The sequence below is a fragment of the Chanodichthys erythropterus genome, chromosome 18 (assembly GCF_024489055.1).
Source record: "Chanodichthys erythropterus isolate Z2021 chromosome 18, ASM2448905v1, whole genome shotgun sequence".
In the NCBI taxonomy this organism is placed as follows: domain Eukaryota; kingdom Metazoa; phylum Chordata; class Actinopteri; order Cypriniformes; family Xenocyprididae; genus Chanodichthys; species Chanodichthys erythropterus.
The window spans coordinates 14,273,324-14,330,687 of NC_090238.1; the positions used below are offsets into that span (position 1 = coordinate 14,273,324).

Sequence of the window (57,364 nt, forward strand, 5' to 3'; positions counted from 1 at the left end):
TGTTTGTGTTGTAAGAAGACACACCTAATTCAAGTTCCAACATGCTTTTCTGCAGTGAAAATATGTTTAAAATGACACACCAAATAAGAGGAAGTAAAATGGTTAAAGCTTTCCGATGTCATGAAGGAAGAAGATGAGATTATATCATCTTTCTTCTGATGATAATGTTTCTGGTTTCCTGTTACTTGGTTTAGGAGTCTGTGTGAGTTTGCTTGGGGGAGATTAGCATAGTTTGCTTTGCTATTTTAAAGTGTATTTTGAAAAGACAACCAAGAGTTTTAGAGCTCAAAATGTACATCGATACAATAGGATCTTTTATAGGTGTGCATTAGCAGTTGACTTTGGTGTGTTGCTGAAAGCACAATGTTGACCCACACCACACCTTTTAGATAAATCTTTTGAAATGTCTTGCAATTATTTCCTGACCAACACATAACACAGCTAATGAGAGCCCAGAAGCCGAAAAAAAAACAACATTACTTTTAACTTACTGAAATGAGTTGGTTGCATAGTAGTAAACATCAGTAGACACATATCCATCAAACTCCAGTAGGTGGCAGTAATTACTCAACAAAAGCACTTATGGACCCAGTCAAGACTGTTATTTGAGGTTTCATTGATAAATCAAATGTATGTCTGCTGATAGCTAACGGGGACATGGCCATGAGGAAGACAGCTTATAAATCATATTTAGTGATGTTTTTAGAAAATGTAAAAATGCAGAAAGTTTTCTGTGATGGGTAGGTTTCGGGTTAAGGGATAGAATATACAGTTTGTATAGAAATCATTATGTCTATGGAAAGTCCTCATAAAACATGAAAGTGTGTGTGTGCGCGTGTGTGTGCGCGCGCGCGCTTGCGTGCATAGATAGATAGCTGTAGATCAAATACATAATAAATCACACAATTAAAAATAAATAACAAAAACTAAATTATTTTAATTAAATTAAATCAATTAAAGAGAATATACCCAATATACATTATAATATAATGTAATAGGCAGTAATATTATATAATCCAATATCCGTCTATGTATACACACAACTAAAATTATTTTTAAAAATTAGACAAATTAAAAAATATAGAAAAGAGAATATACTCCATAAAAACTATACCAGAAATATTATATTATATAAAAAAATGTGTGTAGCCTAAATAGATACTATAGGTATATATCGAATGCATAATAAATCACATAATTAAAAATAACACATTTATTTTAATCAAATTAAATACAGATTATAATCAAAATAATATACTCAATATATAATATATGATAGATGGATATTGATAATATAATAATATTGCCTATGAATACGCACAATTAATAGACAAATTAATTTAATACAATTATAAAAAGGAAAAAACAATAAAGAGAATATACTCCATAAACATTAGGCCTATACCAGTGAATGTTATTATATTATATTATATTATATTATATTATATTATATTATATTATATTATATTATATTATATTATATTATATTATATCAAATGCATAATAAATAACATAATTAAAAATAACAACAAATTTATATTAATAAAATTAAATACAAATTACAATCAAGAGAATATACTCAATATATAATATATGATAGATGGATATTGATAATATAATATTGTTGCTATGAATACACACAATAAACAATTTAATTTAATACATTTAATACATAAAAATGATACAATAAAATACAATAAAATAATAATAATAATAAAAATACAATAAAGAGAATATACTCCATAAACACTATACCAGAGTATGTTATTATTATGTTAGGATGAATTCTGAATGTCTGAATTGGGACACTTTTTCCAAGTCATCCAATGGCAAAAAGTGTTCCAATCACCCTGAATTCACCCCTATATTATATTATATTATATTATATTATATTATATTATATTATATTATATTATATTATATTATATTATATTATATTATATTATATTATATTATATTATATTATATTATATTATATTATATTAGGATGAATTCAGGTTGATTGGGACACGTTTTCCGAGTCATCTTAATGGCAAAAAATGTCCAAATCACCCTGAATTCACCCCTTTATATTATATTATATTATATTATATTATATTATATTATATTATATTATATTATATTATATTATATTATATTATATTAGGATGAATTCAGGTTGATTGGGACACGTTTTCCGAGTCATCTTAATGGCAAAAAATGTCCCAATCACCCTGAATTCACCCCTTTATATTATATTATATTATATTATATTATATTATATTATATTATATTATATTATATTATATTATATTATATTATATTATATTATATTAGGATGAATTCAGGTTGATTGGGACACGTTTTCCGAGTCATCTTAATGGCAAAATTGTCCCGATCACCCTGAATTCACCCCTTTATTATATTATATTATATTATATTATATTATATTATATTATATTATATTATATTATATTATATTATATTATATTATATTATATTATATTATATACACGCAACTAACCATACTGAAATGAGCAAATTAACACTAACTATGCTTGTTGGTATTTCATAGTTCGTGCTATTCTTTGTTTTGATAATTCTTGGGCCCTTTTGTATTTATATCACGTATTTGCAGCAGAAAAGCAGTGAGAGAGAGAGAGAGAGAGAGAGAGCCGTACTGCTCTGACGTCATTTACAACTCTCTCTCCTCGCTCCGCATCTTCCACTGTGCGTGTATGTGATGTGATGATGCTCGAATGTTACATTGTAGCGCTCAGTTCATTTTCATTCGTTTCCCGCCATTGATGTCTGGCTGATGTAAACCAGTAATAACCACGTCTGTCATGAATCTCTAATATCAGACGCTAAGAATATTGATTGTTTATTGGGTCAGGTGAACAGTACTTTCATCTGCGAACGGTGGTCGACACGTATAGACAAACAGGATGATGGGTTTACATGAATTCATATGGATGACAGGTATACTGATGGCGCAGGATCATCCTTAACCCACTTGCGAGGGGCTTTTGATCGTGACAGTACGTGAAGATGGCGACGGGGACGGGCTGGCAGCCGCCGTACAGCGCTGCTCCGGGTATCAATCCTCCCGCTGCTGCTGCTTCTGGATCAAGCACCAGTCCATCCTCCTCATCCAGCCATTTACTCTACGAATCTGCTCTGACCATGGAATACACTCAAGATCTGCACCTGAAGATGAGTAAAAAAATAGCACAACTCACTAAGGTTGGTATGATCACATCGCTCATATTTTAGGGAAATTGTCAGATTTTAGATTGTATAATCTCAACTTTAATATGAATATACAGTCACCAGGATTCTGCATGATGTTTAATCCTTATCCCCCATAGAGATGATGCCCTACATATTGCATATTTTTGAACTGCAGTGTTTTTTCCCTTGCAAAAATCTGTTTATAATCCCAGACAAGATTGGCAAACTGCATTTAATCTACGATTAATTTCTACAAAAAACAACGCATCTTACATAATGAGTCTTTAATGCAGAGATAATCAGTCTACTGTAGTTTATTAACATTCATGTTTATCAATAGAGCATGTGCCATATTAATTTTACCTCAGATTTAATTTCATTCAGTATTTCACTGTTTTTGTTTAGAGTTCCAGACCTCAATTTGATGTATGCGTGAAAACAACAATAATTAACCTCTTATTTTCCCTTTCAGATGATTTTCATTTGTTCTTTTGATGTAAACAAAATCCAGTAGGCATGCAGATACAAGATTTTACCACAAAGTAGGCATGTGTTTCACAGAAATGTGACTAGTATTCATTCTAGATGTTGTTTGTGTTTGGGTCCTTTTTGAACATAGCAAAAACATACTGTTTACAATACCATACTGTTTAAGGCTATGTGCAAATTGCATTTATAAGACCCTATTCAGAAGTAATGTAAGGACTTTTTGGTTGTGTCGTGTGTTATGAATTTGAAATTGTGTTTATACTGTATGTTTCTCTTAAGACATGGTGTTTAAACATGATAATTAAATGTTAGATATGTTTTTGAGCTATTAAAATCCCTTTTAAATGCCCATCTAATCCACCTTTTCAATGTGGTATTTTTAAGTAAACTAAATCAAGAGCTTTGTTTAGGAAAACCTAGTTTTAAACTGACAGGGAATGTATTAATACACTAATTAAACTAGGTAGGGCTACTTTGCATAACTACAGTTGTGCAGAATAGGGAGTCCTTACAGTATGTTAATAACATGGATGCGACAGAAAGGAATCAATTAAAGATGAAAAGGAGAACAGCGGCAAGTGAAGGCGGCTTGCTTTGATGTGCAACTCTTTAAGCACACCGAAAGAGAGTCATGATTATGAAATGTTTGGCTGGAAAAACTGTTGGCTCCGAAAGGAAAACAGACTCTTGTTTATTAAATTAAGAATTTGGTCCAAATCAGAAAGCGCTTTATAGAAATACAAGGAATTTGATTTGGTTTACAGAAGCTCTGAGGACTCTGAACATGTATTATGTATGCAAGAAGATACATAACAAAAAATACACTTTTAAATATTTGTATTGGAATGGGCAAATTGGACATAGAGCATTGAAACAGCATAAATATGAATATATGTTTATGTAAATTGTCAATAGAAAGAATCTGTTTTGGTTGCCAGTGCTCTGTGGTGCTTGCCAGAGGTCAGAAGAGATTGTTTACTGGGTCTGGCCATTCCTCCATTTTTTATTTTTTTTGTCACTTTAGATGTGTATATGTCCTGACTGGAGTGCAATTTTTCTTATTTGTTCTTATGTCTGATTTGGTGACAGTGGTGCACACTTTGGAGGTGCTCAAGACATCTTCGTGTGGCTTTAAGGGAATATTTCTTGGCTTAAAAAGAAACTTCAGGTCAAATCAGCTTTATTTTTATGGCACCTTATACAATACCAGTTGCTTCAAAGCAGCTTCACAGTATAGGAAAATAACAGAATCAAAGATGGAAACTAACAAATATGAGACAACTTACAAACTAACAAACTCTGCTATAAAGCAGCTCTACAAAGACAATCATGTCATTATTTAGCTCAAATCAGTTCAGTCTTGATTCAGTTCAGTTCAATAACTTTGTTAAGTTCATCAGTTATGAAATGAGTTCATTTTATAAACAACTGTACCAAAAACAATTGTGTCTGAATAGTTATTCAGCTCAAGTCAGTTTAATGTTAATTCAATTCATTTCAGTAAGTGTCAGAAGACAATAGTGTGATCATCCAGCTCAGCCCAAAAATTATGAAAAATGAATCAAAACCGAAATTCAGAACTTATTTAGTTTTTTTTTTAATCCATACTACCTTGTGTGTAGTCACGTGACTTTGCCCCGTCCAGTCAGCGGCATGGAAGCAACATGAAGTCTAACATAATTGCCGAGTCAACACACATAGACAGCGTCCGAGCCCTGAAGTGAGATCATTTTCACTTGCGCCCTCACAAAAGTTTGTCAATTGTGTGTGTTTAAAAGCTTGCCAGTTTGAACATTTAAATGTGCCCTAGAACTTTTTTTTACAAGATGTAATATAAGTCTAAGGTGTCCCCTGAATGTGTCTGTGAAGTTTCAGCTCAAAATACTCATTTTACTCATTACTTCATTTTTTTTAACTGCCTATTTTGGGGCATAATTAGAAATGAGCCGATTCAGGGTGTGTGGCCCTTTAAATCTCGTGCTCCACGCCCCAAGAGCTCGCACTTGCCTTAAACAACATAAAAAAAGTTCAAACAGCTAATATAACCCTCAAAATGGATCTTTACAAAGTGTTCGTCATGCAGAATCTCGTAAGTACAGTGTTTATTTTGATGTTTACATTGATTCTGAACGAGTTTGAGGCTGTGCTCCATGGCTAACAGGCTAATGCTACACCGTTGGAGAGATTTATAAAGAATGAAGTTGTGTTTATGAATTATACAGACTGCAAGTGTTTAAAAATGAAAATAGCGACGGCTCTTGTCTCCGTGAATACAGTAAGAAACGATGGTAACTTTAACCACATTTAACAGTACATTAGCAACATGTTAACGAAACATTTAGAAAGACAATTTACAAATATCACTAAAAATATCATGCTATCATGGATCATGTCAGTTATTATTGCTTCATCTGCCATTTTTCGCTATTGTTCTTGCTTGCTAACCTAGTCTGATGATTCAGCTGTGCAGATCCAGACATTCTGCCCTTGTCTAATGCCTTTCATAATGTTGGGAACATGGGCTGGCATATGCAAATATTGGGGGCGTACACCCCGACTGTTACATAACAGTCGGTGTTATTTTGAGACTCGCCTGTTCTTCTGAGGTCTTTTAAAAAAATTAGATTTATATAAGAAGGAGGAAACAATGGAGTTTGAGACTCACTGTATGTCTTTTCCATGTACTGAACTCTTGTTAGTAGCTTAGAAGTCAAAAGTTATAGCATATATTTTTATGCTTTTGAAGTAACTAAGTACAATCCACAGCTTCATAATTGATAGAAAGTATGAATAATTCACACACGCAATCGCTCTCTCATTAATGCATTCAAATAAATGTACTGATACTGTGTTCATTTATCTGTATCTGATTTACAACGAGATGATTTGTTACGAACCATAAATAAAATTACTGCTGAAAGTGAGCTCTTATGTCAGAGCACTCTTTCATTAGGAAAAAATATCCCACCTTTAATAGTCAAGCATATTTACAGTACAGTCAGTGAACTATGAGGGCAAAAAAAGCAAAAGACAAACAAACAAACAAAAATTCAGTCCATTTAATCGAGATTTTGGATCATATCGTCCAGCTGTAATTCCAAACCTGTATATAGAAGATAGAAGATATAGAAGATATTTTGATGAATGTTTCAACTGTTTTTGTCTATACAGTGGAAGTCATTGGGGTCCAAAACAACACTTCATTGTATGGACAAAAATAAATTATGACAAAACAAGATATTCAAAATATCTTATTTTGTGTTTCAGAGAAATAAAGATCTGACCTCCACAATTTACTTTGCTGACCTGTGTTGAGTATGATTGGATCCACCAATACTTATATATTCTTATATACTTATATACTTATACTCATAAGTGAAATAATCCATGTAAAATTAACACAAATTTCTTACCGCAGCTGCTGTTTTCAGTAAACATGAAGACCGAGCAGTCACATAATCACAAATTTTAAAGGTGCTGACATCTAATCACAGATTTCTAGAGGGAGTGAGATGAAAGACAGAGAGGCTGTTCAAAAATGAATTTTCTGCAGCTGTATAAAAACTGATTCTTCATTATCACCCATGTTTCTCATAGGTCATTTACGCCCTCAACACGAAAAACGACGAGCATGAAGATGCAATCCAGTCTCTGAAGGAGGCCCATGATGAGGAGGTGCAGCACATCCTGACAGAGACTCGAGAGAAGATCCTTCACTACAAGAGCAAAATCGGGGACGAGGCCGACCTAAAACGGCGCCTACAGTCCCTGGAGGAATCCGTGGAGCTGCACGAACACATGAAGCGCCAAGCGCTGGCAGAGTTCGAGATGTACCGTCAGCGCATGGAGGACACGCAGCTCTGCACGGAGGCCCAGCACACGCAACGCGTGGTATCCATGTCCCGTGAAGTGGAGGAGATGCGGCACGAGTTCGAAGAGAAGCTGCGCTCCTTCAGCCAGGTACAAGCCCAGTTTGAGCAGGAAAAACGCCGAGCACTGGAGGAGCTCAAGTCAGCCCACCGACAGGAAGTCCAGGAGCTGCTGGAAAGCCAGGAGAACCAGAGTGCGTCCTCCAGCCTGGAACAGGAGAAACTGGCCGAGCTGCACCGTACCGAGCTGGAGTCGCTCATGGAGCGTGTGGAGGAGCTGATGCAGGACAAGGTTCGGCTGGTGGAGGAATACGAGGCCAAGCTGAGCAAGGCTCAAGGGTTCTATGAACGCGAGCTGGAGGCCATGAGGCGAACGCAGCAGCTCACCACAGAGAACTTGCTGGCCTGGAAGAGGACGGAGGTGGAACTGAGGAAGGAGTTTCAGATGCAGGAGGCGGCTCTTCAGAGGACCCTATGTAAACTCCGCGCTGAACTACACAGAGCTCAGGATGAGGCGCGAGAGAGCAGGGACAAGACCAACAGACTCCAGGCCTCTCTTAACAATGCAGAAGTCACGATTACGGTAATGCTTTTACTGTAGCATTTGCAGTAAATGAAGATTCATTGAAGAGTGCTTTTATGGGGTTGATTTTTTTTTTATTATTAAAACTGTCAGTCTTGGAAATGTCTTACAGTGTCTTCATAATTTAATTTTACTACCTTTTATTGTAGATTTTATCATTTAAGCCTTTTCCCAAACCCCAAATTTCAATCTAAAAATGGAAATCTATCATAAATATGAGATATTTTTTAAAACTATAATATTACAAGAAATATAATATACCATTTAATGTACACTAGCATTTTTGTTTTTGAAATAAGTTGTTATGCTTACCAATACTACATTTATTTGCTCAAAAATACAATAAAAACAATAATATTCAACAATAACAAATAAATGCAGTCAATAACAAATAACAACAACAAACAATAATTAAAACCAATAATTCAAAATATTACAATTTAAAATAACTGGTTCCTTTTATTTTAACACTTTTTAAGATGTAATTCCTAATTTCTTTTTAATATTTTTTAGAAACTGTGATACTTTTTTCAGGATTTTTTTTTGATAAGAAGAAAGTTAGATAAATATTTAAAATATTTAAATATTTATGTCTTTATTGTCTTTTGATTCATTTAATGCATTATTGCTGAATAAAAGTGTTAATTTCTTTAAAAATAATCTTACTGACCCCAAAGTTTTGGCAAATGGTAGTGTATTTTTAATTTACTTTGTTTTCACATACCATAAGTTTGACCCTAATAAAAAATCAGACAAAGTATAAAAATGACATGCATGAGCTAAAGATAATATATTGTGCATTATTTCCAAAATGTAACTTTGCAAACGTGTGAAAATTATATTTAGTTGTATTTATTTGGAATATATAAAATGGTAGCTATGAAATTAGCCTTAGTAGGACAAAAGTGACGATGTATTTCAAAATATTTAAAATTTAATTTCCGTTACACAATGCTATCAAACACAACATAATTTGAGATGTGGTGTTATTAATGAAAAATATTAATGATGGTTCAGAAAAAAATGATAAAAACGACAGAATTTTCTCATGATTCATGTATTGTTTGTGACCAAATTACATGAAGTATGTGAAATGAAGTTTGTTTAGACTCCACAAGGCCAAAAGTGGCAGTTCTCTTCAAAATGTATAGGGTGCTTATTTTAAAATGAAAAGAAACAAACAACATTGAGATGGGTTTGTGAGTTTATATGCTTTATAAAATAATAATGCATCTCAGAAAAGTAATTTAAGTTTTTTTTTCCTTGACAGGAGTTACATAAGCAGCTGGAAGAGGCCATACAGGATGGAGAGATTTGGGTGATGCAGCTGAAAGATACAGAATATGAGCTGGATGGAAGCAGAGATCGAGTTCAGCAGCAGGCCAATGAAATCCTTCACAAAGCCAGTGAGAATAATGTCATGACCAAATTACATTTTTCTTCAGCATAGGACTGTGACTCACTCAAGCTGCAACGTGAGAGGTTTTTTAGAAAGGTTACAGTTTTGTGATAGCTTGGCAGGGATTGATTTACGTAGCTCTGAATTTTCACTTGCAAAAAATGCTGCTCAGTTTTTGAATTTGCAATTGACTCCTTCATATCCACAAATAATATGTCACATTTAATTTTTGAGGAAGAATTAATCTAACAACAAACCCCATGTATTTCATTATCAGGTCAGATAGGCTCTCTTCAAGCGACCCAAATGAGCCACGAGGCCACTATCAGGGATCTTGGCTCCGAGCAGAACCGCCTGAAGGAGAAGATCCTCCAGCTGGAGGAGGAGAGAGAGAGACTTCAGAAACAGATTCAAACACTGGAAGAACAACAGCATCAGAAGATCCTCACTCTGGAGAAGGCAAGTTATTATTATTCCCCATTTTTCTTTTTATATTACAAACCGTTCAAAAGTTTGGGGTCAGTAAAAATTTATTTTGAAAGAAATTAATATTTTTATACTGCGAGGATGAATTAAAGGTGCCATCGAACGTTTTTTTTTACAAGATGTAATATAAGTCTAAGGTGTCCCCTGAATGTGTCTGTGAAGTTTCAGCTCAAAATACCTCATAGATTTTTTTTAATTAATTTTTTTAACTGCCTATTTTGGGGCATAATTAGAAATGCACCGATTCATGTTGCAGCCCCTTTAAATGCTCACGCTTCCCGCCCACGGAGCTCGCACTTGCCTTAAACTGTGCATAAACAAAGTTTACACAACTAATATAACCCTCAAAATGGATCTTTACAAAGTGTTCGTCATGCGTACTGCATGCATGCGTCGGATTATGTGTGTAAAGTATTTATTTGGATGTTTACATTTGATTCTGAATGAGTTTGATAGTGCTCTGTGGCTAAAGCTAACATTACACACTGTTGGAGAGATTTATAAAGAATGAAGATGTGTTTATGAATTATACAATGAAAATAGCGACGGCTCTTGTCTCCGTGAATACAGTAAGAAACGATGGTAACTTTAACCACATTTAACAGTACATTAGCAACATGCTAACGAAACATTTAGAAAGACAGTTTACAAATATCACTAAAAATATCATGTTATCATGGATCATGTCAGTTATTATTGCTCCATCTGCCATTTTTCGCTATTGTTCTTGCTTGATTACCTAGTCTGTTGATTCAGCTGTGCACAGATCCAGACGTTCTGCCCTTGTGTAATGCCTTGAACATGGGCTGGCATATGCAAATATTGGGGTCATACATATTAATGATTCTGACTGTTACTTAACAGTCGGTGTAATGTTGAGATTCGCCTGTTCTTCGGAGATCTTTTAAACAAATGAGATTTATATAAGAAGGAGGAAACAATGGTGTTTGAGACTCACTGTATGTCATTTCCATGTACTGAACTCTTATTATTCAACTATGCCAATATAAATTCAATTTTTAATTCTAGGGCACCTTTAAAATGATTTATATTTCAAATAAATGCTGATCTTTCCAAATTTGTATTCATCAAAGAATCCTGAAAAAAAATTATCACTTTTTACGCCGGACTGCTTCACAAACAAGGATCAATTAAACGCTGGATTTGCACAAAAGAGTCTAGTCGATGAGTTGAATCAACTCCACAGCAACTACATAAATTTATCCACTAACCATTCAGAAACATCCAGATGCTTTCTAAAAGATGTAACTTCTTCCCGAGTCTCTCCATCAGTGTCCAGTTTGAACAATGTAAGGCTGAACACTGCTACTGAAAATCGTCATTTTGGCTGTGTGAGATTCTCCAGCTTTGTTGTTGTTGAGCAACTGAAGCACGAGCTGTTAAAGCTCCACCCTCTTCTGGAAAGGGGGCCGGGAGCACCAGCTCATTTGCATTTAAAGTGACACACACAAAAACGGCGTGTTTTTGCAGACACCAAAATAGGGGCAAATTTTAGAAATTAGAATAAATAATCTGTGGGGTATTTTGAGCTGAAACTTCACAGACACATTCTGGGGACACCAGAGACTTATAATACATCTTGTAAAAAGGGGCATAATAGGTTCCCTTTAATATAGTTAGTAGACGCTTTTATCTAAAGTGACTTACAAAATGACATTTTAAAATATATTAAACATTTTTATAATAATATTTTAAAGTTGTTTTTAAATTGCTGCCATGGTGAGCATTAGAGACTTCTTTCAAAAACATAAATCTTAAAGACTTTTAAATTGTAGTGTATTTCAACTTTTAATGTCCTAATATAGGAAACATTGATGCAACATGACAAATTCCCTCCAATATTCAATAATTATTGCTTGATCAATATGTGTTTTCCACTGACAGATTATTCGATTTTTACATTTAGTCCCCTGTAATCTTGAGTATTTGGTTACATACCTAGGAATTGGTACTTTATAATCATACATACCAAATATCATGTACACAAACTGTTGCTAAACAGTATTTTGAAATCAGTCACTGCCAACTGAAAACTATTATCAGGTTTTTAACAGAAGATATCGAGTCTTGACAGTGTGTAAATGAAGCTGTGCTGTTTTGGCAGTCGCTTCGTGAGGAAAAGCAGAGCTATGATATGGAGCTGGCGCAAATCAGGGCCAAATACGAGGAGGAAACGGCCTGTCTGAAAGAAAGCCAAGCAGAGTCCTTAGAAGAACTCAAGGAGAAACACAGAGTCCAGCAGGAAAGTGCTCGCAATGCCACTGAGAGAGAGAAGAATCAGCTGCTCAGTGTAAGAACATATATTTTTTACTATGGATTTAGTGCTTAAGTGCTTATTCAGATCTATTTTGAGCTTTAAGTTTTTGCTTTATTATCAGTTTTGCTTTAGATATTCCCTCCCTTGTGTTCTCTTTCGCGTCTTGTTATTCTCTGTGTTCTGTTTCATAAAAATAAACTGCATCATCTTAATGCAAAACAAATTAAAAATATTACTAAACAACACTGGTGGATTACCACTGTTCCCAAACCATCTATTGAAACCCTGAGAGCTATGCCTAATTACATTTTCTGCTCCTCGTTGAGTGGTGTTGATTATGCAAACAGCCGTTTCTCATTGCAATGATGACAGTGACAGTGATATTATTCCCACAGTTTTTGTGATGATCCATAAAAATAGCTCTCAATCATGACAAATATTGAGACTAATCTTCTTGTCATCTCATGACAATCATGTCACTTTATTTTTTTGAAAATGTCTCTGTTCAAAGGCTTTTTACAGCTTCTGTGTAATTAATTGAAAAAGACAGCAGATTGTCCTACTGTCTGGATTCACCTCTCATTTCAGTGCTCTACTATGGCTTTTCTAATGTTTTCTTTTCATGTTTACTCTGTCAGGAGATGAGACAACAGTTTGATATCCGGCGTCTGTCATTGGAAGAGCAAAGAAACCACCTGCAACAGCAACTGGAGACCATACGAGAGGAACTCACTACTAAGCTCAACATGGCCAACCAAGAGGTTTATATTAACAGCTGTTCAATTTTTGTTAAACTTTTCTGCTTCAAAACACATCTCATGGTAGTTAGAATTTTATTTTATTTTTTAAATTATGAGATGAGATCAACAATCCTACCACCACAGGAAATCATTAAAAACAACTTACCTTTGATCAAGGATTACCTCTCAGTCCTGTGTTTCTTAGTAATATCCCGGACGAGCCCCCAAAAAAAATTCAAAATTTTTGTCCAGACTGGTTTAGATGGTTGATCAGCTGCAATTCTAGCTGGTAATTAATTTAATTAATTAATTAAAATTAAAAACATAAACTTTTTTTGTTACTAGTAATATAATTCAAATAAAATTTAAATATTATTTTTATTTAAAATATTTATTTTTATTTTAAAATTAAAATGTAAATTAAAATAAAAAAATGTGCAATAAAAAATAAAATAAAATATAAAAAGAAAACTTATTTTATTTTAGCTAGTTGACAAGGAAACATTTCTCATTTTCATTTAGTTTAACTTGATGCGCTAAAATAACTAAAACTGAAATAAAAATATTAAAAATATATAGACATTTAAAAAAACTAATAAAAATGACAAAAACAACAAAATTACTAGAACTTTAACTAAAACTAAAATTAAAATGCAAACAGAAAATATAACTATAACTACTATCTCACTGATACTAAAATAACACTGCTTTAAGTCTCGCTGGACAGAGCTGTTAGACAAAGTTGAACCAGCAACATGCCAATTTACATTTTTCATAAACCTTATGTGTTTTTCCCCCAGTACCTGTTTATTATTATATTTTACGCTGATATTGATATTGTCTGCTCCCAATATCAGTCTAATATGACAACTTATACTTATTCATACTTTCATATTATATTATATTATATTATATTGCTTTAGAGTTTAAAGAAAAGCCAAAACACCACAGAATTCATTGCTAATGCTTGTTTTTTTTTTCACCACTGTGAAAAAAAAATTTGTATTCCTGAATTCCTGAAGAATTTATTTTGTAATATTTAAATAAGAAAAAGGACATCATGAAGAAATTTTTTTTAATAAATTGCTAAATTTTTTATTTAAAGATGGCCACCAAAGTAGAGTTTATTGAAATATTGTGATGAAAATGATATACTGTTATATAATTTCCATCTTTAAAAATTGTTAAGTTGTTTAAAAAAATTTTTTGATGATATTAAGACATGTATGTAAGAAAATGTAATGCGTAGTAAGAATGACCCATATACGTATTTTGATTGTTTTTGTGGCTTCTCTCAGGTGTCCCATTTAAAGGACCTTGTGAAGGAGAGTGAAGAAAATCTGGATTCTGCTGAGAGCCATATCTCCTGTCTTAAAGACAGCCAGGAAAAGCTTCTCATGGAGTTGGATGCCACTAGGGCGAGAGTGAGAGAGACAAGCAATCTGCTCACAGACCTACAAGTAAAACGCTCCACTTTTTTTTTATTCCATTTATTATGAATTACTTGCATTTTGAGTTAGGCTCTCATTAGATAGAAAAATAGAAGCAGCTTTTAGAGATCTTGATATAAAATGTTCAAGTTCTTTCACGCTTTTAGAAGCGTGAAAACCACTGACGCATCTCGCTGTTTAGAGGGAGAAGCGGGAGTTCGGCATGGCAATCACTGCAATAGGAGACGGATAATGGAGCGTGGTGAAGATCTTAAAAGAAAAATTAAGCCTCATTCAATTTTTAAGACACCCAAAACCAGCCGCTTTTGTTTTGCACTAAAGCCTGCGAAGTGCAGGAAGAGCCCGCATGTCTAAAGATGCCATTTGTATAATCAGCTCTACTGGAAACTGCTTTCTCTCTTTGCTTTTCCCATGATGAATCATTGTCCTCTCACAGGAGGAGATAGAAACCCAGAAACAGCAACATGAAGCCAGGGTCATCGCTATCAAAACAGAGGAGAAACAGAAAATGGACAAAATCACAGAGGAGCTGGATCTCAAGTGGACCGATGCTCTAAGGTGTTGTACAAAACATGAGTCATACATACTGTTGAGAAGACGGAGCTAAAAACAGAGCGAGATTTTCTGTGCACAGTGCATTAAATTGAATAAACTGTGACTGTACACAGTGTTTGGTTTTTAGAGAGTGCACACGGCAAATCAAACCTAAAATAGGAGCAGTCTGTCCTGCATGGAAGCCTGTGACAAATCCTCTTACACAGGCATGCATTTGGATTAAAATATGCTAATTACAAGAGTAAGAGGTTAACATCTAATCGCAGAGCAGCACACAATATACAGTGATCTGAAGGTTACTGAGACATCTGTGAGGTTCTTATTAACATTTTAATGTCTTACTTTCAGAGTCACTTGCACGCTGTTTAAGTAATGTGTCCTTGTATCTGTTTCACCCTGTCAGTTGCGCCCTCTCCTTCTCTTTTCCATCTCAGGGCTGAGCTGAAGGGTCTTCGGGAAGAGCTTACAGCCGAATATCAGGCAGAGAAGCAGGTGGCCCTGACACAACTTTCCCAGCAGAGAGACCTGGAGATGATGGCCGCCAGGGAGAGCTGGCAGAGGAAGGTGGAGGACCTCCTGGAACAGGTAACAGAAGGTCACACAGGTGACTTTTTGTAATTTATGCCTACACTCTTAAAAATAACAGTTCAAAAAAAGGAGGTTTTTGCAGCAGTGCCATAGAAGAACCTTTCAGTGAACAGTTCTTAAAAGAACAATTTTTGTTCTTAGTGTGAAGAACATTTTTATAATGAAAAAATAAACCTTTTACACTATAAAGAATCTTTAGTGCAATGGAAATATTCCATTGATGTTAAATTTTTTTATGGAACTATCGATGCCAATAAAGAACCTTTATTTTTAAGTGTTTTGTCCACATTTAACATTTTAGAGGTGTATTCTACACTACTTTTATAACATTTTTCCTCAGAAGTTCGCTTGTTTTTCTGGTTTCTTCTAGCATAAACAGTCATATAAAAAATTGTGTTTTAAAATAAACAAAAGTGTAACAAAACAAACACTGGTAAGAACATACAAAAATGTAACTAAACAAAAATGCAAAAAATGCAACAAATCAAAGTGTTTGTAAAAAAAAAATTAAATTAAAATTCAAATTAAAAACAAGATGTAACACTTGTTTTTCATGTTTCTTGTAGCAAAAACATTTATATGTTCTTATAAACAAAAAAAGTAACCAAACAAAACATCTGTAAAATATATATATATATAAAACAAAAATGTAGCAAATGTTTATAAAAATCAAACAAAAATGTAACAAATCAAAACAAATGTTTGTAAAAGCCAAAATGTAGCAAAACAAAAGTTTAAAATAATTTAAAAAATAAATAAAAATAAATAAAAAACTCTTGTATATTTAAATCAAATCTTGTATATTTAAATCTAGCGAAACGATTAGTAATTAAAAAAAAAAAAAAAGTAAATATATATGCTAAATATATATGCAAATTAAAATAATGTAATTTGCTACTCACCCTCATGTCGTTCCACACCCGTAAGTCCTTCATTCATCTTTGGAACACAAATTAAGATATTTTTGATAAAATCCGATGGCTCAGTGAGGCCTGCATTGAAAGCAAGTTAATTTGCACTTTCAAATGCACAGAAGGGTACTAAAGTTATATTTAAAACAGTTCATGTGACTACAGTGGTTCAACCTTAATGTACTTATACATTAACGACTTTATTCAGCAATATCTAGTGATGGGCGATTTCAAAACACTGCTTCATGAAGCTTCAAAGCTTTACGAATCTTTTGTTTTGAATCAGTGGTTCAGAGCGTGTATCAAACTGCCAAAGTCACACCCCCCAGTGGTAAACCATTGAAATTGCGAAACATTTATGACTTAATGTAGCCTCATTTACTGAAATCATGTGACTTTGGCGATCCGAACCACTGATTCAAAACAAAAGATTCGTACAGATTCGAAGCTTCATGAAGCAGTGTTTCTAAATCGGCCATCACTAGATATTGTTGAATAAAGTCGTTATTTTTCTCGTCACTTCATGACATTAAGGTTGAACCACTGTACTCACATGAACTGTTTTAAATATAACTTCTAGGTGTTTGAAAGTGTAAATTAACTTGCCTCACTGAGCCATCGGATTTTATCAAAAATATCTTAATTTGTGTTCAGAAGATGAACAAAGGTCTTACAGGTGTGGAACGACATGAGGGTGAGTAATAAATGACAGATTTTTCATTTTTGGGTGAACTAACCCTTTAACTTAACTGTAACTGGATCATTCATTAGGGCAAAATAAGTTGCTAAAAATGACTAGTTCTTTTAACTAGTTAAATAACTAATTCAGGCTGATAGGTCTTATCTCAATTTGGTAGCGATCACATTGTTATCTACATAGCACAGCTGATTGGTTGCTGTTGCATTAGCGGCCAATGTCTCCAAGAGCTGTCATGACAGAACTTAATAAATGTTGAAATGCATATGTCAATGATTATATGCTAATGTGCTAGTGTTTCTGACACCAATACCATGCAGCTTGGCTGGAAACGAAGTCTGGCTAGACTGGGAAGGGAGCTTTGTGTTTTGAATAAAGTATCATCTACTGTACATAGCTTTTTTTATTTTAAAAGATCAAGTAAATTCTTGTTTTCCATCATATGTCTCCTTGAATATATTAATTTGGAGTAGTGTGACACCCGAGGCCATAAGAAGTCCCATAGCTGTGGTTCTTATTTGAGGAACTGTCAACAACTATCATCAGTCATTTAGATCAGATTGAAGTGATGTTTTTTCTTAAATTCTGATGCTTTCAAAGTTCTTTTGGTCTTGTGCAATATCATGCAAACTAGATATTCAGAATTTAGAATACACACACAGTCTCTAGTGTGCAACCTCATTTCCCATCATACTCTGCATGTTTGGCACTTTCTGTAAGGTGACAGCCTGCCTCCTGTACTTCTCTCTGTCGCTCTCAAGAGTCACGTCACTGTCGCTTATGTCAAGACTCAAGAGCCTCCAAAAGTTGCTGCGTCTGGCATCTGTCAGCATCTCTTGATGTGTGTTGTGTTGTCTGTCTTTAGTGCTTCCTCAGGTCAGTGCCCCTGATCTCTTGTAAAACTAGGGCTCTATACTATCAGTGACTTTATATTGACATTGGCCAATATTTGCATTTTTTATTGTTTTGTTGTTGACATCAGGCTGACAGAAGCAGACTATATCAATAGCAGGGCTTTTTCAATTCAGATAGTATATTCTCTTTCAGATTTACTAAACAGATATTAATCTTTTGTACAACCCAAATTTAAATTTGAATAAAATGAAAACTAAAAGACTTTCAAATCATATGAGCCAATATTTTATTCACAATAGAACACAGATAACAGAACAAATGTTTAAACTGAGAAATTTTACACTTTTATCCACTAAATGAGCTCATTTCAAATTTGATGCCTGCTACAGGTCTCAAAAAAGTTGGCACGGGGCCAACAAATGGCTGAAAAAGCAAAAAAAATTGAAAAATTTCAGCTGGGAAAATATCTAGCAACTAATTAAGTTAATTGATATCAGGTCTGTAACATGATTAGCTAAAAAATTGATGTCTTAGTGAGGCAGAGTCTCTTAGAAATAAAGATAGGCAGAGCTGTGAAAGAGTGCCTAAAAAGATTGTGGAATACTTTTAAAACAGGCTTTGCAAATATCATCATCTACAGTGCATAACATCATCAAAAGATTCAGAGAAACTGGAGAAATCTCTGTGCGTAAGGGACAAGGCCAAAGATATACATCCAGAAACCACTGTCGATAAACACAATCCGCCGTGCCATCTGCAGATGCCAACTAAAGCTCTATCATGCAAAAAGGAAGCCATATGTGAACATGGTCCAGAAGCACCGTCATGTCCTGTGGGCCAAGGCTCATTTAAAATGGTATGGGGGTGTATAAGTGCGTACGGTATGGGCAGCTTGCATGTTTTGGAAGGCATTATGAATGCTGAAAGGTATATAAAGGTTTTAGAGCAACAGACTATGTCTGTTTCAGGGAAGGCCTTGCATATTTCAGCAAGACGATGCAAAACTACATGCTGCAGCTATTACAACAGCATGGCTTCATCATAGAAGAGGCCGGGTGATGAATTGGCCTGCCTGCAGTCCAGATCTTTCACCTATATAGAACATTTGGTGCATCATTAAACGAAAGATGACCACAAACTCTTCAGCAGCTAGAAACCTATATCAGGCAAGAATGGGACCAAATTTCAATAGCAAAACTCCAGAAACTCATAACCTCGATGCCCAGATGTCTTTAAACTGTTTTGAAAAGAAGAGGAGATGCTACACAATGGTAAACATGCCCCCTTCCCAACTATTTTGAGACCTATAGCAGGCAACAAATTTGAAATAAGCTAATTTTGTGCATAAAATTGTAAAATGTCTCAGTTTAAACATTTGAATTCGCGTTGTAATACATATTATTGGCACTGTCAATTTAACACATTCAAAGCAATGTTCCCTTTCAGTCAGTCACATTCGACGTACGTCAGTAGTGACCGAATTGGGATATCGCCAGAGAGCCCTATCAGCTTCGAGTGAAACTAAAACAAGCCAATGGAATTGGCGTGCGATATTTGCATAATGCGCACCGTCCCCGCCAGGTGCATATAAATAGGGAAGGAAGTCTTTTGCTTCGGAGCCAACCTGTTGTGTTCCTGCTATCGACTGAGAGTCAACTTCTCAAGCCTTTGAAGAGCCTTTGTTCGTCATGCTGGTGTTAAGGCACCCTACAGCAAAGCCGCAAGCTTTCTCATAGCGAGCTTTCACAAGCTAATTATACAGCTCTCAACTGCTGGTTTCACAGCATTGTTGGTTTGCGATTTGGGCCGGTTCCTCTGTGCATGTGACTCAGGGAGTGGTGTACCTGCAGTCAGGGATGGGCAAAAATACATCAAAATGTATTTTGAAATAAAATACCAAATACCTTAATTTTAAATGTATCAAATTAAACTACAAAATACAGCAGCCACACCATGTATTAAAATAAACTACTGTATTTTTGTATTTTGAAAATACTACAAGGGAGCATGAAATTTCTTCGCAAACCTTCCATCAGTTGGCCCATTTGATCTATCCCTTCACCATTACACTGACTCAGTTGATTTAAGTACACAATGTTTGATAGCAACAGCTTTTCTTTCATGCAGTCATGCAATAAATCTGACATATACAATCAGTTAAAGGCACAAATATGTAGGATTTTTAGATTAAAATATTCAAAAACCACTAAAACATTGTCATATTTTTTGTTGACTTGTGTACTTACATTATCCGAAATGTTTCCAAGAAATTCTAAATCCAGAGAAATAAGCAATTTTAACCAGGACACACACCGTGTCCGTGTGTCGCCTATCAATGACATCATTACCCTCGATTCCCTGTTTTATTTTGTTGAAAAACCATGGATACATCAAAGACACTTTAGTACTGTATATTATGAATTTTATTAGACAGGGAAGCAACTGTTTGGATACATTAATTGACAGAAAACTTATCATGTTATATCGCTTAACACATTAAGGGCCATATTTACTAAACGAGGCAATGCACCCCTGATCATGTTCGGTCAGGTCTATGCTTTCCTTCCGGCAAGAGGGCTTGGAGCGAAGGCTGTCTCCCTCCACCCTCAAGGTGTATGTTGCTGTATTGCCGCACATCACGATGCAGTTGATGGTAAGTCTTTAAGGGAGGCACGACCTGATCGTCAGGCCTGTATATGTGCCCAAGGTTCCTACCACTCCCTTCAGAGATCAGGTAGTGAACCTGCAAGCGCTGCCCTCGGAGGAAGCAGACCCAGCCCTGGCTTTGCTCTGTCCCATCCACGCTCTGCACCTGTACGTGGATAGAACACAAAGCTTTAGGACCTCAGATCAGCTCTTTGTCTGTTACAGAGGCCAGCAGAAGGGAAAGGCTGACTCCAAGCAGAGGATGGCCCACTGGATGGTGGACACCATTGCCTTGGCTTATCAGACCCAAGGCGTGCCTTGACCGCTCAAGGAGTTGGCTCTTCCTGGGCGCTGGCGCACGGCACCTCGCTGACAGATATCTGTACAGCTGTGGGCTGGGCGACACCCAACACGTTCGCTAGATTCTATAGCCTTCGTGTGGAACCGGTATCTTCCCGTGTACTCGCTTCCAGTAGCCGGTAACGCGAAGAACCCATTCTAGTGTCGGCTTGCTATGCCACTCCCGCCCCCCTGGGCCAGATACATGCATCCAATGCTCCAGTCGAGTTCCCCGCTTGGTGAACCCTGTCGAGTTCCTCCACCACCCCTTGCAGCTCTGGCATTGCAGAGTGTCTGATGCTAGGCTGGGTGTTGATAATTGGCTGGGTGCTATATGTTGTGACCCCTCCACGTGAGTGGTCTCATATGTGTATTGTCCACGGTTAAACTCCCTACGGTGAGCCTGTGTCTTTCCCTTAGCAGAGTCAGCTCTGCTGTCACCTGTCAGATGAGTCTCCCCCTATCTCTAGGCTGGAGCCATCCTAGTGACTCCATTTGCGTACTAACCACGGCCAGTCCATATGTGTTTTCCCACGTAATTCCTTCCCTGCAGGGTAGGTTGTGGCCTCCCCAGTGTTGTCTAAGTCTTACTGTAGTGGGTCTTGTGGAACAGCAGTAGACTCTCTCAGTGTAAGCTCACCCCCTTCTCCGCCCCTAGGTGCGCCAGGTGGCTGGAGCTTACTCTGGGTGCTGGAAGGGATCAGCAACTGTGGCGTTTTATTTGGGATCCCAATTCGTCGGTCACTACTGATGTACATCGAACGTGACCGACTGAAAAGGAACGTCTCGGTTACATATGTAACCTCGTTCTCTGAAGGAGGGAATGGAGACGTATATCCCGTGGCCACAGTTCCTGTGCCTTCGCTGTAGTGCAGACTCAAGGTTGTCTCCTCAGCAAAAAACAGAGTGCACTTGCATCCGCTTCCCTATTTATACCCACCTGGCGGGGGCGGTGCGCATTATGCAAATATCGCACACCAATTCCATTGGCTTGTTTTAGTTTCACTAGAAGCTGATGGGGCTCTCTTCAGATATCCCAATTAGTCGTTCACATCTCACATATGTCTCCATTCCCTCCTTCAGGGAACAAGGGTTACATACGTAACCGAGACGTTTTGTTATATATATTTGATGCAATAATACATTTATGTCTTATAAATGTTTAATTTAATCAATTTACAGCCTTAATTTAAAAGTTTCTATGTCTGATTTCAATTATTATTTTTAAATAATTCAAATTCTATTTTTATCTTGTTTATAAGGAAAAAAAAACATTTATATTGGTAATTGGCCATAGACAATAATTATCAGCCAAAATTTCCATGAAGGGTGCATCCCAAAGCAATGAAGTCACTGTGAGATACTATTTTATAGTTCATGAAGACGGATACACTTTGGTCTGTAGGGAGGTTACAGTTTAGTTTTTCAGCATGGTCCTTCAACCTCAAATAATCCTGTGACTTATAAGTCCCTCGACAGTTTATTGAGACAAATCTGTGTGTGAATTCAAACACAGTGTAGTCCAGGCATTGAAGACAGACCCTCCTCTGCTTTTGCTCTCATTTTATTGCCTCCATGTCTATTTTCGGCCTTCCATTTGCTGCAGGCGAAGATGTGCTCACCATCTTCTGTTTATTCTCTATCTTGGTGATGAGCAAGACTTCTCTTTATTTTTTCTTTATCTTAGGCCTCATCTATTTTTTTTATTATTATTCAGTCATATTCTTTTGGTAGGTAAGCCATTTAGATTACATTACTTTTCTCATTTAGGGTATCCCTGGGGTTGTTCAGGAAATACTACACAGCAGATCGGAATTAATATATTTTACTAGCATAATACAGATGATAAAGCTCAACAGAAAGTCCTCACCTTATTGTAATAGCATGTTAAATGAAGTTGATGTCATATTTCATCTGTTTAACAGGGCTATTTCTGAAAGGATTAAATTTCAAATTGCTCTTAGCATAGTATTTTTTCAGTCTCAGTTTAATGACTCATGTCCCATACTGATTGATGCAATAATGAATTGTTTTTAAGACAATGCTTGTTTTTACAGTGATTTGGATCCATATTCCTTCAAATACTTCAAATTTTCCTGTTCAAATTATCAGCTTCGCCTTCACCCAAATCTAAGTCATCCACAGTTCACAGTTTTTATCGGGCTTCCAATTTCTGTACGAGTCATTTGATGCTGTTCTCTGTGTTTGTTTTGTGTCAGATCTCTCTGCTGAAGCAGAGCCTGGAGCTACAGATGTCGCAGTCGAAAAGCGCGCTGCAGCAGTTGCAGGCACAGTTTAACCAAGAGCGTGAGCACCTGGCACAGCAGGTGCAGGAACTGGCTCTGGAGCATCAGCACAGAGAGTGCCGCCTGCAGGAGGCCCAGTGCTGCGCCCTGCAGGATATGGAGGATGCACAACAAATCGAGCTTAGGGTACCTGCATCTTACATACAAACACAGGCTGCACAAATGCAAACTCAAACACAATGACATCAGCATGTAGAGTTACACTTGTACAGTATTTCCCAAATACCTGTAAAGTAGATGCATGTTTCATCAATTATGGACACTTTTGGCTCTGTGGACTTTTTGAAAATACTTTTCAAAAGTTTTTTCAATAGTATTTAAAGTCCCCCTGTGGAGAAAATCACGTTTTTAATTTTGTTTATATGTCTATGTGGTGTTTTTAATATGCTTTAAGACAAACCATGTGCAAATTCATACGTCAACACCATTGCTGAGTATTTTCACTTGAAATCTGCAGTGATTTAAAGACAGTTTCAAAAACGAAGTCTGAAATCGCTGGTGTTTCTTAAATCACAAACTACCTTGTAACTCATGTCAGCGTGTCAGCGGGCTTTAGCATATCATTAACTATGACCGATCTGAAGCAAGAGAGTCTCAAGAGAAGCCAAGTTTTCCCAGTATATTTTTCAGTTGATATGAAAAATCGGGTAGATTTAGTAATATGGTGGGTGTATTGTGTATATACTATGTTATGATGAATTATATGTTTTTCTCCACTGACATTCTGAGTTGTTAAAGCATTTATAAGGATACGGATCATTAGAAGGCAGCTGTTTGACTCTGAGATGGTGAACAGGAACATGGTTTGTGTAACATTTGCAACACATTATTAGCTGTTTGATAACGTAGTCAAGCAAAAGGCTAATCGTATTAATTACCGTTATGTGTCCAACGTTGGAAAAAGCGATATCATTGTGCTGCGTTTACCTAGTAAGTTGACCGAGTGGATCTCTGAGCTCCACATATACTAAATGAAGCAAGGGTGTAGAGTTACATTCAAGCTATTTTAAGGCATGAAGAAATGTTTTCACAGGAAATTGTTGACTACGGGGGGACTTTAATATTTAAGGATCTAATTTGTCTATTTAAAATGTCCAACAATGAATGTACATGCATATCAGAAGAATTCTGTCATTTCCCCCCCCAGTATTTTCCACCATAGTGTAATTTCCAACACATCATTGGAATGTTTTCGGAAATATCTTTTGGAATAAAATGGCCAAATCCTTTGTCTCACTGAGGCTAATTTCATAGTGCAAATTTTATGTATTCTAAATAAACATTAAATAGCATTGTTCATACTTCTTAGCATAATTAGAGCTTGACTGGAAATGTTCACTTGATAATTCTTTTTTTTCTTTACACACCATTTTTCACAATAAATATTAAAATGGCTTGGCCTTTGTCATAGTTTTTAACATTTTATATATATTTTTTGTTTTATAACTTTATACTCATAGTTAAAATATGTAAATATATACATAAAAGCTATTTGAAAAGTTGTAAAAAATAAACAAAGGCATGAAAAGCTTTTTGTGTCCTTCATATAATGAATTTCAACCTCCATACAGCTCACAAACATGCATTCAGCTCATTGATTTTACACTACCATTAAAAGGTTTAGGGTCAGTAAGAGTTCTTATGTTTTGGAGAGAAATCTCTTATGCTCACCAAGGTTACATTTATTTGATCAAAAAGACATTAAAAAAAGTGTTACAATTTAAAATAACTATTATAATATATTTTAAAATGTAATTTATTCCTGTGATGGCAAAGCTGAATATTCAGCATCATTACTCCAGTCTTCAGTGTCACATGATCCTTCAGAAACCATTCTAATATACTGAAACAATTCTTATTATTATCAATGTTGAAAACAGTATTTTTGTGTAATCTGTGATATTTTTACAGGATTCCTTGATGAATAGAAAGTTCAAAAGCATTTATTTGAAATTGAAGAAATATTTCTTTCCAAAAATCTTACCTACCCCAAACCTTTGAACAGTAGTGTATGATACCTGTTTTTCATCTAGACATGATGCTTCCTGCCTGTCATTGTGTATTGATTGTCACCTTCATTGTCTCCTTCCCCTTCATAGTACATGTCTGTTTCCTTTACACTCTGGATTTGTCACCCCTGCATTATCACCCCACACTGAGAATCTGCACTGTGCATGACATCCGTATGGTAAATTACACTCCTTTTTTTGTCCTTACTTGTCTACCATCTACTCCTAAAACACATTATGCACACAAAAACATGTTCTCACCCAGGAACCTGCAGCTGTTGTTTCATTGCAAAATTGGGCATTATGCAGTATATTTTAAGATAGCAAGCCCAGACATTTGAAGCAGACACGTGACACAGAGTCTAACCGGCTTTTCTCCATCTCGCTCAGCCTGGCTCTGTGGCCAAGAAAGAAGCTTTTTTAAGCTGATTTGGCACATTTCGGATTACCAAGTAATGAAAAAAACATTAATAGATGCTTTCATCTCCGTTCTTTTATGTCAACCCTTGAATGCAGTTGTTGGCGCTGCATGTTAGAGTGACTTTGTGGGTGGACTGTTTAAATGTCCTCTCATTCCTCCCAGACGTGGGGTGGCATGGAAGCATCAGGATAAAGAGGCAGAGTGCCAACAGGAAAACTGGAAGATTCTGTAATTTAGATGACACTGCATGGCTAACTAACTGGCTTACTAACTAACCCACTGTATTGAAAATCCTCTTAAATGTTTTTCTTCTTCCCAAATTTCTGCAAAGAATTTAGTCCAAATAGCTTAATGCAGGCTTTTATTTTAATTGTTTGATATTAAGGCTTCCTTAATAGTAATATAATGATGATAATGATTCCTAAAATATAAAGGCATCTATAAATATATACCGGTAGGCTACTCTGCTGTTTCCTTCATTAAGTGCAAATCTAGTTTTCTCATTGACACCTTTTGTTCACATCATGTAGCATTCAGATGCAAATGTGGTCTTTTGTTTAATGCATTGCATGTGTGATTCAGTATTTTTTATTCTTTATTTTCCTCTGCGCCTGTACATGTGCATTTGAGTAGGAGCTTGAGGATCGTCTAAAGCAGGAACAGAGAGAAGAGTTACATGCTCTAAGAGAAGCCCACAGACAGACCCTGGAAATCCTTCAGCAGCAGTCAGACCAGGAGCTGCAGACACTGCGCTTTGAGCTGGAGGATGAAGGCAAAGCCATGCTGGGTGAGTCATATGCTTACATTAACTACATCGCCACACACCAGCCTACAAGATTAGAGCCTTTTATGGGGTCATTAAAGTCTTGTAGTATATTCATATGCACTGTTATCATGAAAGCAAACACAGCCGTTTATATCCTAAAGTGACTCACTGTGCACTTATTACAGAGGAAATCTTTTTGCTCCAGGGTATGATTATAATAGCTCATGGATCACTCACTGAAGGGGTTTGAACCTACAACCTTATGGTCACCACCCCAGAGCTACTAAACCACAATTAGGCTCTTAGTAGGCTCTCAGTGCAAGAAAATAACTAAATTACTGAGTAAATGGAAGATTTAGTTTGTGCTGTTTTTGTGTGTGTGTTTGTGTGTTATAGCTTCCCTGCGGTCAGAGCTCAATCATCTCCATGCCACTGCCATTGAACACCTGAGACAAGTCCACTTAAAGGAGAACAATGCCGCCAAACGAGAGCTGGACGACACTATTGAGCGCTGCAAAGAACATGTGAGCATTTTCTTTGCAAAGGTTACAAAGCTTGACTCTTTAATTCTAAACCCAACAGGCAGACTTGCCATTTTGGATTAATGGATGTAGACTCTTGATTAATTCCAAAAGGAGAAAGATATTTTGATTTATTTTATTTACACTTGCATCTGGTTGTTCTATTTACATTTAGTAAGAAGCATTTTCTCTCATGAGCACCTCTGACATCTCATGCCTTGCAGATAAGAACATCTGAACCTGAGCAAAACTACACAGACAGCCACACATGATATGCATCATCTTCAATTTTCAGCCGCAATGTTTTTAAAACATTTTATTTTTCTATACAAATGGGGAAATAGAATATTTTATATTGTGCATGTCTGTGGGATTTTTGCCCACAGATAAAGAATATTTGAGAGATCATTTATGTCTGATAGATTTATTAAAGATTTAATCAGATTAAATAAAGTAGAATATAAATATTACATAAAAATAATAATAATTCAAAATATTAATTGTTGTAATAGTATTGAAATAATACTAAAATACATTGTGTAGTTAGTGGTTTGTTTAGACCTCTGTCATCATTTACTGTGGTTTCAAATCTGTATGATTTTCTTTTTTCTTTGGAACATTTTTTGTCCATACAATGAAAGTAAAGTCTAATGTTGTTTGGATCTCAGTGTTCTTCAGAATATCTTGAAACTACATGAGGGTGAATAAATGATGACAGAATTTTCATTTTAAAAACGTCTTGGTCATGTATGTAACCCTCGTTCCCTGAAGGATGTCAAGTCATGACCGACAAATTGGCCTCTCTAGCAAGATCCCCAATCTACTTTGAGTGTAACTAAAACGAGCCAATGCACATTGGCATGTGATTTTGCATCAGCTGTGCTGTCCCACAGCGTGGGTACTTAATGAGCAGCAGGTGCACCGCATACTTCAGGTGTTTGCTGAGGAGCCGACCCGGCACACCAGCAGCGGTACATCAGTTGTGCTGATTGGACGTAACATCTCTTCTGACGAATAGGGATCCCTACCAAAGCACCACAGGTGCTGCCACCTTCCAGTGCCCTGCGTAAGCTAGCTGAGCCCTCTAATAGATGGGACAGGGCTTACGCAGAGAGATGCCCACACAGTGAACTTAGATAACACTGGGAAAGCATACCCTTTCCATAGGAGAAGGAACGCTGCAGAAACCACATCCTCCACAGAAGGTCTAGTGGAGTATACACATATGGACTAACCTTTAGGGCCGTACTTCATATGGAAGTCTCTGAAGTGGCTCTCACCCAGTTTGGGAGGAGGCAACACATGGCAGAGACGGCAGAGCAGACTATGCCAAGGGAAAGACACAGGCTTCCACTTAGGAACTTTACTATGGAAATTGCACTTATGGCATCTCCTCAGGGTTGGCACACAGCCTAGAACTGGTTCACATGGATACAGCAGATGTAGGCCTGGTTCCAGGCGCTCCGCCACATCTGGCTAGCGGGGGTGATCGGAGGACTCAACAGGGTCTGCCTATGGAGAATTAATCGCACATACTGGCGCAGCAAGCCGACACTAAGCTGGGGCCTCTCTATGTCTCCGACTGGTTGAAGTGAGAACACAGTTAGAAACCGGCCTAACATGATAGCTATAGAATCTAGCGAATGTGTTAGGTGTCGCCCAGCCTGCAGCTCTACAAATATCTGTCAGCGCCCAGGAGGATGCAGCACATCTAGTAGAGTGAGCTCGCAGCCTGAGTGTGCAGGGCACGCCTTGTACTTGGAAAGCCAAGGCGATGGCATCCACTATCCAGTGGGCCATACTCTGCTTGGAGACAGCCTTTCTCTTCTGCTGGCCTCCGTAACAAACAAAGAGCTGGTCTGAGGTCCTAAAGCTTTGTGTCCAGTCAACGTACATTCATAGTGCACGGATGGGACAAAGCAAAGCTAAGTCTGGGTCTGCCTCCTCCGGGGACAGCGCTTGCAGTTTCACCACCTGGTCCTTGAAAGGAGTGGTGCCAGTTGCCGGAGTCTCAGTACCACGTGGACGTCGCCCGGCTCGAACACAAAGCACAATTCGTCGACCGAAAATGCCTGCAGGTCCCCTACCCTATTGATGGAGGCCAATGCAACCAGAAGCAAAGTCTTCATGGTTAGAATCTTTAGACCAACTGACTGCAAAGGCTCAAATGGGATAATCTGAAGTGCTCTGAGCACCAGAGTGAGGTCCCCAAGAGTGTATGGAGGAAGGTCAAGTGGGATTTAACTGTCTTGCCACCTCTAAGGAACCTGACGACCAGGTCGTGCTTCCCATCCAACTTGCCTCCTATGGGGTCGCGATTAACAGAATTGCAGCAGCATAGACTTTGAGAGTGGAGGGAGACAGCCTTCGCTCCAACCCATGCTAGAGGAAGGAAAGCAAAACACTGTTTTTTTGGGGAAAGCAGGTCCTTCCTCAGAGGAATTGGCCATGGAGGAGCTGCTGCGAGGAGCATCAGTCTGGGAACCAAGTCCGGTTGGGCCAATAGGGTGCAACTAGTAAGACCTCATTCTCCCTTACCTTGCACAGTGTCTGCGTGAGAAGGCTCACTGGGGGAAACTCATATTTAAGTAGGCCCCTGGGCCAGCTGTGTGCCATTGCATCCATGCAGAGTGTTCCCTCGGTCAGGGAATAAAACAACTGGCAGTGGGTGGTTTCTGGAGAGGCATACAGGTCTACCTGTGCTGCTCCGAAACAACTCCAAATCAGCTGGACCGCCTGGGGATGGAGTCTCCATTCTCCTCTGAGCGCAGCTTGTGATAGCTCATCGACCACATGGTAGAGAGTGCCAGGAATGTGAATGGCACAAAGCGACCTCAGATGCTTCCGACTCCAGAGGAAGAGATGGCGGCCAATTTGCGATATGCAACGGAAGCGTAAACCACCTTTGGTTGATTTATACAATGGCCGCAGTGTTGTCCATACAGTGTTGTCCCTGTAGTCACTTTTTTAGGTGGCTCAGTGCAAGACATACTGCCAGCAAATCAAGGCAATTGATGTTCCAATGCAGATGGGGTCCCATCCAAACCCCTGAGACTGCAGAGGTATCCGTTAATACCACAGAATGCCTAGACACTTTCTCCAGGGTCACTCCTGCCTGGAGAAACAAAGAATCAGACGACAAGCTGAAAGTTTGGTGACAGGCCGGTGTGATTTCCACCCAGTGAGTGCTGCATTGCCATGCCTATCTCTGTATTCGGCCTTGAAGCTGGTACTAATGCGGTCTCATATGAGGCAAATTGAGTGGTGTTACTGCCTTTGTGGTTGTCATATGCTCCAGCAGCCTCTGAAACAATTTCAGTGGGATGACCATTCTGTTTTCAAGCAGTTCAGCAATGACCGGGCATGTTCCTCTATGAGGCTTGCTGTCAGTTAGAACAAATCCAACTCCATTCAGAGAAAAGAGATCCCTCTGCACTGGCAAGAGTTTGCTCTTTTCCCAGTTGACCGAAGACCCAACTAGCTAAGGTGACTGAGCACCAGGTCCCTGTGTTCGCATAACTCATCTTGGGACTGTGCTAGTATGAGCCAGTCGTCGAGATAGTTGAGGATGCGAACACCATGTCACCTCTGGTGACTTTGGTGAAGACACTGGGTGACAGCGACAGCCTGATGGTCAGGACATTGTACTAATATGCTCGACCCTCTAACGCAAAGTGCAGGAATAATCTGTGTTGAAGGAGACTCTAGACATGAAAGTACGCGTCCTTCAGGTCAATCACTGCAAACCAATCTCGGGGACGGATGCATTTGAAAATGCATTTCTTTTTCAACATTTTGAATGGGAGCTTGTGTAAGGCTCGGTTCAAAACTTGCAGGTCCAAAATTTGTCGTAACCCACCGCCTTTCTTGGGTACAATGAAGTAAGGACTGTATTCATAATTCTGTCTTCATATTAGCTGGAGGGACCGGCTCTATCACATCCTTCGCCAGTAGGACTGTGATCTTTGCTCCCAAGACAGGGGCATCAACAGTAAACTGGATGCCTCTGATCTTGGGAGGACGCCGGGCAAACTGAATAGCATAGCCAAGACTAATGGTCTGAAGGAGCCAGTTAGATGGACTGGGGACCACTAACCAGGCTCTCAGAGGGAACCACAGATGTACCCCCAGTGGGGCAGCAAGGTGGAACACAGGGACTCGGCTAGGGGGCTCTCTTTCTGAAGCGGCCCGTAGCGGGGTCTTTGCCTGGTTCCACAGTTGGGCAGAGGGTGCATGAGTAAACTTGTTCATGCTCTCGAATTGCCCACTGCTGCCTGCTGGCGACAAAAGAGGATGATGAGTGTGGTGAGGTTTTTCACTTCCCACTGCTCTCCATGCCCTCTTGGGACCTAGAGATAGAGGAACTGCCCTTTTGTTGAGAATTTGGGTGCCGCTGGCTATGAGCCAGTTACAGAACAGTTACAAAGATCCTCTACCCGGCCCTCCTCTGGGGGAGAAGCAGCCCCACCCATCTCCAAGTCGCCCGTCTCAAGGGTAATGTTTCACCGACTGTTTAACGGCGGCTGATACGAGTGGCATTGTCTTCCTGTGATGGACACATTAGAGCAGGCTGTGTCAGAGTTTTTTTTCCCCGCAGGAGACGACACCCTTGGCGATGAGCAGACTGAGGGGCGGCCCACGAGGGACTCTGATGGCCCAACAGGGAAGCTCTAGGTTGCCTCAGTCTGCTACCAACTGCGGAGAACTGCTGGGCCCAGTCCTCGACAGCGTCACCGAAAAGGCCAGCTTGTGAGATGGGAGCATCGAGAAAGCGTACTTTGATGACCTCACACAACTCTGCAAGGCGAGCCAGGGGCGCAACCCCAGCTCAGAACTACCTTGTGCACTAGGGGGTTCGTTCCCCCGAAGGAGAAGCCCTCTGTAGCCCTCAGGTCACCCAAGCTATTCCACCAAAGTAGGCCTCTCCTGGTGGCCACCAGGGAGGGCGCTACAGCGAGAAATAGGCGAGGGGACTCCACCTCATTTGAGGCTCTTGAGTCTAGATTGTGCACCACAAGCACCGAGCAAGCACTTGGTTGCTGTGACAACCTGCGCTGCACCCTGTCAGCTCGACGGCACATGACACGCAGAGGAGCGAGAGGTCCATCCGAGTTTTGCCTGGCAGATAAGCTCTTGCTGATCTCCTTGGTTTCCCAGAGTGTGCTTTTACACACAAGCAGTGGCTGGCCAACAGCAGAGGGGACTCAAGCTTTCCGGAGAAAGATGAGAACAGCTTTTTAATGCTCTAATACAGTGCACCATTTACCAGCTGTGAGAACAGGCTTTGATGTTTTTCACTCTTTAGGCAGAAAGAAAAATAAACAAAAGAAGAGAGGCTCAACCACACTGCTTGTGCTGTGTCGCCAACACCAACCAGGAAATAGGCTTCTTCTCTGAAGAACAGCTCAGTTTATAGAAACGTGCTTTCAGAACAGAAAACAAATGCTCGGCTCGGAAGTGAAAAGCTGAAGTATGCGATTTACCTGCTGCTCATAAAATAGCTGCAGGATGGCGCAGCTTATGCAAATATTGCATGCAAATATTGCATTGCAGGCTTGTTTTAATTACACTCGAAGTAGATTGCCCCTCTAGCGAGATCCCCATTTCGTCTGTCATGACATGATGTTGAGAGTGACCGACTGAAAGGGAACTTTTTAAATATGATCAATAGTAATGGTAACCACTAATAAAAAAACAAGTAGAATACCAAAATCCCACATTTAAAATGTTTCTTATTTCAGCGTGAGGGCCAGGAATTTGCTACTTGTTTTTATAAAACCAGATGCAACATTTGGTTCCTTTGGTTTCAAGACATAAGTTAGGGTTTCTAACAATAGAGAGGTTTGAATCTGACAGAGATGTGAAATGGGTGCCAGGCCATTATAAAATGTCTCTAAGCTAAGCTGCACTTTATAGAAATTTGAAGAATAACCACAATGAATAAAGTATGAGGTACTGAATTGTGAATTATGGGCACTCTTACCGTGACTTGCACCTCTTTCCCATTTTCATATTTGATTTATAATCTCCCTCCCTGTCTGTCTCTCTTATACACTCTCATTGCCTTACTCTCTCATGTTCGTTTCACTTCAGCTAATACTTCAGCACAATTGAATCTCTTTTTATGTGACCTATATGCATATTTTGAAAGACCCTGGGTCTGGCACAAAACATCTTCTAATGCTTTTTTAAGAGAATCATTCAAATGCAATGAATTTATGAAAACTGCATTTGCTACCTTGTTTAGACACACAGTCATCCATCTGTTAAACTGTTATCTGCTCTTGTGGATTTTGTGGATTGCCTCTCCAGGAACAAGACCTTCTAGAGCGTTTATCTGACCTGAAACAGGAGGTGAGCTGCTGGAAGAACCGGATCGCTGATCTGGACCATGAGATCCACTCACTCAATGAGACCATCAGCACCCTGACCAAAGAGCTGGAGCTCAAAGGGAAAGAAGTTCTGCGGGCACGCAGTGAGGCCAATCTGCAGATCAGGTACCATCTTGTGAGGATATTTTAACCTTTTATGAGGCTGTTTTAACTTTTATTACATGACTGTCAGTTACGTGACTTGGCCAGAAGGGGACATACTCTGGTACTTATTCAGACAACCTTATGGCACTCTTCCTTCTGCATGGTACGGTTCGGTTCGGTACGGGACGGTATGGCTCACTTAAATAGTACCACATCAGTGGAGGTTCCAAGTGAGCCAAACCGATACTAAATGTAACATGTAAACACTGCAGATCACTGATTGGTCAGAGAGAATCATCATTACTAGCATCATTGGATTTGAAACATGAGACACCAAACAAGATTTAAGTAATCAGTAACAGTCACCGCAGTATCATTTGTTCGCGCAACTTTTTATAAATGACTTGCTTTAAACGACCGTTGCACACAATTTGAAAAAAGAAATCATGGTTAGTACATGAGGTGACTCATTGGTAGCCAAGGAGCGGATCCACCGCAGTAAAGGCGGCGCAACTATTCCGATCAGTCTAATCCCACCCACTTAGAAGTGGTACTAAACTGCAGTGGAAAAGCAAACCGTAAGTAAGCGAGCCATGCCGAACCAAACTGAACCGAGCCGAGCCGAGCCGAGCCGAGTCATTCCATGCAGTGGAAAAGTGCCATTAGTTCCCAAGTCAGATTCTGGGGCTGGATTCACGAAATATTCTTATTAAAAAAAAAAAAACTCTTCTTAAATGCTTTTTCCTCTTTTTTAAACTAAAAATAAATACTTTCTAAATAAAGTTAAACATATTTTTTATTCCCAAAACTTTTATTAAGATGTTTTTTTGTTTTTGTTTTTTCCCAAAGGGGTATGTCACCGCTGGCAAAATGGGTTTTCAATAAAACTTGACTGCATAAACAGTTTAGTAGGAAATACTTCTTAGCAAACTTTAAGTCATAATGGGTGTCGACTTGTATTGTTCCTGGGTGCAAGAATTCAAAGAGTAAACGTTTAGCAGGAGTGAGTTTTGGAAGTTACGCAATGGAAAATTTGAAAAACCTGTGTTTGTAGTCAACATTTCAAACCATGAACACAGTGTTTTAGGCCAAACGGAGGTGGAAAAAGGAAAAGAAACTGGTGTTTTCACAAAAGCCCTGGAGCTATCAAAATAAATGTGAATTACTCAGTCTGGGTAAAACAGAGAACAATTAAACATTGTTTATTTACATATACTATGGACATTACAGAGCGTGTTGAAAATCGGCAAAGTTACACTTTAAGGCAAAACTTGATCATTAGAATTTTTTTTTAGAAACTTGTTTTAAATCCCCACAGGTCACATGTTTAATGAATTTATTGGGTTGTTTAAAAAATATTAAGCATTACAACATGACACTAGTTACATGTAATGCATATTACCATTACTGAAGTGACAACAATGATTAATAATATAAAATGAGTCAGTCATGATGTGACAACTCTACAAAAACGGCAAGAACCTCCATACAATCAGCTAACACAAAAGCCATCATTTTCCTCTTAAGAAAAAAAAAACAGATGTTCTTAAGAAAATATGACAACTTAAGAATTTTTCAAGAATTGTGCTTAAGATAAATTCTAAAAGTTTGTAAGAATGCTCCTAAGAAATTTCTTACCTTAAGATTTTTCAGTCCCTGATCCCATTCCTCCCTTTTTCCCCCTGTAACTTCTTGTCTTTTCTTTCCCTGTCTCTCTCAATAAAAAGGCCACAAAAGTCAGAAACATAAAGAAACAGGAAATTGAGGTGCTCATGGTAATACTTTCATGTTAAGGTTAGAGTACAAACTGTGAACATTACCGTTATCCCAGTTTTTGATAGCCTCATTTTATGCAAAAATTAGCAACAGACATCTTCTGCATGTGCAGAATCTTTTTTGGCTTTCATGAGCTATTAAATTATAAAATCCTAAAGGTCAGTCTAGCTGAAGCAGAAGCTAATTTAATATGAGGAGAAAGCAGATGAAGCTGTTTCCCACGCAGGAGCCCAATGCCTTTAGGCAGAGCTTTCTTCTCTGCATTTTCTGTTCCGACAATATGGAAGTATCAAGGTCAGTGGAGGTGTCTAGCAGATAAACAAACAAATATCCTTTAGTTTCATTCAAATGAGGATCTAATTTCTGGCACATGAAACGAGATCATGTTCTTTGGGGAACAGAGGGAATTTGTTTTAATAAATAATGGAGATTGCGCACCTCCAGATAGAGGGAAATAAATTTGAATGTGTTTTGTTGCCCGTGTTTTCTCTATTAGAAAAAAAACACTTTGGTAACCTTTTGGTGAACAGTTCCTTAAAGTCTTCTTAGTGTGAAGAACATTTTAATAATCTGAAGATCCTTTTTTACTATAAAGAACCTCTTGGAAAGGTTGGAAATACTCCAATGATGTTAACATTTCTTCATGGAACCATAGATGCCAATAAAGAACCTTTATTTTTATGAGTGAATATATACATTGTTTTGCATATGTTAAAGGGTTTTGTTTTTTCATAGGGCTCACGAACAGGATCTCTCTAAGCGCCTTGAGAGGGAGATTGAAGAGCTGAATGCTTCTCATAACAGAGAGACCCAGATCATGCTGTCAGATTTTAACAAAGCTCAGGAGCTGCTAAAAGACAAGATCTCTGCTCTGCAGATTCTGTGAGTCCCTTTATCTTAGTTACAAATTGAATATCAAATCACTTCAGCGTTCCACATATGAAGTTCTAAGTATTGTTGAAACTTATAGTATTGAGCCATAAGCTTAGCAACATGCTAATGCCAAAAATCACACATATTGATTACAATTAGATGGAACAGATAGGATCACTTTTGGCCCACTAACGATGGGAGTTTTGATTGCAATAGTGTCTGATGTTAGCATGTTGCATAACTTATAAAATATTACATTAAATGTTTAATTATATGGAACTATTTTTTCCAAAAAATAATTGCTGCTGGCTCTGTTGGTGTTTTTTCACTTAGCTGATATATAAAAGAGCGTTTACACCGACTGCATTTTGCAGCAGGGAAGTGGCCAGAAGTGCCTAAACATTTTGGCTTGGAGGGCACCTTGCTAGGTTTTATGACAGAGCCATTATTTTTACTACAGTATAATTGTTAAAGGGATAGTTCACCTGAAATGAAAATTATCCCATGATTTACTTGCCCTCAAGCCACCCTAGATGTACAGTATATGACTATCTTCTTTCAGATGAACACAATCAGAGATATATAAAAAAATTTCCTGGCTCTTCCAAGCTTTATAATGGTTTTGAACGGGGGGGTATTGTTAGCTTAGACGCCTCTCACTGTTTAAACAAATAGGGCTGGGCAACAAATTCAAGCTCGCCTGGTCTTACGTTGAAATCCTCTGACATTTCTCTTTAAAAATTCTCATTTTAGACTTCTAATTCGTGACCAGTGTTTTGTTTTGCTCTATCCTCTGCGCTTCCATGTTCATCAATATGCATCAGGTCAGTTTTTACGACCATCTGCCGAAAGCTAGTTATTATAGTTAATAAAGTTTTAAATATAGATATTTTTCCTACAAAACCCATCACTTTGCTTCAGAAGGCCTTTATTAAACCCTTGGAGCTGTATGGATTATTTTTTATGATGGATGGATGCATTTTTTTGGCTTCAAAAAGTGCCAATATATTTTTAAATATATTTCCGGTTGTGTTTGTTTAAAAGAAGATACACCGAGGATGGCCTGAGGGTGAGTAAATCATGGGATAATTTTCAATTTGGGTGAACTAACCCTTTAATGTGTATTTGCGTGGGGTGAGCAGGTTGGAAGGTACGGAGGAGAAGTTCAGGAATAGAGAAAGCCGCCCGGAGGACCTCCAGGTGATTGCTGAGCTCAGAGAAATGGTGTCCGAGAGAGAAGCCCTGGTCAAGAAGCTTGTGGTAAGTATGCACAGCAATGGGCCATAGAGGTGCAGCACCAGATTGAAAGTGAAATGTGTACTACTGTACTTCTACATATGTTTTTTTTTGTTTTGTTTTGTTTTTTTCCCAAAGCATTACACATCTTCAGACAAAAGTCAAAATCAGTTCATTGATTTTTCTGCACAGGGCCTTTCGGTCTGACTGTGCCTCCTTTGTTCCAGGATGACAAGAAGTTTTATCAACTGGAGCTGGTGAATCGAGAGCCTGGCTTCAACAAGGTGTTCAACACCAATCCCAATGTCGGGGTCATAAACCCCCTTATAAAGGTTAGAGAGATACAGCCACACTGATAAAAGAGTACCACATAAACTGGATTTCATCTGATAGTAAAAAAAAAAAAAAAAGCACAAACCGTAAACCTTTTTATTAGCACTCAATCTATACAGTTCATGGAATCCATGAATATAATAAATAAATACTTCAAAGGTTTTGCCTTATGGGAAGTGTATTTTACAGAGGTACCACTGGAATGGGATGTTCTGGGAGACTGTTTAAAGCGTTCTGCACTTCTTTTAGTTGGTCTAACTTTTTCTGTTGCTTATGTTGTGTTTTGTGCGGTTGTCATGGTCTGTGTCTTATATCCATGTTCAAACATCAAGTTCTACCCTGCTTTCTAAGTCATAAGCTCTGTTCCAAAATCTTATATGCTTCCTACATAGGCAGCATCCATCCTAACTGAGATAAAACCTTAAAAATGACTCATTCAGAGCACTCTACAAATCTACACATCACACAAATATTGTTCTGCACAGGAGGTCTATATAATACCTGAAGAAAATTATCCATTAGTTTCTTCCCAGTTCCAATAGAATTAGACATTCGCATGTTTCTAATGCTGCAACACTCATCTGAGATAGTCGAATATTTAGTATAGTAAAGTATACATTAAAGGCACAATATGTAAGATTTTTGGATTAAAATATCCAAAAACCACTAGAAGATGTTATATATTTTTGTTGACTTGTGTAATTCCCTTATCACAGATGTTTCCAAGAATGTTTAAATCCAGAGAAATAAGCAATTTTAACCAAGACACGGAACATGTCGCCTATCAATGACATCATATCTGCATTCCCATTGATTTTATTTTGTAGAAACCGTGGAAACACCAAAGACGCTTTAAGATATTATATGTTTTATTAGACATTCGAACAACATGTTTGGATACATTCATTGACAGAAAACTATCGTTAAATGATTCTGCACTCAATCAAGGAGTCCTTTGTTTTGAAAAGGGGACCTCTAGTGGCTAAAAATTACATATTGTGCCTTTAAATATATATAGATTTTCATATATATATATATTCTTTCAAAAACCAAAATCTTACCAACCTCAAACTTTTGAATGTTCAAAGTTACTTATGTCCACCATGAAAGCTGCATTTATTTTTTTACCTTTGACATACACTTTAGCAATATGTGTGTTTTCTGGCAATCAAACCCATGACCTTGGTACTAGTGCTAAAGTCAAACAGTTAAATTACAGAAACAAATTTGAAATTTGGCATTTGCTTCAGAACTGCACCTGTGATGCCTTAAAATGCTGTCTAGGTGGAGAGCACACTAGGTTTTGTAACAGGGCTATAACCTGTCATTTCTGTTCCCTGTCCACATTCAAAATGATGTTCATTACCTTGTCATCGTTTAGCTTGAAGCTACAGTTCGCCATCACCTCCGACTTCCCACAATCCCTTTCTGTGTGTGTCCTTTTAATGTAGCGTAAGAGTAGAAAACCTGCGAACAGTTTCGCCAGCTCTCCGAACCTAAGCGTTGTTGCGGCAGAAGGGATGGCGGGCGGCTCCGTTCCGCCTGCTTGCCTAGAGTCTGTCCCAAACTCCCCCATTCACCACCATGAGCTCAGGTCTAACAAACCTCAGCCCCCTCCAACCCTTCCGCCTCAGGCCGACTCCACCCGGAGGTGAGATTGTCCGAGACGTCCTTGTCCTCACAAGAGACATGCTTAAACCACAGAACTGTCTTGCCATTGGTCGGATCACACAGTCTCAGTCCTGTACTGCAGTAATGGTAGACAAACCGTCAGTCTGTCTGTTGATTAGACGTTTTGATATGAGAACACAGCCATTTGTGTCCAGAGTGAATTGTGGGTATGCTCATCTCACTCTTTAATGCATCTTGCTGGTGAAAGGCACACATCAAAAATGTTTGTATTTTATGCTACTTTGGTGTGCATGATAAATTGTGCGTAGAAGTTCTGTCTCAATGTCCTTATTGTGTCAAGTTTGACAAGAATATTATCACAAATCGGACTGAAAGTTCACGTAAACTGTGTGTGATCACACAATGGCATTGGAATGCCAAAGCGAGCATGTGGTTGTTGTCATCACATCATCACATTGCAGTCACGAGTATGGCTCCACCTATTAGCTTTACTCCACCCTTCACATTTCATGCATTTTGTTGTTTGTGGTTTTAAAATTAGCTATTCAAATGATGAACAGCTATTCCTAGCATTTCTGCCCACGTGAAAATCAGGCAAAGGAACATGTTGTATGCTGTGAGACGGGAGATGGGAGATAATATTAGACCGTCTCTGGTAGAGGGGCATATTTTATTTATCATTTAAAAGGAAACAGTACAGCATGGAGCCTGTGATTTATTTGATGCTTGAACAAGGAGGGCAGCTTTCTATTCATCAAGAGACACTGCACTGTGTGCTGTAGTAGTTACAGATGTCAAATTTTAGGATTATTCTTGATGTCACCAACAAATCAAAGGTTATTTGACTATAGTAATGATTACTATATGGAAATAATGTAAATATACAGTGGCCACAAAAAATATTTAGACTCTTGTAAGTACTGGATGTTTTGCCACACTTTTAACTGTCTGAATGTGATTACAGATGAGAAATATGAAAATATAATTCCCCCCCCCCCATAATTACCTTATTTGTCTGTAATAGTGTGTGCAATTACTTTTAACCAGTGTTGGGGAAAGTTACTTTTAAAAGTAATCCATTACAATATTGCATTACTCCATAAAAAAGTAATTAATTGCGTTAGTTACTTTTTATAGAAAGTAATGTGTTACGTTACTTTTGCATGATTTTTTTTCTCATCTGGGCTAGGCTGTTTGTTTTTAAAACAACAAAAAAGTTATATTAAATAAATGAGCCACAGACTGAAGAAAATGCAAATCCACGTCTGTACAGTAGAGGGCGCAACTCAAACAAGCCTTTCAGCTGTGCTGCTATTCTGAAATACAGAAGAATAGGACGCAGGAGAAGTAAATGAGTAAATGTATGCTCACATTTAGTCTAAAACTAGTCTAGAATAAGCATCATGTTTACAGGGCGCACACAACGCCTCTGCACTCACGATTTCTCTCAACATGGGGACAGGAGAGGTGTCAGTCAATAAATGGGAAAACAAAGTAACTTGAGTTACCATTCAGTCAGTCATGTTCAACGTTACGTCGATACTGACATAATGGGGTCTCGCCTGGGAGCCCAATCACCTCCAAGTGGTACAAAATGAGCCAATGGAATTGGCCAGTGAGATTTACATGCCGGATCCCACCCACCCGGCACATCCGGGTATAAATAGGACCGGCATACTCACTTTCATTCATACTTTTGCTTCAGAGTCGAACAGTCACATCTGATCGCTCTTAATCCATTCACCTTTTAAATTTCCATTAAGAGATCAAAAACAGCAATTTTAATTGCTTTCTGCCTCAAAGCTCATGGGATTCTCGGCTGGTGTGAAGGCACAGTTCAGCGGTGTGTGCGTTAGTGCACTGGCACAGGCAGCACAGCATCTCATCCCTGAGCGTTTCAGCTGTCAGAGCAGTCCCTAAAAGAGCAGCACTGGCGTTCAGCGTCTTTTTCACAAAGACTTTTCGCCAATGTTTTTCTGGTTGCAGTCATTTCCTGACCTCATCTGACGGCCATGATCGCTGTCTCACGTCTCATATTGGCATTGCAATCGCGACTCTCCTTCTTTAACATGATGGCACGAGTCCCCTCTGCTGCTACCCTGCCCCCCGTGCCTTCTCTCAGTAAAGCCTCGGGTCTGGTTAGCACTTTGGGAGATCTGAGGGTTACAGTGGGTGCTTCTTCGTCAGGTCCGCCCCCACGAACCTCCCACTCCTCCAGCACACCATGTGCCGTCAAGTTGTCGGATGCTGATGCAACATTTCCTAGACCGGCCTCTTCGTCGACACTGTCGAGGACTTTGCCCAGCAGTTCCCAGCAGTCCAGAAGCAGATGGTCGGACCTTGCTTTTCTACGGGCTGGGTTGCCCCTAGTACAAGTGTCCAGGCATGTTGTTGTCACAACAGATGCCTCCACCACCAGCTTGGGTGCCATATGCAATGAGAATGCAGCTTCAGGCTCCTGGACGGGACCCCAACTGTGGTGACATATCAATTGTTGCTTGCAGTGCTCCTTGCCCTGTGCCAGTTTCGACCATTGCTGCACGACAAGCATGTAGTGGTCCAGACGGACAACACATCGACCATAACATACATCAACCATCAGGGTGGTCTACACTCCCATCGATGTCGCAACTCGCTCACCATCTCCTCCTCTGGAGTCAGTGATGGCTCTGGTCACTAATTTCCATTTACATCCCTGGTTCTCACGACATCTCACGCTCCTGGGGAATGGAGACTCCACCCCCAGGTGGTCCAACTGATTTGGAGCCAATTCGGGGATGCACAGGTGGACCTGTTTGCCTCCCAGGAGTCTGCTCACTGCCAGTTGTTTTACTTCCTGACCGAGGGGACCCTCGGCATGGATGCACTAACACACCTGGCCCCCTGGCCTATGCAAATATGTGCTACCCCCAGTGAGATTTCTCGCACAGACTCTGTGCAAGGTCAGGAAGGACGAGGAGCAGGTCTTGCTAGTTGTGCCTTACTGGCCCAAGCAGACCTGGTTCCCAGAGCTTATGCTCCTCCACTATCAGCTGGAGTGGAGGCTGTCCCCCTCCACCCTGTAGGTCTATGTGGCCGTCATTGCAGCACATCACGATGTGATCGGTGGTAGATCACTAGGAAAGCACTACCTGATCATCAGGTTCCTGAGATGCGCCAGTAAGTTTAATCCTCCTAGGCCTCACCTTGTTCCATCTTGGGACTGCTCTGTTGTCCTTGTGGACCTACAGAGAGCTCCCTTCTAGCCCCTTGAGTCAGTTGCGCTTAAACACCTTTGTCTTTGAAGACAGTGCTCCTGACCACGCTCGCTTCCTTCAAAAGGGTCAGGGACCAGCAAGCATTTTTGGTTAGTGAATCCTACCTGGAATTTGGGCCGGCCTTGTCTCACGTCATCCTGAGACCCCAGCTTGGATTTGTGTACAAAGTTCCCACCACTCCCTTCCGGGACCAGGTGGTGAACTTGCAAGCGCTGCCCCTGGAGGAGGCAGACCTAGCCCTTGCGTTGCTTTGTCCTGTTCGCGCTCTGTGCGCCTATGTGGACCACACGCAGAGCTTCAGAAACTCAGGGCAGCTCTTTGTCTGCTTTGGAGGTCAGCAGAAGGGAAAGGCTGTCTCCAAACAAAGGTTGGCCCACTGGTTAGTGGATGTCATCGCGTACCAGTCCCAAGGCAAGCTGCGCCCCCTCGGGGTGAGAGCTCACTCCAGTTGGCGGAGGCGTCCGATGCCAGGCCCAGGACTCGTGTGCATGCCCTGTCGATCAACCCTTGGCTAGATGCCCATCTCCTGAGAAAGGCCCTGTCTATTCCATCTCCTTGGTATGGAGGGCTTTTTCTTGGCTTACTTTGGACACTGGGTAGGTTATGAGTAGTATGTTTGTGAGTAGTACTTGCTCTGGGCACGCCGTTGCTTGCCAGCATCTGCATCTCCAACACTCGTAATACTGTTCAGTTGCTATGCCGTTTTTCATTGGGACCCCATTACGTCAGTATCGACGTAACGTCGAACATGACTTGCTGAATGGGAACGTCAAGGTTACTATTGAGGGAACGGAGGCGTTACGTCCCATTGCCATAGCCCTGATCCACCGCTGAATGACCAGGATCATTGTCTCAGCTCCTTAGCAAAATATGAATGAAAGTGAGTATGCCGGTCCTATTTATACCCGGGGGTGGGATCCGGCATGTAAAGCTCACTGGCCAATTCCCATTGGCTCGTTTTGTACCACTTGGAGGTGATTGGGCTCCCAGGCAAGACCCCATTATGTCAGTATCGACGTAACGTCAAACTAACTGACTGAATGGGAATGGGGGTTACAGTAGTAACCTAGACGTTACTTATTTGTAAAAGTAACTCAGATATTTTGTTGTAAATTTAAAAGTAATGCATTACTTTACGAGTTACTTGAAATTAGTAATCTGATTATGTAACTCGGGTTTCTTGTAATGTGTTATCACTAACACTGCTTTTAACCAACAGTGAAGGTGATTTTAATGAATGAATTTCCAAAAAAACAATAACAAGCTTGAGCTATCTTTAATAGAAATCTATTGTGATGACATTCAAATTGCGGCTGAAGTTTCCACTTATTTTTTTGCGGCCACTGTACACAAGTATAACTTTTATTAGATAGTATTGTCATGTAATAAAGTAGCATTTCAATGTGGAAGTGTTGGGTTTGGATGTGCAAATTCACTTTCCTTTAATGTTGCTGCAGTGTAACTGGTTGTGTTTGACTTTTCTGTCTTTTGTGCAGCCCTCGTAAGACTGAGGATTCAACTGTAGCACCAAAAGAACAGCAACCACAAGAGCTATTTTCACAGTACTTCTCCTTTTAAATTTTTCAAGACACTCAACTGAAGAGCATGTGAAACTGCAGTTTTCAATAGTCCATTCGTCTGTTCTTGATATCTCACTGTGAGTTTGTTATTTTCCCTTTTGATATGGGCATATACTTGATTTAAAATGAAATGCACATTCATTTCATATACTATTCATAAATATGTCTTTTCTGGATGGACTAAAACTGTTGGAATACCAATGTCTTGCCAGTTTTGAAATAAATTGCACAGACACTTATATTTGTATTATACTGTCTTGTTACGAAAGAATAAACCATAAATTGCAAAAAAAAAAAAAAAAAAAACTTTAATAGCATGGAAACAGGACTGCATGTCTTTTAACTCTTTCCCCGCCATTCACAGAATTTTCCATCATTTATACTGTAGTGGGCGCTATTATGCATCTTCTGAAAGAGTACGGAATCTCCGGCTCCAAACCACTTGCCAAGTCCGTGATTTCTCCTTTGAATTGGGTTACTTTTACACTGTTGCCGCGGGTAGTTTTTGTAGTCTGCGGGTTGAAGCAAATGGGATTTTTTTTGTGCTCGTTTTGGCCGTGATTGGGCTACTTTTGATTAGCAGTTGGGCAGGTTTTGTTGTGCAGACCTGGCAACCCTGAAAAACACAAGCGAAGAAGAAGCAGAAACAAGCAATAGAAGCATTTCTTACACATATATAAGCTAACAAGATCATTAAACATTCAACAGCAAATAAATCAAAACTGCGTAAGGTTACTGAATGAAATGTCAACCCAGAACGAGGTATAGGACTGTGCAAGTTGTGGGGGTGTTGATTGACGCTGTCTATTTGGTCTGTTTTGATCATCGTAAACCAGACGTACTGTAGTCTTTGACAAAAACATGATTTTCTCAGCTTTTTGTTCAAGATATTGCTTTATTTATTTTATGAAACTAAATCAAATTCAGGTTTTGATTTAAAAAAAAAAAAAAAAAAAAGAATGCATGGCGGGGAAAGAGTTTCCTTTTACCATAAAATTTTACCAAAAAATAAATTATTTAATTATTATATAAATTTTAAAAAGATTTTTTTTTCTTGTCCCACCAGCACTGCTCATAGTGACAAGCTGTCAAATAGGACAAAATTGATATTTGCATTATATTTCAAGTCTTCTGAAGTCATGACGACAGAGCTATAAACTATCGGTGCATGGGGGGAAAATTACTTTTTTTGGGTGGGTGTGTTTGTTTGTCTAAAGTCACTTACTCAAGTCATACATGTTTGGAAGGAGGGAGAGTATTGAAACGTTAATTTAAAGTAATTTTAATTTGTAGGTGAATGCACTTTAAATACTTTTATGGTACTTTTTATGGTTTTCCACTGCACTTTCAGTGACTTGAACAGGATCTGCACATGGTTCATTTCTCGCTAGTTTTGTTTAAAAAAATCAGTCAGTTACAACACTTAAAACAGACATTCTCTTTATTGGTTGTTCACATTTAAAAACATCCTTAAATTTCCTATTTTAGCTCTCTCTCTCTCTCTCTCAGATCATGTTCACAGGAAGTGTAAACAGACATTAATATGTTAAGCGTATAGCGTAATTTACTTCAGTGCCAACATGCTCTGTTCCTCTGTGAATAATATATGATTTCTGGGACTAACCTATAAATTTTGCATTTCAACACAACAATTACGAAAATGTTTTTTTGTGGGGATATTTACATAAATGACTGAGGAGTTGCTGTTCTCTGTGTCTGGTTTGTAGTCCACCTTTGGGAACAATTATAGCCAGTAATTACAGCCATTTTGATGTTAATTCTTTGTGTCTTTTTGAACAGTTCAGATGACTGCTTCCTTATGGGAGGTCTACATTCATATACAAAACATGAATCTGAATTTACCTAACATAGAGTTTTGTATTGGTCAGATATTTGCATATTGTTGAAGGAAGAATGCAACAAACAGCCTAAATGTGTGCCGCCCTCATATCGTTTGAGGAAACTGACATGCGATGCATCATCATCATCATCAATAGGACATTTTCAATTCCCTAAAATCGTCCAAGATCTTGTAAATTAAAAAAAAAATCTTTTTAAATCAAGCGCATCTTGTGACTGGCCAGTTGCCATCTTTTGGTGTCACATGAGCAAGACGATAATGTAGATGAGCAGCAGGCAGATGAGGATGAGGGAGAAGTTGATGATGAGATCTTGTAGGTTGCGCTTGGTCTGAGGGTTCACTTCGATGTTGGACGCCCTCCGAATCGCTGACCGCGTCATGTGCTGCACCCTCTCCATCCTGATGGCTTCTGAGGGCTGAGAGTAAAGACTGCAGACTAGTGGCAGTAAGAGGAATGGACGGATGGAGATGGTGGTGCTGTTACGTTCTTCTGGTGCTTTATGGGGAAAGAAAGAAATTCTATTTTAAGATGATGAAACAAGTTTTAAAAATAAAAAAATAACAGGTGATTAGTCTTGGAAGTATTTATAGGTAATCTGATGTGGGATGCTCAATCTTTAACCCTCTGATGCATGATGTTCACTATTGACATCACATGTTTTTTTAACCCTTTGGATTGAGACATCACATTCTTACCATATTTCTATATCAGTGTCCTCTTGTTTTTGTAAAATCAAAATGGCTGATAAAGCAGTGAAGAATAAAGTACCACTGAGATATTTACTGCAATTTTTTGTTGCAACAGAGAGAAGTGCAACTCTTAAATACATAATTTTGGGGAAGTATAGGGGGAAAAAATAGCCTACTTTTTTCTTCTTTTTTTTTAACGGTTTATTTTTGGCGTTTTTGCCTTTATTATGATAGGACAGTGATTAGACAGGAAGCGAAGTGGGAGAGAGAGGGGGGCACGGGATCGGGAAAGGACCACAAGCCGGGACTCGACAAAATAGCTTACTTTTTATATAAAAATAAATATGCATAAAATAAACGTTCTTTCTGTATTTATTAAAATGTTTTTATAAGCATTGAGCTATTTTTTTATATATACGATTAAAATACATATTTTTGGGAAAGAGAAAATCTTGAAAAATCTTTCTCAAAAATCTTGAGGAAAAAAAGTGTTTTTATTTATTTATATTGTTAAATGGGATATTTATTAAATTATATTATATTTCAATTATTTATTTATATTAAAATTAACTATATTTATAAATGTACTTTATTTATTAAAAAAACATATATAAAAGTTTTATATATATATATATATAATTAAAAATTATAACAATTATATATATATATATATATATATATATATATATATATATATATATATATATATATATAATTGTTAAAAAATAAATGAACACACTGTATACTGTATTTCTTCAATACATAAAGCATTTTTCCCTTTTTATTTTCCTTCCTAATTTAATAATTCCTGTATGAGTGTTAATGTAATTGATCAACAAATATATCAAAGGAAATTAAAAAATACCATGTAGATATCATATAAATACCACACAGCCCTTTATTTATTAGGGATTCTTTAATAATAATATCTGGGAAGCTTATGATCAGTTTTTATTCATAGCATGTGTTTGTCTTGCATATTTGCCAAAGTGATCTGATTATCACGAACACTCTGTAACAGCACTCAAAGTTCAAAGAGTTTTCACTGCTCTACTCTTATCCTCTTTAGGGCACTTGTGTTAAAAGCTGTGAAGGACATGCATTCGTCAGTGACAGCCACTTGTCTAACAGCTAACACTATTCTCTTATCAACTGTCTCCAGATATCTGCTCAATAATTCCAGACTGCACATGCTCTGCCAAATGTTCACGTAGCCTACAGTCAATCCCATCACTTTAAATGTCAACACTTCTTTAAATCATATTAGTCAACAACTGATTCACTGAAGCTGATGTATACGGGTTGATTACATTCCAAGCAAGACGTTCCTGAATAATTTTCCAGGAACAACATTCTTGTTAACAAAGTTAATTGACCATTAAAAAGACACGGTAGTTAGACGCCCTGTCTTTCTCTATCTGTCTCTCCACTTGCATTTCAGATGGGAAATTTCAGTATATCGTATTGCTATAGTGTATTAGGATTGACCTAGAATTACAAAGATCCTGTATCACCATTGAGCCCTCAAGCTCAAATGTGGACTATTGCTGTGGATAAACCGACATCTGCTAGATGACAAAAATAAAAATATCACAACAAAAGCAGAGTCGGTGGTGCGTCAAGACTCATGAACTTGATCTCATTTTAAAGGCACCAAAAGCCAGTATTTATCAGGGGAGGACTTGCATTCCAGTCCTGTGATCCAGTGACAATTATAACTGCTTGGCTGCAAAGTAAACACTAGCATCTGTGATCAGACTGTATTGAAGTCGAACAAAAAGCAACTAGATTTGCCTTTTATTCGATTTCAATAGACTATACAATGGTGTACTATACTGGTTGTGCAGTAAAAATAAATAAAATCTCATCAACGCACATTTTTATCCTGTGAACCTAAAACTTTTTAAAATAAATATTCTTTATAGGCATCAATGGTTCCATGAAGACTATTTAAAATCCATGGAACCAAAAAAGGTTCTTTATAGTGGAAAAAGATTCTTTCTTTGGAGAACCAAAAATGGTTCTTCTATGGAATCGCTGGCAAAAAACTGAAACTTTATACAGTTCTTCTACATCATATTATTTGACTTTGACCGACTGTTTTCTGTTTACTGATTTGCATGGAAACAAATTTTATGAAAGTGATATTTCAGTGCAGGATGCAAATGTTTTTGGTGTTCTTGCTAGACAGCTCATCCTCTGTGTCCTTTTTCATCATCTATGTCCTATTTTCTGATGTAAACCACATGCAATGAATAGCAAATCTTCAGAATCTTAATATTTAATAGTATAGCTAATTTTTAAATATTATTTTAGCTGTGGTAATTCAGTTCAAGAGAAGATGTACTTGATTTAAAGTCTTTTTCTTACCCGTTAAATGGCAGCCAAAGAAAGAAGCAGTCCTTTTCAAATATAAGGAAAAGTGTGAACCAGCAGGAAAATGTTGGATGTCGACACACAGGCTCCCAGGACACGCTACAAAGTTTATAGGAGGAACTGAAAGGGGTGGGGAAAACAAACAGGAGGGCGTTAGATGCAAAGGGAACACATCCCCTTCTCAAGATCACTGGACAGGCCTGTTTGTATCGACTCCTCCATCCAGTGTTTGTTGTGATGACACATGACTGATGAAGGAAGTCAATGCTGGATCATTATCCTTCCAAACTCTAGTTTATAGTAAACAGAGAGGAGGGGTAGAGCAGGACTGTTAGATCTTGCTATGTAACAAATAAAAATGTATATTTAATAAAACAGAATGAATCCAAATATGACTAAACAAGTCTCAAAGCATTATCTTTGTCTATAAGAACATAATTTTTCCTAATATGCTTTTTCATGTAGTGAGTAATATTTTGTGTTTGTGAATGTAAAATGTCTGCAAAGTTTTAAAGATCAAAGTGCACAACAAATATTAAGTTATTGTCTCCTAAAGGAAAAAGCGATTCTGAACTGCTGAAATGAGTAATCAGTAATTCCAGTCTCACTTCCTGTTACAAACCTACATGATAATGTAACACATTTGCATAATGCCAGCCTATGGTTTTTACTGGCTGCCCACGAACAACTACTTTGACCCGCCCTCAAACACTGCAGTTGCAGCTGAGACTGGAAGAGTTTGGTTTGTGTTTTCTGTTTTTGTTGAGAAGACGCTGTTTTCAGTACTGTGAATCCACTTTGCAACATACTTTTCCAACATGTGCTGTAAGCGGTAGAATGGGCCATCTGACCAATCAGAGCAGAGTAGGCTCTCGGAAAGGAGGGGTTTAGAAAGAATGAATCTTTTTTTTTTTTACCTAAGATGCATGTAAACCTATTGTAAGAGACCAAATCAAAAACAGGAACCTTTAAAAATAACACAATAGGGACACAAAATATTAATATTTAAAAACAGAAATATATAAATCAAATACTTTTAAAAGATTTGGAATTTGGTAATTCAAACATAATAATTTGGCTATATAGTCCTGTTTAAAAAATAAAATAAAAGTCCTTTTAGGCATATTTCCTTTTATTTAATCACAATACTAACAGACTTACAAGAAGAAAAATATATCTAACCACCTGAAGAAACAATGTTAATGTTAGTAATGTCACAATAACATAAATTCAGTTCAATTCAATTCACATTTATTTGTATAGCGCTTTTCACAATACATATCGTTTAAAAGCAGCTTTACAGAGAATGCATGTCAAAATTACAATTTAAAAAATGCAGTTAGCAAATAATGTAATAATTTAGTAGGGCTGTCAAACGATTAATGGCGATTAATCGCATACAAAATAAAAGCTTGAGTTTGCCTAATATATGTGGGTGTACTGTGTGTAATTATTATGTATATATGAATACAAACACATTCATGTATATATTTAAGAAATATTTACAAGTATATGTATTCATTTATATTTTTATATTATATATAAATAAACATATTTTGTACATAAATAACATATTTCTCATTTCTCATTAATTTGTGTGTATTTATATATATACATAATTACACACAGTACTCACACATATATTTGCAAACTCAAACTTATTTTGTTTGCGATTAATCATGATTAATGGTTTGACAGCCCTATAATTTAGGCAATTAATTTACAAACACTGTTAGCAGTTTAACTGAAGGTACTGTAAAAAAAAAATTACGGTAAAAAACTGGCAGCTGTGGTTGCCAGATCTTTACCGTAAAAAATATAGTAGCACCGTAAAAAAAAAAAATCTGTTAAATTTACGGTAAAATAACGTATTTCATTAACTGATATAATGTTAATTTACCAACCTATTGAAGTACTAATATCTGTTTTGTATCTTTATAATACGCTGACAGTCACCAAACACAGTGGTGATGAGAGTCACATGATGAATCAAATTTCATCACAAGCAGCTTTTCCACAAGCTGAGAAGGACAAAACTAACATATAGAAGGTGCACACAGTGTCATTCACACACACTAAACACCATCATGGTAACATGCATGAAATTATAAAAATGCAATAAACATTAATTTAACAACATTAGATGTAACATAAAACCATAATGTACATAACTGATTAGAAAAAAATGAGAAAAACTAAGAAGAAACAGAAGAATGTGAAGTGTCACGCAGGGAATTGTGGGAATGTCAATTTACGTTTTTTCACTGTAAATTTTACAATGAATTGTTATTTTTCACTTCCAAAAACTGAATTTAATGGTATTTTACCGTAAAATTACATTAAATGTACCGTTAGATCTATTACAGTTATTTACAGTTATCTATTACCGTATATAGTACGGGAACTTTCTGTAAACCAATTGACAGTTTTTCACCGCAGCATTTTTACAGTCTTTTACTGTTAAAATCATGGTCATTTTTTACAGTGAAGCAATGAGCTCCTGGAAAAATGAAATACATATTAGCAATAAAGGATATATAGAAATTTGTGAATGTGCATGTTGATCCAGATGTTGCGTCTTCTGAAGTCCGCGCAGGAGTTATAGAATTATAGAATAAATGTGTACATGCTAAAAAATGCTGGGTTAGAAATGTTAATGTTAAATGTTTGCCTAACATGCTGGGCAGTTTTATTTAACCCAACTATTGTTTAAAAATTACTATATAGCTGGCTTAAAATGAACCCAAAATAGGTTTGGAATTAAAAATCAGACACAAAATTACTAGAGGCAACAATAATAATAAAAAGGTGAACACTTATTAATAAGCAGTTTAATAAATGATTAATTATTATTCATTAAACATATTAATAAATGTTAATTTCCAACATAATTTGGGCTCATTTTAAGCATGCAATACAGTCATTTTTAAACAATAGTTGGGTTAAATAAAACTACCCAGCAGGTTGGGCAAACATTTAACCCAACCGCTGGGTTAAAACAACTCTGTTTTCAACCCAACTTGGGTTATTTTTAACCTAGCATTTTTAAGAGTGTATATACTGTAAGTGTTCTTATAACATGCAAATGTAAACAAAAGTTCCTCATATATGCAAATAATGATGCTTGTTCACATTTCCTTTTTTGGTTTTAATACAGGCTGTTCGCATGAGTTATTTTATGCAAAACTTTTGGGTCTCATGTGCCAATTTCAACAGCAAATATTATTTAAAAACTGAGACATGAAACAGATTGTTGATGCTGAGGAAAAAACAGTAGGGCCGTGCGGAGACTCCTTTGTGTTAAGGAGCTTTACAGGCTTTGGAAAACCTAAATCAAGCACAGGATAAATATTTGAAAAGCACACCGCTCTTATCTAACAGCCAAGGATGCGTATAGGAATGTGTGCTGGTTGTGTTTTCCCTGGACTTGACTTTGCTGCCTTTGGCATGCCTCCACATCTCCTGCTGTCCAGAAGCTATGCCGTGGCACAAGTGTGCGATTCCACAGCATAAGCCCTGGTAGCACTGCGTCCTCTTCTATAATAAAAGTACAGTAATGAACGAGAAGGTGTCAGCGCTATGACGTGTCATCACAGATGGATGAATTAAGCTCAGGATAAAGCCTGCTTTTATCCCATCCTGCGTGACGCACTATAAAAGCCGAAACACTTTTACTAGAGTATTTATCAATCACTCTCTGTGGATTTATTTGCCTCTTGCTTTAATTTTAGGAAATGATTGGTGGTTAAACACCGTTTGAGAGAGAAGCAGGGCTCAGGATGCGCAAGAGATCATGTGGTACTTGTTTGTTTTTGCTCTTGATTTTCAAAGCTTTATCTGTTTTCTCACAGCTGCAGAGAGAAATATTGTGTCAGTTGACAGTGAAGATGCAGAGGAGCCATCATCCAGCGCTGTCAACACCTCTTGGTTATGGCAGATGGATGACTCTGAACAGAAATGTCAGGTCAAGGAAGGTGCGGCTTTTCCACAGGATAAGGAATGAGGCCTGCGTCGCATGTCTGACACGTAGCAATGACATTCTGTAAAAGTGGCGCCGTGGCAGAAGAGACCAAATGATTAAGTTCTGGGTCTTTACACGGGTTATTTCAACATGAATTCACAGCTTTGGTCTGAAACAAAAATGGTGAAATGCTGATTTATTAGAAATTTGTTGGGTTGGTATGAAAAATTCATATTTCAGACTAATGCTTTTTAAATGGTTTGCTTCAGGATCTAGATTTGATATTTACAAAAGCAAACAAAAATCACCTTGTAAGGGCTAAAACAAAAATATTATATTAGTAATTATTTATTTAGTTAAATTTTCCATTTGCAATTTGTTCATTTGTTCTTATTTTATTACTGACGGTTCACTTTAGTTCAAAGTTTCAAATAAAGCATCCCTGTGCTGTGTGTGAGCTATAATTCTCCAAATTATCAAAGAATTATAATAGAAATATCTATTTTATTTTAATATCTATAGCAGTTTTCACCATCATATCGAAAATGGTATCAAATATCGATATTTTTCAAGGTATCATATCGAAGTTAGAAATTCCAGTATCGTGACAACACTAATACACTACCATTCAAATGTTTTCAGAAATGAATACTTTTATTGAGCAAGGATGCGTTAAAGGGATAGTTCACCCAAAAATTAAAATTTGATGTTTATCTGCTTACCCCCAGTGCATCCAAGATGTTGGTGACTTTGTTTCTTCAGTAGAACACAAATTATGATTTTTAACTCCAACCGTTGCCGTCTGTCAGTCATATAATGCGAGTGAATGGGAACACAATCAATAAGAGTCGAAAAAACTTGCATAGACAAGTCCAAATTAAACCTTGCAGCTCGTGACGACACATTGATGTCCTAAGACACGAAACGATCGGTTTGTGCGAGAAACCGAACAGTATTTATATCATTTTTTACCTCTAATACACCACTATGTCCAACTTCGTCCAGCACTCGGTTAGTGAGGTCTGATCGCGCTCTGACAACGGCAGTGATGTCTCGCGCGTATACTTCAATGAACTTATACTTCATGTTTCTAAAAAATATTAAGCAGCACAAGTGTTTTTAACATTGATAGTAATAAATGTTTCTTGAGCACCAAATCAGCATATTAGAATGATTTCACTGATACTGAAGGCTGGCTGCTAATGAAACCTTACACTTTCTTTCGATGGTCCACTTTAGACACTTTCTACAACTATCTCTATCAGTAACTTGTCAACTAACTCTCATCAGAGTATTGGTAGACTGCTAGTAGGTTAGTAGGTTAGGTGTTATGGTTTGGGTTTGTCAAATAAGTTGACATGTACTTCCAAATTTACTTAAAGTTAGTAGAATGTCTGTTGGGGAGATAAAGTTATTTATAGTAGTAGAATGCCTAAAGTCGCTCATCAAAATAAAGCTTTAGCATTAGCTTTTCTATCACAGGATAAATACATTTTAAAACATATTAAAATAGAAAACAGTTATTTTAAATTGTAATACTATTTCACAACGCACTCTAAAAAATGCTGGGTTAAAAACAAGCCAAGTTGGGTTGAAAATGGACAAACCCAGCAATTGGGTTGTTTTAACCCAGCAGTTGGGTTAAATGTTTGCCCAACCTGCTGGGTAGTTTTACTTAACTCAACTATTGTTTAAAAATTAGAGTATTGCTTACTTAAAATGAACCCAAAAAAATTAACATTTATTAATATGTTTAATAAATAAACATTTTAATTTCATTTTAGATTAATTTTAAGTCAGCCATATAGTCATTTTCAAACAATAGTTGGGTTAAATAAAACTACCCAGCAGGTTGGGCAAACATTTAACCCAACAGCTGGGTTAAATTAACCCAATCGCTGGGTTTGTCCATTTTCAACCCAACTTGGCTTGTTTTTAACCCAGCATTTTTTAGAGTGCATCTTACTTACCCCAAACTTTTATACAGTAGTATATAATATAATACTTTAATAATACTATTTCATTTTTTCTTCATTGTTATTATTTTTAATTTTACTGTTTGAATTTCTCACATTTTGGGACCCCTTTTATAATATTTTTGATAGAATTTGGGTCCATTTAAGAATTAAAACATTAATATGGCCAAAAACAGCAATGATCTAACAAAATCCAAATTATAAGTATAACATTGGCTGAACAGAAACATTTAGCAGTTTTTTTTTACGGTTTCTAAAAAGGTGTCTTAAAATGTAATTCATTTGTCCTCTCGCCAGCCAATAATTCAGTGCATACAAGACCTGATACATTGTAATTGTGTTTATTCTTGCTGCAAGTGAGTCTGTGTTTAATGTAGTCTGAGTCATTCCTCTATATAATGTTTTATCTAGTTATGTTCATGGATTTAAAGAATGAGGTCATATAATGCCATCTGCCTCGTTTAGCTAGCTTCTACCAGTTGAGAGATGATGTTCAGCTAAAATAGATGCACAGCCTTTGTTATCAACATCAGAAGGTATAAGAAGCGTGTTCTTGTCCCTTTTAATTTTGATGAGCCTATTTATTTTGCATTGCTATACGTAATTACATGGTTTGTTTCATTTTATTTGTTGCATTTAGCATAGTTTTTTCCCCCTGCTGTTTCATCCTTGAAATGAATTATTATATCCAGGCCGGAATTGGAATTAGATGAGGGCATGATATGCGATGAACATGAATATATATGTGAGTTATTAGCAGGGGTTTCAGGAACACAAGCAGACAGATTAACACACCTATCAACTGAAGACAGACGCTTCCCCCATCTCTGTAAATTAAAATGCTCTCGGGAGGGATTTGGAGCGAATGGAGAATGCCTTGAACTATTTTTATACTCATGCACATTCACATCTGCCCTTATATGGGAACCGAGACACACAATATCAGCTGGAAACAATATTTCTTTAATCATGAGATTGCAAAATAAGTATTTCTTCATTATTGCTCTACTTATCGCTTACTTTAAATCAGTTGCAGTAAGATGTTTGTCAAGGCACTGTTAGTGAGTCATAGTCTTGCTAGGGATTTTCTTCGACCGCTTGTTGGATATTGCAAATGAGGGTCTCCCAGAATAAACTTCCTTTGTTCCCAAATCCTCAGCACTCTAAATAAAACTTGCGCAGCGATCTTTGCATGGTTGTGGTGGGTTGATCCTGGGAGAATCCCCCTAACCAAACTTTCACTGCAGTCCCACAGCTCTGTAAACACTCCCACTCTTACGTGTTAAAGCAGGTGCGAGGGATTTTCATATTTGCAGATGCATGACAAAACTAGCTTTAAACATGTTTAGAAATGACCTCAGGGGTGCCTGATTACAACAACTTATACAACAACAATAGTCTATGCTGCCAGTACATTTTTGTTACATCAAAATATGTTCTTTGTTTGTGTCTTCGTGATTAGGAGGATGGCCTCAGATGACACATTTGCCTGTCAAAAACAGGGCCTTGTGATGATCGGGGTGTATAGTATACACTACTCATGTGCCACTCATAAAAAAATTTTCTCCCCAGGCCTCATGAATTTAAGCAGCGGCCCTGTGAAATAGTATGGAATGAATGTCATGCTGTAGGGATTGCCCTTGGCTCAGAGTAAATCCAGATTATTAATCCATTGATACTCAGTCTGGACAGTGCTGTCGTCGTCCTGTCTTGAATTGTGTGTGTGTGTGTGTGTGTGTGTATATATATATATATATATATATATATATATATATATATATATATATATATATATATATATATATATATATATATATGTATATATATAAATATATATATGTATATATATGAAGTGACATAAAGACATTTATATGGATACAAAAGAACTTTCTATTTATTAATAAATAACTTTGAAGAAAAAAGTGTATCATGGTTTCCACAGAAATATTAATTAGTGTTCAACACTGATAATAAAAAGAAATGTTTCATGATATCAGAATGATTTCTGAAGGATCATGTGACACTGAAGACTGGAGTATTGCTGAAAATTCTGATATTTTAAAATATATTGTTTTAAATTGTAATAATATTTTACAAAATTAGTGATTTTACTGTATTTCAGCAAATAAATGCGACCTTGGTGAGCATAAGAGACCTCTTTCAAAATATTAAAGGTGCCATCGAACGTTTTTTTACAAGATGTAATATAAGTCTA

General features: G+C 37.6%; 2 protein-coding genes across 2 annotated transcripts; one reads left to right on the forward strand and one right to left on the reverse strand.

Moving 5' to 3' along the window:
• The first annotated feature begins 3,030 nt into the window (after nucleotides 1–3,030).
• fam184aa (family with sequence similarity 184 member Aa) lies at nucleotides 3,031–53,258 on the forward strand. The gene is made up of 17 exons (XM_067366893.1): nucleotides 3,031–3,225; nucleotides 7,300–8,154; nucleotides 9,425–9,560; nucleotides 9,831–10,012; nucleotides 12,165–12,350; nucleotides 12,956–13,078; nucleotides 14,356–14,517; nucleotides 14,945–15,066; nucleotides 15,498–15,648; nucleotides 23,319–23,531; nucleotides 26,469–26,622; nucleotides 26,998–27,125; nucleotides 33,435–33,619; nucleotides 36,110–36,256; nucleotides 37,390–37,507; nucleotides 37,711–37,815; nucleotides 53,064–53,258. The coding sequence occupies exons 1-17, from the start codon at nucleotides 3,031–3,033 to the stop codon at nucleotides 53,256–53,258; spliced, it is 3,357 nt and encodes a 1,118-aa protein (XP_067222994.1).
• LOC137006951 (cardiac phospholamban-like) lies at nucleotides 45,709–49,358 on the reverse strand. The gene is made up of 2 exons (XM_067368119.1): nucleotides 49,207–49,358; nucleotides 45,709–46,642 (listed from the first exon to the last, which is right to left on the reverse strand). The coding sequence occupies exon 2, from the start codon at nucleotides 46,542–46,544 to the stop codon at nucleotides 46,386–46,388; it is 159 nt and encodes a 52-aa protein (XP_067224220.1). The 5' UTR covers nucleotides 46,545–46,642; nucleotides 49,207–49,358; the 3' UTR covers nucleotides 45,709–46,385.
• Nucleotides 53,259–57,364: the final 4,106 nt, after the last annotated feature.

Excerpts from the sequence above, each read along its gene's own strand:
- fam184aa (XM_067366893.1), top strand. The coding sequence starts at position 3,031 with ATGGCGACGGGGACGGGCTGGCAGCCGCCGTACAGCGCTGCTCCGGGT. Across the intron at positions 9,561-9,830 it reads TGAAATCCTTCACAAAGCCA|GTCAGATAGGCTCTCTTCAA; the intron begins GTGAGAATAATG and ends TTTCATTATCAG. Across the intron at positions 36,257-37,389 it reads ATCTCTGCTCTGCAGATTCT|GTTGGAAGGTACGGAGGAGA; the intron begins GTGAGTCCCTTT and ends TGGGGTGAGCAG.
- LOC137006951 (XM_067368119.1), bottom strand. The coding sequence starts at position 46,544 with ATGGAGAGGGTGCAGCACATGACGCGGTCAGCGATTCGGAGGGCGTCC.